Here is a 72,089-nt window from a genome sequence, read left to right on the forward strand (position 1 = left end):
CAACAGTGAAGACACTCGAACATCTACATTTATGGTAGGTACAAAACTGTACTTTATGCAAGGTGGATAGCTGAATAAAGACAAATTGGTTGGGGAGTTCAAGCCAGTTTAGTTCTAGTAGCGGTTTACAGTGGCGTGTGTGATATTTAGAGTTTGTGGCAAACTTTGCAAATTTGTTGTAGCACTTTTCCATCTTGCTTAGCATGGAAGTTTGTAAATTAGTTAGGATAGGAGCACTATGAAGAAGGGAGGGAAGTAAAAAATGTTTTTGCAAGGGTAGTTTTGGTTGCACCAGTAAAGTAGTGTTTGTTTCTGTATGAGAATCCCAGTTTTGGATAAGTTTTGTGTACATTTTGCTGTATATGGGGGTTGGATGAAAGTTTATTGTCAATGCTACCTCCTAGAAGTTTGGTTTCCTGCACTATTTCTATGAAAGTGTTGTCAGATACAATGATGTTGAAATGATCAGTGACGGGAGGTGTTTTTGACGTAAAAGAGTACTAGTTTAGTCTTCTTTGGATTAAGAAAGAGTTGGGCATTTCTTAGCCAGGATTCGACAGCAGTGAAAGGACTGCTGAGTTTTTGAAAGTAGTTCTGGTAGTGATTGAGCAGTACAGATTATGATGGAATCATTAGCGTATTGAATGTGGGTTCTAGGGTAAGAGGCAGCATGCAGGTTGTTTGTGAAAATGCTGAAGAGTAGGGGTCCAAGGATGGAGACTTGAGAGACTCCAGTAGGGTTATGAAAGAGTGCAATAGTTCATTGGACCATTTCACTTCTTGTTTACAATCCTTGAGGTAGCTCTGAAACCATTTTACTGTGTTATCTGAGATGCCTAAGTTAGACAGTGTGTTCAAGAGTAAGGGGTGATATACTGTGTCAAAGGCTTTGGAGAGATCAAGAAAAACTGAGGCTGTATAGCATCCTGCATTTCTGGCCTTGTTCACATTGTCTTTAAAAGATAATAGAGCTGTAGCTGTGCTGTGGTTGGGTCGGAAGCCATGCTGAGTTTGGGTAAAAGATTATATTTGCAATAGGCATTGTGTTACCTGCTGATGGATACCTCTCTGGAGAATTTTGGATATGGGTGACAAGATGGATATAGGATGGAAATTAGTTCGTTTGGATGGCTATACAAATTATGGTTTGCATGGACATACAAATTATGGATCTACTTCATGACTGAAAACTCAAAATACTGAATTTCATTTGACTGAGACCACAACACCTAATTTTTAAAATACTAAAAACTCATTTGACTGAGTCTCATTATACTGAAAGCTTACAATTCTGATTTGCAAATATTGAATTTTAAGCCATAGACATGCAGACTTACAACACCAATGACTAACTCTTTCCAGAATTAAAAAAAATACTTACCCTCTTAACGGAAACCAGATGACATAAAACCAAACTAGGTGTGGGGATACGCCCCCACTCCCCTAACTATATATGCTAACTCCAGGATTGCACTACAGTGTGGCAAAGGACATGTTTTTTTTACTTACCTTACAGTACTGCACACACTGCTACTGCTGCCAGTAGTGCACAAAATGTCCATCATATTACTTTAGATACTTCCCATAAAAATTTAGAGACATACCCAAATTTAGAAACACTAAACACTACTTTCTACACTATCAATATTCTGACGGTACTTTAAGTTACAGTAACATTTTTTTATCACAAGCAAGTCACAGGTGAAGGGAAATACAAATCATGTCTATGGCTTACAATTCAATATTTTGAAATTCAGCATTGTAAGCTTTCAGTATGAGAATCAGTCAAATGTATTTTCTGTATTTTGAAAATTAAGTATTGTGGTCTTAGTCAAATGAAATTTCAGTATTTTGAGTTTTCCATTATGTGAAGTAGACCCACAAATTATATACTGAAACTGATGTAGATATAGATCTGAAGTAGTTTACTTCATTTGGTCTTCAACCTGTGGGTTACGGATCCGTATCGGATCCAAGCTGGCAACGTTTACTAGCATCAGCTCCGAGCTCCAAACTCCTCGCCTTACCCATAATACACCTCCATTGCCTTCCACCCCAGATTTCATTTGCCGCGATTTGCTTCACATCGTGTCTTCTGAGCTCCAACTAGCAATGGGTTTTAAAACTTTTGTGAGTAGTTACATTTTCCATATTTCTTCAGATTAGTGTTAGTATAGGTCCCCTTTCTCTTCCCCTCACTTGGTGCATCGAGTGTAGTGTTTTTTTTTCAGGTAGTTAGAGTAGTTTTTTCAGTGCTGTAGGTAGTAGCTTCCCCTCCCCCCTCAGTGTTCAATGTAGCAAGTGAGTGGGTGTGTGTGCTTATTGTTTAGAAAGATCTGTCTGTTTTTTGTTCTAAGGCTAACTTTCTGTTATTCCTATGTCTGAAAAGCTTGTGTTCAAGCGCTGCACAGAGTGTGGCCATAAGCTATCCCCAGTGGATGGCCACACTCTATGTGTCTTATGCTTGGGTGTGGCCCACCTGAGTGTGGATTGTAATATTTGTGCAGGTTTCAACCCCCGCTCCTTAAAGGAAAGGAAGGCCAAGTTGTCCCTCAGAGGTCTTCTTCCTCCTTCCGACTCTCTTTCCTCGTCTTTGGCTTCAGTCACAGCGGCTGCTGTGGCCGCCTCTCAGTCCTCTCTTCCTCTGGCTTCTCCTTCCTCTCAGGCTGGGACTCAAACTCCTGTACCAAAGCCTGTGTTAGTGGAGCAGAAGAGAGGTAGAGAAAGGGAGAGAGAGTCGAAGACGAAGGAAAAGAGGAAGAGGTCCCCGGACCTCGCTTCTCCAAGTAAGTCAGCTTTGGCCCGTGACTCCCCTTGGCTCTGATCTCCAAGGTTCTCCCCGGAGCCAGAGGAGACGCATCCAGCCTCTCAGTCCTCGGTGCCCCGACCTGCCAGGTCAGAGTCCGTGGCCTTGTCATGGTCAACCCGCTCCTTATCGGATATGGATCCGGATAAGATGATGAGGCACTTTATCTGTACACAGATCCAGATGGGGGTCTTGCCAGCCCCCCCTCCCTCTGGAGGGGGGAGCTCACTTCCTTTCTTTCAACCCATTTCTCCTTCTCCGATATGACCTTTGGCTTCGAAGTACTCGGATCCGAGGTTGGCTTTGGTCAGGGGGTCTGCGCCAACGATACCTGCTTCCTCGATGCCGACAGCTGCCTAGAGCATTTCAGATCCAACCAGTTTGGATCCAAGCCACTCTCGGACCTGGAGCTTGGGTGTTGGATGTGAGGGAGTGGAACCCTTTTCATCAGCTCCGACTTTGTCGGGCCAGGTTCCCATGCTCGGAGCTCCATCCGCCTCGGGCCTGGCTCCGATTTTCATGTCGGACCCGGGGAGAATGACCTCCTTATTGGTTTCTCAGGAGGTTTGCTCTCCTTTGGCATTCAATGTGGTAGAGAGGGTTCTCTCCATCAGATTGAGACCCCTGACCACCCTCTCAGACTCTATAATTTTTACGTACCTTACAGTACTGTACACACTGCTACTGCTGCCAGTAGTGCACAAAATGTCCGTCATATTACTTTAGATACTTCCCATAAAAATATAAAGAGACATACCCACATTTAGAAACACTAAACACTACTTTCTACGCTATCAATATTCTGACAGTTGATACTTTAAGTTACAGTAACATTTTTTATTAGAAGCAAGTCACAGGTGAAGGGAAATACACATCATGTCTATGGCTTACAATTCAATATTTTGAAATTCAGCATTGTAAGCTTTCAGTATGAGACTCAGTCAAATGAGCTTTCTGTATTTTGAAAATTAGGTATTGTGGTCTCAGTCAAATGAAATTCAGTATTTTGAGTTTTCCATTATGTGAAGGAGACCCACAAATTATATACTGGAATTGATGTAGATATAGTTTATAGTCATTAAAAAAACTCAATTATGGCAGTAGAACAAAAGGGTAACAAAAGTAAGTCATAGGAAGTAAAGGATCAGTTATTGGTAATAAAACTATAATAGAGAATTGTAAAAAGAAAAAGAATCTAGGTATGGCACTGGCAGATTACAAAAAAGCATTTGACAGCATCCCACATTCATAGACAAAGGAGTGCTTACAGATGTATAAAACACACCCTACATTGATTAGCTACGTTAGTGATCATGAAACAGTGGCAAACCACTTTGCAGTAAGCCGTGACAAAAGGCAAATTATTATCCCAGAGATAAAAATTCAAAAGGGGATATTCCATGGTGATTCTCTTTCACTGCTGCTGTTTTGTCTTCCCCTTAATCCATTAAGATGTTTACTTAACTGATTAGGCCATAGCTACAATTTGGCTCCAAGAAAACATCCTTGCTCTGATGTTATCCGTGTCATTATTGACCACAGATGGGTCTTGGATCTGACCTCGGATCCGAGCCGGCAAAGTGAGCAACAGCTCCTGAGCTTAAACTCCTCCCCCCTTACTTCCTGCTACCCATAATCCCCAGATCTCATGTGCTGTGATCGTGAATGAATGCTTTCCTAGCAGCTTGAGCTCAGTTTTGTTTAGATAAGTGTTTTTCCACTGATTTCTATACTTGTCTTCTCCCTTATCACTCTATTTAAGTTTTAGTGCTAGTTGTCAGGGTTATTAGTTGTCCCCCCATTAGTCTGTTGCTAGCGTTAGGGTTTTCCCGCCCTTTTCCCTTTTCTTTCTTCTTCTCCTTTTGGTGTGAGAGTGATTGGTCTGTGAGTGTGTCTTTTTGTTGTGGGTTTTTTTTCATGATGGCCAAGAAACCTTCTGGGTTTAAACACTCCTCCTCATGCGGTCGGAAATGTACTCCTGCCAGCATGCATGAGGAGTGCGTCTACTGTCTAGGAGAGCCCCTTTTAGAGATTGAATGTGATATCTGTGCAGGAATCAATCCCAGGGCTCTCCTAGACCATAGGAGCAAACTTCTTTTGAAAGGTCTGGCCAAAGGGGTCCCCTTGTATCTGGCTCCCCCTCTGCCCACTTCAGATCCCAAGAGGAAGTCCTCTTCCTTGCGGGAGCACCCTGCAAAATGTCCCAGCCTTTTGGATCCATGCACTCCAGGTCTGAGTCCAGCCTCGGGGGCATCGGATCCGGGGTCATTGGCGGCTTCTCTGAAGTTCGGAGGTCCTCGAATCCGACAGGTTCAAGATCACCCTTGGCTCTGACAGCCTCATCGGATCCGTCAGTGGCAAAGTCTGTCTGCTCGGATCCGTCCGGGCCTTCAGGTCCATCAGATCTTTTAGAGCCTATCATTATTATTGACTCCCCAGCCACCTCCAAACTCTCAGATCTGAGGAGGTCTAGCAGGTCTCTTCCAGGGACCGCAGACACTGGCCATTCTTCAGTCTCCGTTCGATCCACTAGAAGTTTGCACCAATCGGATATGGACCAGATGATGAGGAGCGTTCTCAAAGCCGTAATGGAACTGGGTCTGCTGCTGTCCCCTAGCCACTTGCTAAGGGGCATTTCACCCACCTCTGATCTCCTGTCCTCCTTCCCAACTCCTGGGAGTTCAGCTGCCTGGAGTCAGAGCTTGTCTAAGGAGAGGCCACTGGCATTGGGTGATGCCCCCACGCCCACAACTCCTGGCTCAACCCACTTGCCTGCTGCATTAGCCTTGCCTCAGGCCTGAGATATCCCTGGGGGCCATCGAGGGGGGTTCCTGTCCGGAGTTTTCAGACCATTCCCTTCCCTTGGGAGCCTCTGCCTTGGATTGCTCCAGCTGATATTGTCCGGAGATGTCGGCACTGTGCTGGGGTCTCCCTCCCACCCTCAGTCGGTCTTGGCCAGTGGGGAGGAGGGTGGGCCTTTGTCTAGTCCATCTGCCTTCCAGGAGATAGAGAGGACCATCTCCGGTTGGTTGGCAGCCTCTTCAGCTCTGGATCCTACCCGGCTTGGTTCCATTTTGGGTAGCGAGCCTGCATCATTGGTCTGGGGTCAGCCCTCTGGGATCGCCTTCAGAAGAGCATAAGCCACATAGTGGTTCCCTCCTCCTGGAGGAGCCTCCTTGGAAGAGGATGTGCAAGAGGAGGCCCCTAGACTCCTCTCAAGAGTCTCTAACAGAAGACACGGACTTTAAGGAAGGGGATGGGTCCCCCAGACTACCGTCCAAGGAGGTGTCCTTTGGTGACATACTAGAGATACTAAAAGAACAAGGCAGTTGGTCTTCCCCCATCCCATCCTCCAAGGAGTCTGTGTTCCTGAAGATGTTCGGGGCAGGCCCATCTACTTCCTGGGTGTCTCCCCCTATGGACGAGTTAGTCCATCTCATTGCCAGTAGGGTGTGGAAGGAGACTGACACAGTTGAACCGGTCCCGAAGAGGGCAGATAAGTTCCTTAGCCAACCAAGGACAAACTGTTCTGGAGTAAGGGTGTCACAGTAGATGCTTTTGTGGTTGCCACAGCCACCAAGAAAGAGCTCGTGGAGCAGAGCTCTATGGTTCATCCCCCTAATAGGGAGTCTAGGGCGATTGACCAGTTCGGGAGGCACCTCAGCTATGTTTGGACTGAGGACTATGAATTGTGTGGCACACTTTACACAGCTGCAAAGGGATTTGGTCTCGGAACCTTCCTCTTCCATTTCGGAGTTGTTTCCTCCAAAGAGCCTCAAGGTGGTTTATTTGAAGTTATCCACACTCACTTCCCTAGCTAATGCCTCGATGAGGTTGATCTCAAGTGCTGTTGAGACCACCTCATGAGTGGCAGGTACAGGCATTGCTGTAAGGCATCATGCCTGGCTTCACCTTTGCAGGTTTGCAGACAACTTCAAGGCATCCTTTACTAATGCCCCATTCCATGGATCTTCTCTATTTGGTCCCTCAGTCAAGGACACTTTGACCCACGATGAGCAGAAGGGGAAAGACCTTGTCAGCGATCAGTATCAAATTTTCTGCTCCCCAGTGTTCCTTTTCTAAGACTCAGAGGGTTAGCAAGAAACTATGGTTTTGCAGGACTCCAGGATGTTCTGCAGGAATCCTCTTCTTCCGGCCGTGGAAGGGGATTCAATGGCAGACACCGCCCCAGAGACAGAGGGGTCCACAGAATGAGGTCTTCTGAGAACCCTTCTTGTAGAAGCCCCCACAGAACTCCTGAAGCACTGCCCTGCCTTGGAGGCAGTCGGGGTCATATCTCTTTGCACCACATGGCCTGGGCCGCCATTACCTCAGACAAGTGGGTGCTAAACATTGTGTCCAGGGGATACTTTATACCCTTCAATCACCCCTCTCCAATCCAAAAGTCACTCCCGGACGTCCCACCCTGTCAAAGGGAGTTATCTCTCTCAGAGGTGCAAGACCTACTTCAAAAAAGGGCCATCCAGGGGGTCCCAACAGGACAACAAGGATCTGGTACTTACTGTCACTTATTTTTAATGCCAAAGAGAACAGAGGATCTGCGTCCCATTCTGGACCTCAGCAAACTGAATTTATTGGTCAAGAAGTTGAAGTTCCAGATGGTCACTGTTCAGTCCAATCTTCCACTTCTTTGAAAGGACAACTGGATGTGCTTGATAGATCTCAAGGATGCTTTCTATCACATAAAAATAAAAGGCACTTCAGTAGATTTCTGCACTTCTGGGTGGGGGCAAGTCATTATCAGTTTAGAGCCCTGCCCTTCAGTCTCACCTCAGCCCCCCTGGTGTTCAAATGTATGACAATGGTTGCAGCCCATCTCCAGCTGGAGGGGTTTCAGGTCTTCCCATACTTGGATGATTGGCTCCTCACGGCTCCCACAAAGCATCTTCTTTCACTAGCCACAGACTTCACACTAAACCTCCTTCAAGATCTGGGCATTACTGTCAATCTTCCAAAATCTCACCTTCCTCCGTGCCAGAGTCTGAAATTCATAGGTATTATTTTGGATATGGTGTTGGAGACTGCAGCTCTTTCCCTGCTCAGAGTAGACACAGTCTGGGAGCAAGTTCTTCTCCTCTTGGATCGAGACAATGTCCCTGCCTATCTCATCCTTCAGGTCCCTGGGTCAATGGCAGCAGCTATCCAGTTGGTTCCTCTCACTAGGTTTCACATGCAAGTGCTCCAGTAGACCCTGGCAGGACAATGGTCAGCTCGTCTTCACGTCATGTCCACACCAATTCAAATTTCTCAGGTCTGCAAGCAACACTTGAGCTGGTGAGTCCGGACAGAGGATCAACTGCTAGAGAGATCCTTTTGCCTTCCATTACCCAAACACATGATGACCATGCACGCCTCCCTGTTGGGGTGGGGGGGCATTTCCAGAGAAGGACAGTCCAAGGCCCCCTCAGAGACCAAGTTGCACATCAATGTCCTCGAGATGAGAGCGGTCCTACTAATGTTGTAAGCCTTCCAGGACTTCCTTCCATTCAGGATGGTAGCTATTCAGACAGACAGCATGGCAGTAGTCTGGTACATCAACAAGCAAGGGGGACATGATCTTACCCACTGTGCAGAGAGGCCATGAGAAGTCTGGGAATGGGTGATGGCCTCTGGCTGCTTTCTTCTTGCAATACATATCCCCGGCGATTCCAGCATGCTAGCAGACAAGCTGAAGAAGTCTATCCTGAGCCCCATGAGTGATCCCTGAAACAGTCGGTGGCAAGTCGGATCTTCGATCAATGGGGATCTCCATACTGTGATCTGTTTGCATTTCCAACCAACTGCAAATGCAGAAAATTCTTTGCCTTAATCCCCCCACTGGGGGAGTAACCCAGAGATGCTCTGATTCACAATTGGCCACTGGGTCTCCTCTAAGCCTATCCTTCAATACCCCTCATCCCAAAAGTTCTACAGATAGCCCGTCATCTGAAGGTTCACCTCATCCTCATTGCCCCATTTTGAACTTGTCAGAAGTGGTTTCCCCTTCCTCTGGTCTCATCTGAAATGTCCGCCTTGGATAGTGGATCCAGTTCAGGATCTCATTTCCCATCCACGGGGACTTCCCCCTCCCAACCTGATGTCCCGGAAACTGACAGCTTGGTACCTCCAGTTTCAATAATTGTCAGCCAGACCAAGTTGCCTTCCCCAGTGAAGGATATTATTTTAGCTTCTCAGAAGCCTTCCACTAAAAAGGTTTATTCCAGCAAATGGAAAAGGTTTTCAATTTGGGCTCATCAGAAGGGAATAGATCCCTTTTCGGCTGTGGTTTCAGATATCTTTTCCTTGCTCTCTTCTCTGTTCCAGCAAGGGGCTAGTTTTTCAATGATTAAGCTGCAGTTGGCAGATATCTCCACCTTCCATTTAGACGATAGTCCCATGTTTTCTTCTAGGCTCTGTAAGGTCTTTCTCAAAGGGGTTTTCTTGCTTAGGCCTCCCTTCAAAGACCCAGCTCCTCCTTGGGATCTGACCTTGGTGCTGCAGTCCCTGACACAACCCCCCTTCAAACCTGCTGCAAGTTGTGATATTAAGTTTCCATCTTGGAAGACAGCATTCTTGGTGGTGATTACCTCTGCCAAGAGGGTTTCTAAGCTGCAAGATCTTTGTATAAAGCTTCTCTTCATGCTTTTTCATAACGATAGGATTTCCCTTAGAACCAATCCTTCCTTCATTCCAAAAGTGGCTTCAGAAACTAACCTAAATCAGTATATTTAGCTTCCTGTCCTTTTTCCAACTTCTCTAACAAAGGGGAGTATCAGCTACACTGTTCGGATCTCCATAGACAGTTACGTTTCTACTTAAAGAGGACTGTGGATTTTCAAAAATCTGATCAGCTCTTTGTGGCTTTCTCCCAGGCCAGGAGAGTTAGGGCCATTTCCAAAGTATCCATCTCTCATTGGATAGTTTCCTGCATATTTCACATTTATGAGAGCAATCACAGGGACCTTCCTAGACCTATTAAAGCTCATTCTACAAGGTCACTGGCTACATCTTCAGCATTCTGGGCCAGGGCATCCTTAGATGACATTTGTGCTACTGTCACCTGGTCAAACCCTCATACTTTTGTAACACATTACAAGTTGGATTTGGTATCTAGGGATACAGCCTCATTTGGTTCTTCTGTGCTTCGGCATGCCCTTCCTTGAAACTTCCCAGGATTTTGGGTAGCTGGGGACTGTGACCTATCTGTGATCAATAATGACACAGATAGCATCAGATAAAGAGTTATGTACTCACCATAGCTTGGAATCTGTGCTATCCGATATCATTATTCATGACATTTCCACTCTCCATTCACCTTCTTCTGGTGATCAGGGGATTCTTGGAGTACTGGCAGATTTGGTTCTGCTGTTCCTGGGTGAGCACAGTGTCCCTCTGGGTTAGATATCTAGCAAACTCAATCTGAGGATTATGGATAGCAGGAAGTAAGGGGAGGGGAGGAGCTCGAGCTCAGGAACTGTCACTCACTTTGCTAGCTCAGATCTGAGGTCGGGTCCAAGACCCATCCATGATGAATAATGACATCGGATAGCGCAGATTCCAAGTTATGGTGAGTACATAACTTTTTTTTTTTTTTTTTTTTTTTTTTTTTTTTTAAGACTTTTCATCTGCTTTTTGTGGATGACATGCAGCTGTATAGTTCATCAGATGAGGAGCTGAAAGTGCAACTTTAAGTGGTTAAAACTTTCTTAGGTGAAATAAAAATGTCATTTGGTGTTGATAAATGTGCAAAAGTAACATTTAAAGTAGGAAAGCTGCAACACCAAGAAAATATCAGTCTGGGACAGTGCTATAAAGGAAATTGAGCTGGAGGTAGTGTAAATATTTTGGAATTGATGAAGGATTGGCAATAAAACATGAACAAATGCAAATAAAATACAGTAAGAAGTAATTCAGAAGACTAAATCTAGTACAGAAAACTGCCTTGACATCTAGGAATCTAGGGAATCTAGGAAACTAGGAAGTCCAAGCTATAAACCAATTTGCTCTTCCTGTTCTAACTTACAGTTTTGGGGTGATTTACTGGGCCCTAAATGTGTTGGATCAGTTGGACAGGAAAACAAGAAAAATGCTTCATTTTTATCAAATGATATATAAAAATCAGTGTATATCAAGATTATATATTCCCTGTTCTGAAGGAAGTATAGGCCTCCTCAAAATTGATTGCATTTCTAGATTTGCAGTCATGGGACTGCATACATATCTACTGACCTTACCAGATGCAAATATAGTGAACGTTTTAAAACATTAGGAGAAGAAGTCTACGATGAGTTTTCTGCTTAGTTTAGTAGCAGCATTTTAGTGTCAAGAAGGAATGGAAATCAAATCAGAAGTAGGAAAAAATCAGACAGTAACTGAATGTGCTGAAAAACATAAGAAAAAATATAAGAAGAAAGATTAAATAAGAAAAGAAATGTGGAAAAGACATAAATATGGTGGTAAGTACAGCCAACTCCTGGAAGAACCTGGATCAGGATTTGACACAGGGGTGGTTAAGGAGAGATGAATTGAAACCAAAAGATGAAAAGTTAATAGAAACACAGGACAGTGGAATACATACACATTGGCTTACAAAGTCCATTGAGAATGTGGAAGATACAGACAAATGCAAGTTCTGTAAAACAGACCTGGAAACAGTCACACATCTTGTTGCTGGGTGTGATGCTCTCACGGCAGAGGGACTGTATACTGAAAGCCACAATAATGTGACAAGACTGTTGCATTTGGGATAGTACAAACACTACAATGTTGAAGTAGTTGAGAAGCATTGGAAACATGAACCACAAAGCATTGTAGAGAATGATGAAGTTTGTACCACATGAGAAAACCTATTACCAACAGTTCAAAAAATAGATGTGAGAAAAACAGATATAGAAATCCATGAAAAAAGGCAAAAGTAGAATTGATCATTGACATTGCTATACCCAGTGATTACAATGCCTTACATACAGAGAGACACAAAGTCATAAAATACTAGGATTTGCTGGCAGAAATGAGAGCATTATGGAAGAAAGATGCCTGAACAGTTCCAATAGTAGTAGGAGCAACAGGTCTAATAAAAAAGAATTTACAAACATACTTGGATTATGCTACAGTATGTGTGTAACTTCACATGAATTACACAAGGAGTGACTTCTGGGCACATTGCGTGTGCTGTGAAGAGCACTTTTGGCTAACATCAAAGATTGAAGCAATACCAATTTCATGAACTTCATTAGAAAATTAAAATACATGGAGAAATTAAACTAACAGGCAGGCATTGATTAAAGTGGAGGGTCTATACAATGCCTTTTTTACCCTTGTTTTCTTCTTGACTAGTCCAGTTTTCAAAGAAGCAACAGTCCTCCAAATGAGAATGCCCCCATCGGAGTTTTAGCATGGTTTGTTTGCTCACTGTGTCCACAAAGTCTTTGAAATATTCTGGGAAAATGAATTTTCCATCGCAGCCATCACAGTTTTGACTACCCTGCAGGATAATGTATGGTACACCAGTTGTTTGAGTTTGCCCCAGCTTGAAGAGCCATTAACATAGAGGTGTAGGTTCTAGATTTTGTCTTGAATAGCAGTTAAGGCCCTTAAAACTATCAAGTTGTTTATCATTAGATCACTGTTGCAGTGGTATTTAGCTATATGGCATGTATCCTGCCAAAGATTGGACATCCAGCCAGTATACAAAAACTTTTGGGTGCCTTCTTTCGCATGTCTCATGTATTCAAGTGATACTCTGGGGCTGGGTATGTGTTCAAGTCAGAAGTTGTAACTGGAACATATAGTTTGAACTGACTGACTTGTTACTTCAAACACATTTGCATGTGCATCTCCATTCATGCCTGCACTCACTCTGGCTGACTATACAAAATGCCACTGATCCTGCACGTGCTCTACAGTGGTTGACTAAGTTCAAGATACACACTGATCTATATCCCCTCTCTGTAATCTGTTCAATATACAATAGGAGAGCAAGATGTTTTACAAGCTAGATATTACATCATTTAACAACAAATGAACTCAAGTCAAAGTTGCTGTATATTTCGGATTGGGTCTTGAAATTCTACCTTATCTGTTTAGATAAAAACTTTGACTGGGTTTGGCAGCAGGGACAGTCTCTGGGAATTCTTTCACAATTGGAGCTTCTGGGACTGCATCAGGATTATTTGAAGCAAGTACACTGTCCTCTGGAACTTGAACAGGTGTAGAGTCACTTTGAGAAATAGAGTCATTGGCACAGGCAATCTGCTATGTCACTGTTTTGGAGACTGGTAATATATGTCTTCGATTCTTTCTGAAATCCATTCCTTCAGATTGTATGACATAAGATCTTGGTTCTTCACAAATATTCTTGACAAGTCCCACTCAGCCATATCCTTTAGAAGTTTTCATTCTCACAATCTATCCTTGTCTTACTGGTCTGAGAGGTTTGCTGGCTTTATCATAGTACATCTTTTGTGACTAGCGTTTGCTCAAAAGTTGAGTCTTGACCATTCTGTTGTTCTTTGCATTTGGTATCAATAATTGTTCACTGATCAGAAGAGTTGTTCTAGTCTGTCTGGACATCAATCTCTGAGCAGGTGAACCAGGCAAGTTATCTCAAGGAATGTTTCCGAGATTAAGTAGGTTAAGAAAAACATTGGTACCATCTCTCTTGGATTTCTCCAACAAGTACTTCGCACTTTGAACTGCACACTCAGCTAATCCACTGGACTGTGGATACTCAGGACTATTAGTAACATGGACAAAGTCCCAAGACTCGGAAAATTTCTTAAACTGCTGACTTGTAAACTGTGCACTATTGTCAGAAATGACTTTGTTCAGACTACCATGGACAGAAAACTGTCTCTTCAATTTTGTAATGACTGTGCTGAACCGTAAGTTAGGAAGAAAGTCAATTTCAAACCAATTTGAATGAGTCCACTAACACTAAGTAATGTTGGCCATTCCATTCAAAAATGTCAGTAGCAACCGTTGACCGTGGTAATTCAGGAATCTGGTTTAGCTGAATTGGTTCTTTTTGTTGGGTTGGTTTAGTGCTGTTGCAAATTGAACATGTTAGAGTTACTTTCTCTGTATCTTGGACATAGAAAACCAAAGTACTATGCCTCTTTCTCTTCTTTTGGTTGAATCAGTACCCGGGTGACAACAATACAAAATTTTGATATATTCCTGTTGTAATGCTGAAGGAATTATCACTTTAGGACTTTTTCATGATGATTCCATCTTCCATCAGAAGCTCGTCTCTATAAGGAAAATATATATGCATGTCAAGTGGTAAACTGTTTGCTGTGTTGGCCATCCTTGACTGATGACATGTTTCAGCTTCTGGAGAATCTGAAGCTGTATGATTTCTGAGTTCATGAAGACATGAGGAAAATTTCTGACTTCCATGACTTCAATGTCTGCTTTCTCATTGTCATGCTGTTCTGTTGTTTGTCTGGGTGCTCTTGACAAAGCATCAGCAAAGTATCGATATTTGCCTTTTGTAGAGACAATATTGAAATTGTACTTTTGCAATTTTAACATCATGCATTGCAAGCATGTTGGGGCTGTATGTATTGGCTTTTTCAAAATAAGCACCAGAGGCTAGTGATCAGTCACTGTTTGGATAAGTCTGCTATAAATACAATCCTTGAACTTCAAACATGTGAATACTGCAGCCAAAATCTCTTTCTCTATTTGTGCCTACTGCATTTCTGTTTCAGTTAAAGTTCTGGATGCATAGGCTACTGGTATGCCTTCTTGAAGACATAGGAGGTTACTAGGCTAATGGCCCTGGGGCCCTTCCAAGCCTAGCCAAGAGTTTATCCCCAAAAAGAAACCTCAGTCAGCACCTGTTGCCCCTGCCAATGAGGGACACAGGTGGAACCCCTGAGACAATTTGTGGTTTCCCATCCACTTATCATCAAGGCCGTACTTTGAAGCACCACGAGAAAGAGTTACAGGTTTGTGAACATCATAATATCTCAATGTGGGTGGACTGGCAATTTTCTTCTTCAGAATGTCATATGCTCTTTGGTGTTGCTCCAACCAGGACCAGTTTACATTTTTGTGTGTCAGCTCATGTAGGGATGCTGAAAGCTCACTCAAGTCTGGGATGAACTTTCCTAAATAGTTGACCATACCAAGAAAACACTGTAAAGATGTGACATTTTCTGGAACTGGCATCTCAAGAATTGCTGCTTGCGTAGACAGATCTGATTGTAAGCCAGAAATGGTAAACAAATAGTCCACTTAAGTAACTTCTTTCAGTCTGAATTTGAATTTCTGAGGATTCAGTTTAAAAATGACTTCACGTATATGGTTTCGAACTTTCCTGAGATTTCTATCATGTTTGTCTTCAGCATTGCCCCCTACAGTAATGTAATCTACTAGATAGTACATGGATAACCAGAAACTCCATTGCATGTTGAAATACTTCACTGACAGAATTTATCCAAAATGGCATTCACAAAAATCCATATCTACCAATTGGTGTACTGAAAGTGGTTAACAATGAAGAATTGCGATCCAGTGAAATTTGCCAAAAGGAACTTTTTGCATCCAAGACTGAAAAAATAGTGGCATTTGGCATGAGAGCGGCTACTTCCTCTGCTGTAGGTATCAGATGATGAAGACGTTTAAGTACTTTGTATAAGTTTCTCAGATCAATACATATTCGAATATCATCTGAGCTTTTCTTATGGTCTTATGACAGAATGGGTATCCATGGAGGATACCCATTCAGTCAGTTCTTCTTCTGGTGTAAGGACACGTGAATTCACCATTTTGTCTAGTTCTGTTTTTACTTTGCTCTGCATTGCTAATTGGTCGACATCTGAGCTTACTTCATAGTTTAACTTCATGGAATATGTGACTCGAAGTTTGTCAAGCTTGTCTTTGAAAATATCAGTATATCCATTAAAAATATTCTGTGTAAAACTGTTGTTGTTCAGACTTATATGGTGGACCTCTGTATTAAATGAAATCAGTCCCATTCTCAAACTGTCTTTGTGGCATAACAGTGACTGCACGAGTTTTTTGATATGTAAAACTGCAAGTTATAGTTGTTCCCAGCAGAATGACATTTGAGAACTACTGTGCCATCAGTTTGAATCTCTTCACTACCATAAACAACTAGTTTTGCACACTTTGCTTAATCAAGTTTCTCATTTGTGCTGAGAAAACATTGCACTTGAATACTTGAATCCAGTGTCTACTTTAAACTCTACAGGTTTCCCATTAATTCGTAAAATATTTCACTCTTTGCTGCCAGCTGATAGTCTTCTGCATTAACTGTTTCATCTATCACAGAGACACTATCAACATAAAAAATTAGCTCACAGCTCCCTTTCTGATGTACTTGCTTCTTCATATGCTGTCTTTTAATAAAAGATTGCTGCACTTTAGACATGCAAAGCTTTTTGAAATAATTCCACTTTTTACATTTGTGACATTGCTGACCAAAATCTAAGAACTTCTTTCATTTAGATTTATGACTGCCTCCACAATTACAACAGTTAATAATGAGGTTGTTTGGCACACCCTTTGATTTATATTTCTTTTTCATTTTGGCTCTATGTTGTACACTATCAGCATTCGCACTGGCAGATACTGCATGCATGCTGTTCTCATTTGTAAGCATGTTTGCATGCTTTTCTGTAAGCTCATGTAGTTGACCAAACTCTGTGGCTTTATTTAATGTTAAATCACTATCTTGAAGCAAAATCTCACTGCATCATTATTAACACCACACACAAGCCTGTCATTTATCAACTTATCTTGTAAATCACCAAATCTGTACTTTTTTGCCTTATTTCTTAAGTCAGTAATATATGCTGCTATAGATTCACCAGGCTTTTTATTTCTTGTGTAAAACATGTACCTTTCCATTGTAATGTTTGTTTGAGGGTTACACATTTCCCTAAATTTATGTTTTAAGCACTCAGGGTCCTCCCGTGTTTCAGCCTGTATCACAATATGGTGGTTCTTCCCCTCCCCTGCATACACAGCAGGTGCATACACAAATGAACATTCTTGCTCAATGGTGTCTGAACCAGCTAAATTGAGAAGTATACACACTCATTTATGTGCGTCTTTATCAGAAAATGCAGCCTGTATGAAAATATTATATTCTTGCTCAAACACTCGCCAACCCTCTGCAATATTATTATCAAACAGCAGCTGCCCAGGTCTACGGAATCCCTCTGCCATAACAGCAAAATTTGTGTAAATATAAGCATAGACTGCACAACAGTCTCTCTGAAATAACTGTATTTTAACACTGCAAACACTGTGAACTTTCCAGAAACTTTGGGTACTTCAAAAAGTTTTAGTTAATGCGAAAAATTAGTACATTATGAAAAAATTCGGTCATTTTAGCTTTTTTGTACATTTTAAACACTTCAAAATTATTTCAAACACATATCAGTGTGTCACTATTTCAAACATTTTGTTTATCTCAGTAATTATTTTGAACATTTTGAATGCTTTGCCACACATTCAGCAACTGAAAAATCATTTAAATGAATTTAAGTACCTTTGAATAACAGATCACCTGTTTGCGAGTTCACTCCTGTATATTTCTCCACTTCTAACTATGTGCCTCATGGTTTGCAAGCTGCTTCAACTTCAGATCCCATTCTGACACCATGTCGCATGTCTCGTGTATTCAAATGAGACACAGAGGCTGGGTATGCATTCAGGTTGTTTTACTGCACATAGACACATTAAGAGTTGTAACTGGAACATATACTTTGAACTTCATAAGCACACTGACTGACTTGTTACTTCAAACACACTGACATGTGCATCTCCATTCATGCCTGCATTCACTCTGGCTGACTATACAAAATGGTACTGATCCTGCACATGCTCAGTAACTTATATGGATGTGTTATCTAGCTACAGTGGCTGACTAGGTTCAAGATACACACTGATCTACACCTTCCACTCTCACAGTATGTCCAAGGAAACTCATAAGTGTGTTCATATAAAGTCCAACTGTATGGGTGCCAAAATTTAGGACTGTTTTACTGTTGAAGATTTCAGTCAGACTCTATCTTTGCTACATCTTCAGTGGTTTGGCAGCTGGCTTGTTTAATCTTTTTGGCAGATAAATACCCTTTAGGGCCTTTCTGTCCTTTTTTGTGAGAAATATTTTGTTGTTGTAGTCTTATTTTTAGGAGAAAAAGAAAGTGCCTGTGTGACAGGCAGATTCTGTACAAATATTCTCATGCATCTTGTTTACTTAGAGGAGTCAAATGACATTCTCATTTAGCATTTGGCTTTCTTTCACACTGAAAACTATTAGACATAGGCTTGCTGTCTAAGCATTTACTTTACAAACCAACATGTTAAGGCCCTTAAAAAATCAGCTGTGGACTCAGTTGCTGTTACCTCAGATGTTCCCTTCTCCCTCTACTTTGTTGCTAAGGGTCAAGAATCTAGCACGTCATCTAGAGATGGATATGCACCTATCACTGAGAAGGGAAGACTACACATTGTGATATCTGAAGAAGCTGACAGCATCCATCAAGTACTGGAGAGGGAAGAGGTACTAGGCTCCCATATTGAAGCCTGTATGTCCAAAGCAGTTTGTACTCTGAGTTTGCACACTCATAAAAAGAAAAGCCAAAAAAAAAAAAAATAAACATGTTACTCTTTTGCTAAAGGGTCTTTTTAAGGAGTTTCAGTTGTTGCAGTCATTGCAGTCTGCCCCCCTTTCACTTCTCAGAAGAGGAAGGTGTCTCTATTGCCCTCTGGCTTGACTCCCAGTTTGACATAGAAGAGATTGATTTGAATTATACCTCCCAGATGTCTTCCCGTGAATCCTTAGAGTCTGAAGAAAATATTTCTTCAGATTTTCCTTTAGAGGAAATTTTATTTTAGACACCATTAGTAAAAGGAGGAATGGCTTCCAGGGGGGAGAAAAATAAATTTATGACACACAAAAAAGATATTACAATGTTTTGCAGGTAAAGATCCGTAAGCCTTTAGCCTTTCCTTATGTAATCTGTGCTTCAGTGGTTGCCTTTAATGCAGCATGTACTTCAAATGGAAATCACCCCCTGCATCCAAGAAGACTGACAGGCCTTATAAACTGTCAAAGACCCATAAGTTTGTTTTTCCCAGTCCTGTGGTTGATCCTTCATTTCCTTAGCCAAGGATACTGTAAATCCCATGTCTTCGGATAAGGATAGAAGAGCTTTTTGCAAGTGTAGGAAGAAAGTTATACTTCTTCTACCTTGATCTTTAGGACTTTTAACTGTGAAGCTGACATGGAAAAACATTTGATGTAATGGGATCCTATCTCGCCTACATTCACAACATATGGGTTCGGAGCCGATCCATCGGCTCCGACTCGGCAACTAATACACTAGCACGAAGTCTCTCATTGGCTGGGCTACTCCCTATCCCAGGATGCAGTACACCTGCTTCCCCAGATCTCGTTTGCCGCTTAACAAGCTGGACGTGGTCTCGACTTGGCTGGAGCTAAGTGGTTATTTTTACCTTATTGGTCCTTGACCTAGGGAATTTTTTTGTCCATATTAACCAAACAGCTGTTTTAACAGCTATTTCTTGCTATTTCTGATTGTTTTTTTGTTGAGTGCTTGTTTCCAGAAATTTAATTTGTTCAGTCGGGCAAGGCCCGTTTAAGTTAGAGGGCCTTTGCCCTACCTTTGAGTGCTAATTGTTTTTTTATTAACTTTTGGTTAGTTGTTTTTCGGGCAAAGCCCGTTTAAATTAGAGGGCTTTGGGCCGTTTAACTTGTTTAAATTGTTGTGAGGTAAACTTTCGTCAGTACTCGCGCCAGTGTGTCTCGAGCTTTTCAGTTGGCGCTTTTTGTGTATTTCCTTAGAGTTTGTACTTGTTGTGGCCTGTATCATGTCTAAGGAACAAAAGTCAGGTTTTAAAAAATGCACTCTGTGCAAATATAAAATATCCATTACAGACAGTCATTCAGTATGTGTTTATTGTTTGGGGCCGAAACATCTGCAAGAGACTTGTAGTGTCTGTCATGCGTTCTCATCTAGAGTTCTTCAAGAACGCAAGAACAAATTAATATTGAAAGGGCTTATCAAGCCTTCTTTTGAGGAAGCCTTAGATCTTCCTGTTGCTTCCAAAAAGAAAAGATCGTCAGCTCCGACAAGTCTGTCGGAGCCGACTTCTAAAAAGACAAAATTGACCTCTTCTTCCTTGGCTCCACTGACTTCGGGGCCGAGGGTCGAAGAGTCTGCCTCGATACCTCCTACCTCGGCTCCATTGTCTTCGGAGCCGCAAGTTGGAGTATCGAGAGGTGAATCACCTCCATTGGTTCCAATGGCTTCGGAGCCGGTGGAAGTGTGCAGCTCAGACTCTTCCCCCTCGGCTCCGAAGAAGGCTCCTTCGGTGCCGATGGTGGTCCATGCGGTGGTGGAGTCGGCGCCGATAGCATTGGAGCCGTTTTGGAGCCGGTCCCCTTGTCTCTCGGAGCCGAGAGGAAAGTCTTCTCGATTGTCTACCTCCTCTAAATCATCGAGACTTTCAGATTCGGACCTGGATAGGGTTTTACAGAGGCTATTCCAATCTCCAGTGTTTACTAAATTGGTCTCGGCTCCAGCACAGTTAGCTTCGGAGCCGATCCCCCCTCCAACACATTCGATTCCTCCTCCAACCTCCTCGGAGCCGTTGGAGTCGGTGGTGGTGGAGCAAAGCGGAGCCATACGGTCGGAGCAGAGACCCCTTCGAGGTCTCTCGGTTCCGACTGTGCTTCCTACCCTGTCCTCCGGTTCAGGGTTTGGTACTGCGACCTCTTCAGCTGGGCCCGAGGGGAACACTTTGGGACTGGGTGCTTCGGTGCCTAGTGTTCCTCTCGGAGCATCGGCTGCTGGAATTCCCAGTGCCATCGTGGCCTCTAGACCAGTGACCTCCTTGGATTCTGGTGGTCCGGCCTTTGAGGCCATGAGGAGCGAGCTGGCCATGCCTTTGCCGGCTCAGCAAGATTCTACCTCACCGTCCCTAGATTTGGAGACTGGTGCCTCTGTTGTGTTGCAGCCCCCCGGCAGCGGGGCCCCAGGGCCTGAGGATACTCCCATCGGGGGTTCCCTTCTTCCGGGTGGTCCATCCGAAACTGCTTCAGACGAACCCCCACGGAAGAAATTGTGTAAGAGGAAGCACGTAGACTCCCAAGATGAGTCTGTTACATCAGATACTGACCTTGATGACGCAGAAGGGTCCCCCAAATCATCTTCGGATGATATCTCCTTCTCAGATATCTTGGAGATTCTGAGACAGAGAGGTGACTGGCAAGCCAAAACCCCTTCAGCTGAGGAGTCAGTCTTCCTCAAGGCCTTTGGGGCCCAGCCTTCCGCCTCCTGGGTGTCTCCGCCCTTCGATGAACTCCTTGATTTGGTTTCCCGAAGGGCGTGGGAACCCCCTGATTCTGTGGAACCGGTGCCTGTGAGGCCCAATAAATTTTTGTCAGCCCCCCCCCAGAAGGAGTTTCTCACAAAGGGTGTGCCTGTAGATGCTTTGGTGGTGGCTTCTGCCACACAGCAGGACGTGGCAGAGGCTTCGACGTCTATTCATCCTCCTAATAAGGATTCTAGGAGCATGGATAGGCACGGAAGCGTACCTCTCTTCAGCGGCCTTTGCCTTACGGTCGCTGAACTACTTATGTCATTTTACGAGGCTCCAAAGGGATCTTCTCAAAGAGCTAAATGACTCTCTTGTTGGTAACCTACCTGAGGCGCTGGCCCCGACTGTTGGCACAGATGACTACCCTCTTTTCTATTGTTAACTCGTCCATGAGGCTCATTTCATATGCAGCCGAAGGGGAAGTAGAGCAGCGGAACAGGCGTTGCCCTCAGGAGACAAGCCTGGTTACGCTTGTGTTCGCTCATGGAGGCCTTCAAGTCTTCCTTCACGACGCCCTTTGATGGGTCATCTTTGTTTGGACCCAAGGTGAAGGACACACTAACTCGGTGCGAGCAGGAGGGCAAGACTTTGACTGCTGTTGGGGCCCGATTTTCCGCTCCTTCTAGGCCTTACCCCAAGGCTGGGAGAGGAGGGAAAATGTGGTTTAAAAAATCTCAGAAGTCTTTCCCTACTCCACCCAGTGATTCCCCCTCCAGAGGCAGGGGGGGGGGGGATTTTGGAAGACGCCGCCCCAGAGGTGGCAGAGGCCCCCGTAACTCTGGAGACCGCGATTCCTTTCGTGGTTCTTCATACAGCCAGCGTTCCTGAGTTGTTGCCCGACTGTGCAACTCCGGAGCCAGTCGGGGGTCGCTTTGCGGTGCACCCATCAGTGGGTGCTTCGCATTATTACCGGAGGATATATCATCCCCTTCAACAAACCCCCCCTTTCTTTAAGGGAAATCCCGGACGTACCACCCAGTCAGCGGGATCAGGCAGCATTAGAGGTTTCAAAGCTGCTAGAAAAAAGAGCCGTCCAGCCTGTCCCCATCGACCAGATCGGATCAGGAACTTACTCGAGATTATTTTTGGTACCAAAAAAGACAGGGGACTTCAGGCCCATTTTGGACCTCAGTTCATTGAATCATTTCATAAAGAAGTCCAAATTCCGAATGGTCACTCTTCAATCTATTCTTCCTTTGCTGGAAAAAGATGCATGGATGTGCTCCATAGATCTCCAGGACGCTTACTATCACATTCCCATAGCTCAAGAGTCCAGGAGACATTTACGCTTCCGCCTCGGAGTCAGTCATTTCCAATTCCGAGCACTGCCCTTTGGTCTCACCACAGCCCCCAGGGTGTTCACCAAGTGTCTGGCAGTGGTAACTGCTCACCTGAGAAGTCTGGGATTCCAGGTGTTTCCTTATCTAGACGACTGGCTCCTTACTGCCACCTCCGAACATCTACTACTCCAAGCGCTCAGAGCCACGTTCACCTTGGGCCGTTTCTTGGGGATCACGTTCAATTTGTAAAAATCTGTACTACAGCCATCTCAGCGTATTACTTTCATAGGCGCAGACTTAGACACAAAAGAATGCGCCTTTTACCGGCAGCAAGAATTCAGGTCTTACAAGATCAAGTCAAATCCTGTCTCCCCCTACAAAGAGCCCCGGCCCATCGGATCCTACAACTGTTGGGCTCGATGGCGTCGACCATAATTTTAGTTCCCTTGGCCAGACTTCACATGCGAATTTTACAATGGCTACTGTCGGTTCAATGGTCTTATCAGGAACTTCCCTTGAACCACTTAATCATAATCACGGAAAGTTGACGCCGAGATCTGCATTGGTGGCTTCTCCAATCAAATCTCGACCAGGGCGACCTTTATACCTCAACGTCCCGTTGCCACTGTGACTACGGACGCCTCCCAGGTAGGGTGGGGGGGGTCATTACCTGGACAGGTCGGTCCAAGGCACATGGCAGATCCAGGAAACGCATTTGCATATCAATGTCCTGGAGATGAGAGCGGTACTATTGGTACTCCAAGCTCTCCATCACGCTCTCCCACAGGGCCCGATTACTATCCTATCCGACAACATGTCGGTGGTGTGGTACATAAACAAGCAAGGTGGAACCAGGTCTTACCCACTATGCAGAGAAGCCATGAGACTTTGGCACTGGGCGGTAGCTACCAACCGCTTTCTAATGGCAACGCACATACCGGGGAAGTCCAATGTGATCACGGACAGATTAAGCAGGACCATTCTTTTACCCCACGAGTGGTCCCTCAACCAGGGTATAGCTGCGAAAATCTTCGACAGATGGGGTCTTCCTTGCTGTGACCTGTTTGCCAGCCCTCACAATGCGAAATGCAGTGAGTTCTTCACACTGTTTCCTTCTCAGGGACAGATTCCCAGGGACGCTCTGACTCACATTTGGCCCCCCGGTCTTCTCTACGCCTTCCCTCCGTTCCCCCTCCTACCGAGGGTGATACAGAAGGCCATTTACATGGAGAGCGAGATGATTTTGATTGCCCCGCACTGGCCTCGTCAAGTTTGGTTTCCTTTCCTACAGAGGCATGCGATAGAAGGTCCATGGTTTCTGGATCCGGTGCCAGACCTGTTGACTCATCAGTCGGGACGGCTTCATCCGTCTCTCAGGTCCCTGAAGTTGGCAGCATGGTTACTCCACTTCCATCCTTAGTCCGAGACAATGCTCTTTCGCCGGACGTGGTCCACATACTGTCTTCTTCTCATAAACCTTCCACCATCAAACTTTATTCCAGTAAATGGAAAAGGTTTGCCTTATGGGCTCAAGAACGGGGTATAGATCCTCTCACTGCACCAGTATCGGAGGTTCTGAATTTTCTGGCCTCCCTTTTTCAGTCGGGCTCTTCAGTTTCTACCATTAAGGTTCAGTTAGTGGCGATCTCTAATTTTCATGCTTCATTTGAACCTTCATTGATGTCTCACAAACTTTGTAAGGCTTTCCTTAAAGGGGCTTGGCTCCTTAGGCCTCCTTTATCTCATCCTGTCCCCCCTTGGGATTTGAATATGGTTCTTGCTGCCCTAACTGCCCGTCCTTTCAAACCAGCTGCTACTTGTGATTTAAAATTTCTGTCTTGGAAAACGGCCTTTTTAGTAGCCATAACATCTGCTAGGCGAGTTTCAGAACTTCAAGCTCTTTGTTCTGATCCTCCCTATTTGATTTTTCACAAGCATAGAGTTTCATTGAAATTAAACCCTGCATTTATACCAAAAGTGGCCTCCTCTTTCTGTATGCAACAAACTATAGAACTCCCTGTCTTTTTCCCAGAATTTTCTAATAACGCAGAATATACTTTGCATCAATTGGACGTACATAGACAACTGCGTTTTTATTTGAATAGAACCGCTCAAACGCGGAAATCAAATCAATTGTTTGTTTCCTTTGCAGTGAACAAATTGGGTCAACCAGTAACAAAAACCTCCATATCTAAATGGATTAAAGATTGTATCATTTTTATTTATTCACAGGCTAACAAAGACCTTCCCTTTCAAGTCAAGGCTCATTCTACCAGGGCAATGGCTACTTCCATAGCTTTTCACTCCAAGTTATCAATAGATGATATTTGTGCTGCGGCAACCTGGACTTCTCCGCACACTTTCATTTCTCATTACAAATTGGATGTGGTTTCTCGAGGCAGAGCTTCCTTTGGTTCCACAGTTCTCAGGAGTGTGTTCCAATGAGCCACCCGGGATGTAGGTGCTAGGGACGCTGTCCCATATGTTGTGAATGTAGGCGAGATAGGATCCCATTACATCTTTTAGTTATGTACTTACCATAACTTCGGATGTATGGGATCCATCTCGCCTACATTCATAAGTACCCACCCTCCTTCCCCCTTCCATTCGGATTTAGAGGAGCTGTAGTCTCTTTTTTCTTGGAGATCTTTGTTGAAGAACTTTAGTTGGTTATAGTGACTTCTAGTTTTTCTGTGTTTGCATGGGTGTATGAAAGCGAACAAACAAGATCTGGGGAAGCAGGTGTAGTGCATCCTGGGATAGGGAGTAGCCCAGCCAATGAGAGACTTCGTGCTAGTGTATTAGTTGCCGAGTCGGAGCCGATGGATCGGCTCCGAACCCATATGTTGTGAATGTAGGCGAGATGGATCCTATACATCCGAAGTTATGGTAAGTACATAACTAAAAGTTTACATTGTCCCTTCTCAATATATTTTCTGTAACTCAGGTCACCAAGCATTCTTTAAAATGTGTATATGATGTTTTCACTGAAGCAGTATCCTGAGCAGCTGCAAATGGGTCAAATATGCATAGCTTAAATCTTAGAATTTGCCTGAGGATGTCAAGGCACCCATTCCTCTAGACAAGGAAGCACTGTTTGGTACTTTTGCTTGCTGAAGTTCTGATGAGAAGTACAAACTCATTCAAGGAGTCAAGCAATTTTTTCAGTCAATCTCCACATTCCTAAGTATTATAGAAATTACCCATCCAGTCATGGTCTCTTCTACAGGAAAAAACATTTAAACAAACCCAACAAAAGTCTGGGAAGCAACAGCACAGAAGACAATTACCAATGGCAGAGCAATTCAAAGAAAAAAAAAAAGGTGGTTCTGCCCAAGGCCAACGGCAGTTCAAGAAAAAATTCTGACTATCTCCCCATCAACTCCCTCCCTTCACCATCCTGGCCATCCTCTAAACCTTGCAGGCACACTTTCTCTCTCTCTTCCCATCTAGAAACAGGTCACAACAGACTCTTGGTTGTTGGAAATTATCCAGAATCGATACAAGTGACATTGGGACTCTTTTTCTCCAATCCTAGGGGTTCCTCCACACTCAGATAGTCAAATCCATCTCTTACCTCCTGTCAATTCTCATGTGTTAGCTCAAGGAGTATAGAACATGACTTGGCTTCTCAAAAAGGAAAAGGATATATATCTGTCATGGATGTATACTGTAACATCTCCCATAATATAGCAGTATAAAATCATAGATATTGGATTTCCTATAAGTTTTCTATTGCCTATAAAATGTTTATGTCCATCTTGTCAGATAAATTAAAACTGATATTGTTTTCTCGTATAGAAGAGGATCAAACAAATTTTATAATTGATAGGCAAACATATAATATTATTAAAAGATATTAGAAGACTGTTACCATGGGACTTCCAAGATGGCTGCACATTGAGTAATAGCTTAATTCCAGCTCCCAATGTGAAAAAAGAAACTTAGCAGAAAAGGCCGGTGGACTTAAATTTCTGGGTAAATTCCAGTAACTGGTTAGTAAGTGCACTGCTTGAATGCCAAGCAGAAAAGAAATACAGAGGACCTAAAAGAAAGTCAGCTACAAAAGGTGAGGAAAACACCGACTGGGAAAAATACTGGAGCTGTTAAGCAAAAAGCAGTACAAGCGCCAGACATGACTTCCATTAACTTAGAGGAGAGTATAAAACAACTGCACACAGACTTGATTAAAATAAAGCACTGATGGAGTATATCAAGTCAAACAACAAAAGGCTGGAAAAAATGGAAAAAGCTTTAAAGAGATATTCAGATGAGGTGATAAAACTCCAAAAATTAGAGGCTGAAATGAAGAAAAGCCTGCAAAAATACACTGAGCACTGCTGTAGCTACCAATTCTTTATTTACTTCATCTGGTGCCTCGGCCTCACAAGCCTTCAAAGAAATAACTCAGTACTATCCCAGCAGCCCTTATATATTCCATCTTCACATCAATTAATATTTTAATTACATTAAATAATTGATTTATTTATTCCTTTAATACTATTAATTGAAGCTTAAAGGTGTACCCCCCAATACTACACAACATGAATGCGTTAATACATTAATACCCACAGATTGACTTAAATCATCTAAAATAACATTCTTTTATCACATATTTCACATCCATGTAAACATCCTGTACCATTTTTTACAGCTGAGTGTCAAACAAGAAAGAACATTGACCCTCCCCTAGTAAAATTCTAATGTAAACAAACATGACTTAATTTTCTAATATCACTGAATATTATTTCATTTCATTGACACATGTACTAAATACATCCAATACAATTATTTACATTATATCTCATTTTCTTTTTCATTACATTATATTTCATTTATTTTTCACTACATTATATTTCATCCCCAACTTTGTCATCACACACCCGTTGTTTATTCCTCTCACATCTTAACTTCCTAACTAATAAATATAAATTCATGTGTCCAAAACAATATCCACAACTCCACCTGGCTTGTCACAAACCTACACTATGCTATTACCACCATCAACTTAAAAATACTACCTACGTCCACCAATCAGTATCCAAATTTAGACCCCCTAGGATATAAGGTACCCAGATACATTATCAATTTGGTTTCTAACTTGATGAGCCTTTGCTTGAATTTATCACCTCCCAAACTGCAGCTCTCATAGGGTTGTGCTAACACTAAAAAAAAAACTATCCATGTTACCCCCATGGGTGCTGAAAAATGTTGAGCCACTGGGCTTTCCATCCTCCTATTTCTCACATCTCCCAAATGCTCCAAAATTCTCAATTTCACCTTCCTTTTGGTTTGTCCCACATACCACTTACACGGTGTGCATCCACATCCAGTGATGTAGACCACCCCACATGAATCACATCTAAATTCATTCTTTATCCAAAACTTTTTCCCATTTATCATCCATCCATCAACATTTTTAATTTTATCACACACTTTGCATGCACCACATGGGAATGCACCCTTCCTATATCCTACATCACCCTTGGCCCTTGGTCTCAACAGCTCTTTCAGGTTGTTGAACTGACCATAGGAAAATATTATTCTATCCGGAAATAACTTCCCCACCATTTCATCCCTACAAACCACAGGCCAAAGGTCATTAACTAACCCTTTTAATATTTCAGAGAGGGGAGAAAATTTAGTCACAAAAAAAAGAGGCTCAGTTCCATCCTTCCCAACTTTATTCTTCCTCATGAACTTCTGATGTCCACTAAAACAGCTAGATTTCCTTTTATAACTGGTCTTCCTTTATAACTTCTTTAATGCTTCACCTATGTGCCCTTCAGTATATTCTCGCTTTAATAACCTTTTCTTCACCATATCAAATTCTCTTTCCGACACCCTTTCTTCAGATGTGTTGATCATAACTCTCCTGAACTCTCCATATGGAAGAGATTTTATTAAATGCCCAGGATGTGCACTGCCGGCCTCCAAAAAATTATTTGCAGCAGTCTCTTTATGAAATCGCCTATACTGTAAACTGCCCCCTTCATCTACATAAAATTCTACATCCAAAAATTGCATATTATTCCTACTAGTTCTATAAGTAAATTCCAAACCATAGGTGTTCCGATCAAGTTGACTCATAAAATCGAATTTACTAACTTCCTCCTTGCACACAAAAATCAAGTCATCTATGAACCGCCTAAACATAACCACTCTGTTTTTAACAAAATCTGTTGTATACACAAACTCATTTTCAAAATATGCCATGAATAAAATTGCATATAATGGGGCAAATGCTGCCCCCATCGCTGTCCCTTCCAATTGCAAATAATATTCACCATCAAAAACAAAATAATTATGCATCAAAGCAAATTCCAACAGTTGACAAATGTATGTAGTTTTCGGTCCTTCACCCATCATTTTTACTACTGCTTCCAAGCCCATTCTAATATTAATGTTTGTGTACAAAGACTTGACATCCACACAGGCAAGATAAAGGTTCGGATCCCAATGTATCTCTCTTATGCATTCAAACACATGAGAGGTATTCCTAATATATGATTGTACACTGGGGAGAAACACTTTTAACTGGGAGGCCAAAAAGATGCCCAGGTTCTGTAGAAAAGAACCCACCCCCAAAACTATCGGTCTACCAGGGGGTTTGGTCATTGATTTATGAATTTTAGGAATGACAAAGAACCTGGCATCTTTAGGATATTTTAAATATAACTTTTTGACATCCCCACGATCAAAAAATCCCAGTCTTTCTCATCTTTCCAATAATTCTAACAGACCATTATTGAATTCTTTTATTGGATTAAATTGCAACTTTTGGCCAATATGGACTCTGAACCAGTGGTTGACAACAAAGGTGAGCCTGAATTTCAAGAACTGGCATTGAAGTTATATAAAGATGTCATGAGGCTGAAGCAGCTCCAGTGGCAAAGATTCCATTTAGAGGCATGTTTAAAATACAATGTAGTCCCCAGGGGCATGCGTGTTTTATGTATGCCCACACAGGGTGAACTGTATCCAGACCTCCTAGCTAAATGGCAGGAAATTAATCTGCAAACCAGTTTATCCTATATTCGTTTGCTGTTTTTAGCCCTATTGAACAACAACTTGTTATAGATGTTCAAGAGCTACAACATGGTATTGAAAATCGTTTTTCCGAAGAGTATCAGGTGGAGAGACTTAATAACATTTTCTTTTCAGCTTCAGTATATGACAGTAAACTACAACAAGTTAAAATTAAGAAGTTGGAGTGAGATCTTAAGGATTTCGCTCTTAATAACATTTTTAGTTGGCCCAGGAGTAGAACGGATTCCACTGTGAGGCGAATGGATACTTCCAATAGGGAGCCGGTCCCTAACCAACAGATGGAGGAGAGGATGGCTCGTAAGGACAACGTTACTAATAGTAATCAGCGTACGCCTGTCTCACTTCCTGGTTCTACAGTTGATTCTTCGCACGTAGCCACAGTAATGCGTATGCCTTACAATATGGAGGATGAACGACAAGGGCGTACCAGCACTAATGATTCTAGTAACATTGGACTAATGCAGGGAGCTAGACCAAAGAATGGCTCTATGATGTATAGTAGAACTTTTCCGATGGTGCCAGTACCAGTACGCAAGAAGAATGTACGCAGGTGGAGTACTTTGCAGACCAACGAACACAAGAGACGGAAGATCTCGGAGTGACTAGGGATGGTGATATTGTTTTTAATATTTCAGATATTGTTCTGGATGATATAAAATTGGAGGTACTTAATAAGGTACTGACGTTTGTACCGAAGGCCCTATCAGAACACAGTCAGGTGATTTTGGACATTTTAAATTTCGCAAGAAATGTGATGTTAAAACAGATGTATCAGGGAACTAGTAATGTTGTTGACAATGCGAATGAGAATGTTATTAGTGTTACAAAACTTAAACAGCCTAGTACCTTCATGCCATTTTTTTACTCCAGCATTAACTGTTTTTATTAGAATGTGTGAGCAAGATTATGAAGAGTACTTTAATACAGTTAGGAAGAAAATGTTTTATAATCTGTTGAACAAAAGAAAGCATTACAAGAGTTGACGCAAAATGACAATATTGTCGTGAAACCAGCAGATAAGGGGGGGCAATTGTCATCATGAATAAATCGATGTATTGCTCTAAATTAGTTATGATGCTTAGTGATGTGCATACTTTTACTAGAATATCTCCTATTATGGTCAATAACCATATAGAGAAAGTACATAGTATCATTGGTAACATGCATTCATCAGGTTTTATTAATAAAGATCTTAGTGAATTTTTGTTTATACAAAATCCGGTAACACCTATGTTTAAAGCCCTCCCTAAGATTCATAAGGATGCTAAGGACCCACCCCTGAGACCCATTGTGTCAGGCAGGGGTTGGGTCACACAGCATATATCCATCTGGGTGGAAACTGCACTTAGACCTATAGTAGAAGATGTTCCAAGGATTTTAAGAGACACAGCACATTTTTTGGGTTCTGTTTCAGAGTATTTGTCAACCAATAATGAGTTAGGGTTATTGTTTGTGACTTTGGATGTTAACAATTTGTTTACTGTTATTGATAATATCTATGGAATATATGCAATAGAGCAATTGCTATGTTGTAAGACTCAGTTTAACAATGATGAAATTCAATGTGTATGCAAACTGTTGAAAGCAGTTTTGGAAAATAACGTGTTTTATTGTCAAGGCATGTATTATAGACAAAAACAGGGTGTTGCCATGGGCACACCCTGTGCCAGTTCTTACGCCAACCTAGTGTTGGCGTATTGGGAAGATCAGGTTATATTCAATTCTACACATGCATGGACTCAGTATTTACGTTTCTATGCACGTTTTGTAGATGATGTTTTTTTCTTGTGGGATGGTGACAAACAGTTAGAAGCATTTGTTCAATATCTTGAAGATAACTCTGCGTTTTTCAGATTTACCACACATTACTCCACCACCTTCATAGACTATTTAAATGTTAGAATGGAAAGGGATGTGATGGGGAGGATCACTACCTCACTGTTTAGGAAAGAGTGTTGGCGCAATAGTTTACTCCATCATGATAGTATGCATCCACGACACACTTTTGATAACATAGTTAAAGGACAAGTGTGTAGGATCTCTAGGATATGTAGTGAGGACAATAGGTTCCATGAGGAAGTGGATCGCTTCCAACAAAATTTAGTAGGAAGAGGCTATAAGCATGATAGGATAAGTTCCGTAATAGATCAAAGCAAATTTAAGAGGAGCAATACAGCTAAACCTTGGATGAATAGAAGGGTGCAGGATATGATAAGGAAGAACAAAACAGATATTGAAGGTAAGGACAGGGAGGATATTAAGATGGTTCTCACTTATAGCAGTGATGTGGGTAATATTTGTGACATCATCAAACGTCACTGGCAAGTATTATATACTGACCCTGAACTCAAGGCACAACTAGGGAATGTCCCGAAATTTATTTTCAGGAGGATTAAAAACTTGAAGGATATATTATGCAAGGAACCCAGTACCAAGAAAAACATTAAGATTAATAGCAAAGGTACTTTCCCATACCATCACTGTAAAGCTTGTCGTTTTATTTTGCAATCTCAAGTGTTTGTGCACCCTAGGACTAATAAGCAGTATGTTTTCAAAGGGTATGCTGATTGTAAAACCAAGAATTTGGTATATATAGCTGTATGTCAAGGATGTGATACATATTATGTAGGAAAGACCAACAATATGTTTAAGACTAGGATTTATAAACATTTGTCAGACATTAGACTCGGCAATGAGCATAATGCCTTGGCATTACACACAAAAGATAATCCTACTCATTCATTTTTATTTATGGTGATGCAGGTTGTTACTCCAAACACTAGGGGAGGTAATTTGGTTAATGAAACAGAATGTGCTGAAACCAGATGGATAGTGAGATTAGGAGCAGACAGATCACCTGGTATTAATGGTTTTGTACCTTTAAAACCTATCCTTAAGAAAAGGAGGGTGATTTACTGAAATGTGATAGGTTGTTACTTATTTTAAATTTGTGATGTTTTAGATTATGTGTTAACTGATGAAGGGCATATGGCCTGAAAGCACTCATCTGTGAAAATAAAGTTTTATGGTATTTTATTCCACGTGGATGTTCTCTGCTTGCTTGTTTTTGGATACTCTTGGATATTTTTGCTATTTGTCAGAGGACTTTGGTGCAAGAGAGTTTTCTTTTTGGTTGCTTCTATTGTTCTGGTATTCTTCTCTCTGCACACATGTCGGAAGTTAATGATGGAAATTTGGAATTGGCTTACAATCCTAGAGATACCTTGGACAGACAAACTAATGAAGCAAATGGTAGGAATTTGCTTCATAAAGCCAACCCTTTGTTACATTTGGATATTCAACGTTTGGCCAATATGGACTCTGAACCAGTGGTTAACAACAAAGGTGAGCCTGAATTTCAAGAACTGGCATTGAAATTATATAAAGATGTCATGAGGCTGAAGCGGCTCCAGTGGCAAAGATTCCATTTAGAGGCATGTTTAAAATACAATGTAGTCCCCAGGGGCATGCGTGTTTTATGTATGCCCACACAGGGCGAACTGTATCCAGACCTCCTAGCTAAATGGCAGGAAATGAATCTGCAAACCAGTTTATCCTATATTCGTTTGCTGTTAGAACACTTTAGCCCTATTGAACAACAACTTGTTATAGATGTTCAAGAGCTACAACATGATATTGAAAATCGTTTTTCCGAAGAGTATCAGGTGGAGAGACTTAATAACATTTTCTTTTCAGCTTCAGTATATGACAGCAAACTACAACAAGTTAAAATTAAGAAGTTGGAGCGAGATCTTAAGGATTTCACTCTTAATAATATTTTTAGTTGGCCCAGGAGTAGAACGCATTCCACTGTGAGGCGAATGGATATTTCCAATAGGGAGCCAGCCCCTAACCAACAGATGGAGGAGAGGATGGCTCATAAGGACAACGTTACTAATAGTAATCAGCGTACGCCCGTCTCACTTCCTGGTTCTACAGTTGATTCTTCGCACGTAGCCACAGTAACGCGTATGCCTTACAATATGGAGGATGAACGACAAGGGCGTACCAGCACTAATGATTCTAGTAACATTGGACTAATGCAGGGAGCTAGACCAAAGAATGGCTCTATGATGTATAGTAGAACTTTTCCGATGGTGCCAGTACCAGTACGCAAGAAGAATGTACGCAGGTGGAGTACTTCGCAGACCAACGAACACAAGAGACGGAAGATCTTGGAGTGACTAGGGGGGATGGTGATATTGTTTTTAATATTTCAGATATTGTTCTGGATGATATAAAATTGGAGGTACTTAATAAGGTACTGACGTTTGTACCGGAGGCCCTATCAGAACACAGTCAGGTGATTTTGGACATTTTAAATTTCGCAAGAAATGTGATGTTAAAACAGATGTATCAGGGAACTAGTAATGTTGTTGACAATGCGAATGAGAATGTTATTGGTGTTACAAAACTTAAACAGCCTAGTACCTTCATGCCATTTTTTTACTCCAGCATTAACTGTTTTTATTAGAATGTGTGAGCAAGATTTTGAAGAGTACTTTAATACAGTTAGGAAGAAAAAGTTTTATAATCTAACTGTTGAACAAAAGAAAGCATTACAAGAGTTGACGCAAAATGACAATATTGTCGTGAAACCAGCAGATAAGGGGGGGGCAATTGTCATCATGAATAAATCGATGTATTGCTCTAAATTAGATATGGTGCTTAGTGATGTGCATACTTTTACTAGAATATCTCCTATTATGGTCAATAACCATAAAGAGAAAGTACATAGTATCATTGATAACGTGCATTCATCAGGTTTTATTAATAAAGATCTTAGTGAATTTTTGTTTATACAAAATCCGGTAACACCTATGTTTAAAGCCCTCCCTACGATTCATAAGGATGCTAAGGACCCACCCCTGAGACCCATTGTGTCAGGCAGGGGTTGGGTCACAGAGCATATATCCATCTGGGTGGAAACTACACTTAGACCTATAGTAGAAGATGTTCCAAGGATTTTAAGGGGCACAGCACATTTTTTGGGTTCTGTTTCAGAGTATTTGTCAACCAATAATGAGTTAGGGTTATTGTTTGTGACTTTGGATGTTAACAATTTGTTTACTGTTATTGATAATATCTATGGAATATATGCAATAGAGCAATTGCTATGTTGTAAGACTCAGTTTAACAATGATGAAATTCAATGTGTATGCAAACTGTTGAAAGCAGTTTTGGAAAATAACGTGTTTTATTGTCAAGGTATGTATTATAGACAAAAACAGGGTGTTGCCATAGGCACACCCTGTGCCAATTCTTACGCCAACCTAGTGTTGGCATATTGGGAAGATCAGGTTATATTCAATTCTACACATGCATGGACTCAGTATTTACGTTTCTATGCATGTTTTGTAGATGATGTTTTTTTCTTGTGGGATGGTGACATACAACAGTTAGAAGCATTTGTTCAATATCTTGAAGACAACTCTGCGTTTTTCAGATTTACCACACATTGCTCCACCACCTCCATAGACTTTTTAGATGTTAGAATGGAAAGGGATGTGATGGGGAGGATCACTACCTCACTGTTTAGGAAAGAGTGTTGGCGCAATAGTTTACTCCATCATGATAGTATGCATCCACGACACACTTTTGATAACATAGTTAAAGGACAAGTGTGTAGGATCTCTAGGATATGTAGTGAGGACAATAGGTTCCATGAGGAAGTGGATCGCTTCCAACAAAATTTAGTAGGAAGAGACTATAAGCATGATAGGATAAGTTCCTTAATAGATCAAAGCAAATTTAAGAGGAACAATACAGCTAAACCCTGGATGAATAGAAGGGTGCAGAATATGGTAAGGAAGAACAAAACAGATACTGAAGGTAAGGACAGGGAGGATATTAAGATGGTTCTCACTTATAGCAGTGACGTGGGTAATATTTGTGACATCATCAAACGTCACTGGCAAGTATTGTATACTGACCCTGAACTCAAGGCACAACTAGGGAATGTCCCGAAATTTATTTTCAGGAGGAATAAAAACTTAAAGGATATATTATGCAAGGAACCCAGTACCAAGAAAAACATTAAGATTAATAGTAAAGGTACTTTCCCATACCATCAATGTAAAGCTTGTCATTTTATTTTGCAATTTCAAGTGTTTGTGCACCCTAGGACTAATAAGCAGTATGTTTTCAAAGGGTATGCTGATTGTAAAACCAAGAATTTGGTATATATAGCTGTATGTCAAGGATGTGATACATATTATGTAGGAAAGACCAACAATATGTTTAAGACTAGGATTTATAAACATTTGTCAGACATTAGACTCGGCAATGAGCATAATGCCTTGGCATTACACACAAAAGATAATCCTACTCATTCATTTTTATTTATGGTGATGCAGGTTGTTACTCCAAACACTAGGGGAGGTAATTTGGTTAATGAAACAGAATGTGCTGAAACCAGATGGATAGTGAGATTAGGAGCAGACAGATCACCTGGTATTAATGGTTTTGTACCTTTAAAACCTATCCTTAAGAAAAGGAGGGTGATTTACTGAAATGTGATAGGTTGTTACTTATTTTAAATTTGTGACGTTTTAGATTATGTGTTATCTGATGAAGGGCATATGGCCTGAAAGTGCTCATCTGTGAAAATAAAGTTTTATGGTATTTTATTCCACGTGGATGTTCTCTGCTTGCTTGTTTTTGGGTATTCCTAATATATGATTGTACACTGGGGAGAAACACTTTTAACTGGGAAGCCAAAAAGATGTCCAGGTTCTGTAGAAAAGAACCCACCCCCGAAACTATCGGTCTACCAGGGGGTTTGGTCATTGATTTATGAATTTTAGGAATGACAAATAACCTGGCATCTTTAGGATATTTTAAATATAACTTTTTGACATCCCCACGATCAAAAAATCCCTGTCTTTCTCATCTTTCCAATAATTCTAACAGACTATTATTGAATTCTTTTATTGGATTAAATTGCAACTTTTTATACACCTTACTATCCAACAACAAATCCATGGCCATGTTATTGTATTAATTCTTACCTAGAATCACCCAGTTCCCACCCTTATCTGCCTGTGTGAAGATATACTGGTCGGTAACGTTACGCAACTGTTTTAAAGCAAACCATTGCTCTCTATTCAAATTCCATGTCTTGGAACCTTTCACATACTTATGATATGCATTTTCCATTTGTTTACACAGTTCACTTCCGAAAACATTTATAGCATTTGAATTTTTTGGAGGTACAAAGGAATTAACATAGGGCACGTTAGGTATTTTCAATTTTCCATACCCAGTTGAAAAACAAACATCATTAACACAAGCTATTTCAAACATATCTTCCACAAAGTCATTATCAGAGTCCCAAAAAACAAATGGATTATCATGAAGAGAAACATCTAACAGCTCTTTAGCACCAAAAAATACCCTTAAATTTAATTTCCTGCAGAACATTTTAATTTCATTTATAAAATTCACCAATGAGGGACAAAACGTCGGTACAAACTTTGTACCCTTAAGCAGCACACTTGCCGCTTCATCCATTAGTAGAAAGTCCGACAGATTCACAATGTTAAATATTTCCTCTACATCACTGCTTATTCCATTTACTGAATTACTTCTCACATCACCATTGCCTACTGCAGACAAGCTAGGAAAAGTTTGGACTTCAGATGCAAAAAAAAACAAGGGAGGACCAATGTCAATCTCCTCTGCCCTCTATAGTGTGAAATTAATGCTTCGGTTATCAGGGAAAGCACCAACTGAATGCAAACCAGAACATACCTCAGCCTGTCCCACCAGACAGTTCAATTTCTTCTCCCCTTTCCCTGGAACCTTCTCCTCTTCCTTAACCCCGATTCTGGTCCTCCGTGCTCTCGCCATTGTACGTTGGAGCTGAACCATTGAATGCTCTGCTGACATCCTCAAAGGACACACTCTTACACCCATTAGATGCCATTTCACCAGACGATATGGAAGTCTTGCGTGATGATGGGCCCGAACGAGTTCTGTTTCTTCTGCCAGCCTGCTGGGGACATCCCCTTGTCTTCTTACATTGCCAGGAAAAGATTACACTGCTGTTATAATCATTGATGTCCCTGCTCAATTTTTTCTTCTTTCCGGCAATGACCTCTGACTCCACTTTGGCTACATTAGACTTTATATCATAGAGCTTGCTGGAATAGCTCATTTCCAAGGTGTCAGCGATCAATGCTTCCTGTAATTGCACAATTGTTTTACGTGCCTTCTCTTGTGCACGGATATTTCTCTTAATAAGAATTTTAACCAGTTTGTGGTACATGCCAGCAAAACAGATTTCCATTCCTCTAGGAGGTCAAATTCCTCCTTTGAAAATTCAAATGCAGGGAGCTGATCCACTCTAAGCCCCCTGGGTGTAATGTTAATATCAACATATTTTTGCAAAAGTCTGATATCATAATACAATGACACCTCTTTCTTTAAGAGCCTTTCCAGCTGCTCATACCTTTCATCAGTCCAGCTGTCCATCCCCATGGACCAAGGATCATTGTCCACCATTTTATCTCTCTTCTTCCACATCTCTGTACATCTAAGCTTACCCATCTCAGCTTGGGTTCTGAATACACCCGGAATAGCAGATGCTTCTTCCAACGACATGGTACAAAAAACACACCACAACTGTCTCCAAAGGGAACCAGGAATTCTACTCAAACTGCAAAAAAACACCAAGCACTGCTGTAGCTGCCAATTCTTTATTTACTTCATCTGGTACCTCGGCCTCACAGGCCTTCAAAGGAATAACTCAGTACTATCTCAGTAGCCCTTATATATTCCATCTTCACATCAATTAACATTTTAATTACATTAAATAATTGATTTATTTATTCCTTAAATACTATTAATTGAAGCTTAAAGATGTACCCCCCAATACTACACAACATGAATGCATTAATACACCCAGACTGATTTAAATCTAAAATGACATTCTTTTATCACATATTTCACATCCATTTAAACATCCTGTACCATTTTTTACCAATTTTACAGCTGAATGTCAAACAAGAAAGAACATTGACCCTCCCTCCTGGTACAGGATGTTTAAATGGATGTGAAATATGTGATAAAAGAATGTCATTTTAGATTTAAGTCAATCTGTGGGTATTAATGTATTAATGCTTTCATGCTGTGTAGTACTGGGGGGTACATCTTTAAGCTTCAATTAATAGTATTTAAGGAATAAATAAATAAATTATTTAATGTAATTAAAATGTTAATTGACGTGAAGATGGAATATATAAGGGCTGCTGGGATAGTACTGACTTATTCCCTTGAAGGCCTGTGACGCTGAGGTACCAGATGAAGTAAATAAAGAATTAACAGCTACAGCAGTGCTGTGTTTTATTATATTTATTTATTTATTTATTTATTTATTTATTTTTTGCAGTTTGACGCATATTTCTGGTTCCCTTTGGGGACAGTTGTGGTGTGTTTTTTTGTACCATGATGAAAAGCCTGCCTGAATATGAGACTGCTCAAGAAGAGATGTTTCAAAAAATAATAGAATTAGAAGACAGACCACTAAGAGAAAACCTCACATTTTCTGATGTACCAAAGAAGCTGGAAGGAACAGACTGTATTAATTTTATAAAAGCATAAATAAGCAACTGCACAGCAGGAGTTGTTAATTAAAAGGCACATTGTATGTATGCTCCAAACCTGGCTATGAGAAAGCAACCTAGACCTTTAATAGTAAAGATGCAATCCTACCAGCAGAAGGAGTTAACTCGGACAAAACTGTGGCAGAAGGATGAAGTACTAAAAGTGGGAAACAGCAGGGTGTTTGTGAAAAATGATTACTCATTGTAAACCAGGCAGAAGAGGAGTAAATATATTCCCTTGTTCAGAGAATGTTAAGAAGCAGGCATGAGAGTCAAACTGCTCTACCCAGCTATCTTCAAAATATTCTTTCCTGGAGGGACAAAATCATTTTTGAGGAAGTACATGCTAAGGAGTAAGTACAAATGTTACCTTGAAGGAGATTCTGCTTCTTCTTCTTCTGGTAATAAAGACCATAGACTGTGCCAGTGAAATCTTTTCCAATGTTTCAATAGAAAATGCATGAGAAAAGGAAAAAGCACAAGAGTCGACTAGAAGAATTAAGAGTAAGTTGGAAATGAAGCAGAGACAGATGATTTGGGAGATAGAAATGAACAGGAATAAAACCAGTATCTTGGAAATGGACAAATGTGGGATTACAAAGCAATAATTATATTTGTGAAACATGGCAAAATAAGAAAATCTGGAAATATTGGACTTTTTGGACTTTGTTAAAATTGTAGGGCTCTCTAAAGCATATGCCCTACTTCATGTCATTAATATTCTGAAAAATACTTAGGAGAGGGGTAGAGGAGGGAGAAAGTTAACTGCAAGTACAACAGATTTTCTTAATGGTACTATTTTTATAGTGCATGATTTTCTTTACATGCTATAGAGTAAGGTTTTCTCATTTTTAAGTGTAATGTGGATACTAATGTAAACAGATGATCCTGTTTTTTTTTCTTTCTCCCTTCTTCTCTCTCTCCATGTTCATCTTTAAGAAATATATGCACTGCAATGTAAAAAAAAAAAAGATCTGGGTAAAGGAGCATGAAAAAAGAAAAATGAGTGTGCTTTTTCTTATTCTTGCATAGGGGAATGACTGGATTAAGGCCCCGAGCTTGATCTAGTAACATGTTTTAAGGGAATGCAAGTGAATAAAAAAGGATATTGAATATTATAAGACTTTTTTCTAGCAAATAAATGTATGCTTAGTAGTAATTCTGTATCTGGCCCTCATGTCTCCCGGAGACAATCTGATAAAGAGAAATGGCTAGGAGATAATGTTCTCTGAAAAGATTCAAGTGTAAATCTAGCCGAGAGGGCTATAAAAATAAGACAAAACCAGACAGCACTTAGTAGAAGTGCAGGCTGCACCATGCATCTTAGCATGGATAACCTTTCCTTTAGGTTAACTCAGGTCTGTAAATGTGGCTGTCAGTTTGGAACATTTGTTCCTATTAGGAGGGTAAAACTTCATTATTTGAAGATGTATACAGTTTTGTTGTGCTATTAAGTTAATAGGTTTTAGTAGGGTATTGCAGGTGTGTTAAGTTTTTTTTGAGGGCTTTCAATAAAACAAAAAGGTTTGTAAGATGTGACATAAGCTGAAATGGATATGACAAGAAAGAGTTGCATAAAAGGTCAACCTGCCAGACAGTATATGGATGTAACACAAAAGCTGGAACTAGACATTTAACAAAAAAAAGCTGTTATGTATAAAAGATAGGAATAATAACTTTTAATACGATGATGCTTCCTGTAATATCTATAAATGTCAATGGTCTCACAGATAAATACAAAAAAGAAAGAGCAGTGAACTGTATTAAAAATGTAGAGTGCAAATAGCTGTACTGCAGAAGATACACTTGGAAAGAACTGAACATGTAAATTTGATAAAGAAAAGTTTTCAGGATGGTTATTCAGTGGAATACCTGGGACAAAGGAAAAGAGGAGTACTTATATTAATTGCAACAGGAGCTCCAGTAGTGATAGAAAATGATAAAAAAGATATTAATGTAATAATGGTAGATTTGTAGTACTAAGGGGCCACTGGCAAGAGAGGATGATTACATGTATTTATATTCTACCTAAACCTGCTATAATGGAGCTTACAAAAATTCTGGAAGAAATAATCAGCTTTCAGTAATGAATATTACTTAGAAGTGGGGACTGGAATTTTGATTTGTAACAGTGAAGATGTGTCTGGGGTCCCAGAAGGGAAATATAACAAAGGAGGGTAGCGTTTTGAAAGACAATTATGAAAATATTTGGCAAGGAAGATGTGAATTCAATACTAGTCATTCAGAATGAATTTACTTATTATTCCTCAAGATACAAAAACTGGGTTAGGCTAGACAGAGTTTACATTTCACAGGAACATGTGCATTTAATTGAAGTTCTTGATACACACCCAATGACTGTTTTAGATCATGCACCAATAGTAACTAAAATAAAAACACAGGGTAGTGAAATAAAAATGAGACACTGGCACTTTACCACCTATCTGTTGAAAAGAGGAATTTAAGGAATGGGTAGTGGAACTTACTCAGGAACTGTTAGAGAAGATAGAAATTTCTTCTAAAAATATAGCTAGGGAGTGGGATAAAATTAATGTGGAGTTTCCAAAGAGGGTGGAAATAAAATAAAGGGAGATATGGTTAAGAAGTAACAAGAATTATTTAGAGGTACTGACAAATGTTAAAGTATTGCAAAATAGGGGGAATCTTACAGAACAAGAAGAGGAGCAACTACAGAATGGTAAATAAGGGATTACATCAATAGTATGAATGAGTTTAGAAAGATTCCTGTTAAGCAACTGTTTTTTGATAATAACGCTAGAGCACAAAACATTTAGCACAGTGACTCAGGCAACAGAAAGTAGAAAGGGCTGTTGCCAAGCTTAGAGAGCCTAATACAAGGAAGATAAGATAACAAGAGATCCTGTAAAAAGCATTAGAAATATTTTGGAAATTCTATGAAAGTCTGTATAAAGCAGAGAAATATGGGAATCAAGAAAAGGTACAAATGGAAATGTTTATGCAAGAATTAAACATGCCAATGTTAGAGGTAGATGAGGCTCAATTACTAACAGCTAGGATAGGAGGAGATGAATTAAAAATAGTGATGTATAACCAATCTACAGGAAAGACCCCAGAAATAGATAGTATTCCTGTGGAAGTTTGGAAGTTAGGAGTGAAAAATTGATAAAGATATGGAAGGTTTTGTTTAACAGTATTATAAGAAAAGGAGAAGTACCAACATCCTGGAAGAAAGTGGTGGTAGCTGTAATACCTAAAGAGGGTAAAAATCCATCAGATCTAGCTTTGTACTGACCCATTTCAATACTAAACCATGGTTATGTCTATAACTTCTAAAAGAATGGCAAATGTGATGCCAAAATTGATAGATATGGATCAATGTGGTTTTGTGGAGGGAATGCAAACATCTGACAACTTTAACAGAACACTGATGATCCAGAGGGAAGCAGAGTGTAAGAAAATACCACTGTTGGTGGGTCTTAATGCAGAGAAAGCATTTTACAGAGTAAGCTGAGACTTTATGAGCATGGCAATGGAAGCATTTGCATTCCCTGATAAAATTACAAGGTTGATTAGGAAGATATATGAGGGAATGGTGGGGAAAATTAAAGTGGGTGGGGTCCTCTCTGATAATTTCTGCTTGAACAGAGGAACCAAGTGGGGGTGTCCTCTCTCCTCTTTGTTATTTGCATTATATTTAGAACCATTGGAAAAGAAAATAAGCGACTCAGAAATTCAAGGATATAATTGGTATGGTAGTCAAGAAAAGCTGGCTCTATTTGCAGATGGTATTATTTTATACTTGATAAAACCAGAAAAGCACATTACAGTGTTGTGGACCATTTTGAGTTAGTTTCAGATCTTTTTGGGATACAAAATTAATGAAACTAAAACAAAGGCAATAGCTGTAAGATATGTACACACACACGGATTGGTCCAGCAATATCCATATTTATGGGGACATGACAAAATGAAATATTTAGGAGTGTGAATTAAAAATTATTCTGATCTGGCAGCTAAGGATATATGGGAAGGGACTACAATGATAATACAAAAACTAAGAAATTGGAAGCTCTGTTATATGGATACAGATAGTAAGATACAAACAGTAAAAATGTTTTAGTTAGTCATATACACAAATCAGGCATATTTTTATCAACCAGAAGAGAAGTTGTGAGAAGCAATTAATAAAGAGCTGAAGGATTTTATCTGGGGAGAAGACAGCAAGAGTCAAATGGGAAAAGCTGATTCTTCCAATAGAACAAGGCGGATTGGGATTACCCGATTTGAAGGTGATGTTTCACAGCCACACAGTTAAGACTCCTATACAAAGCACAAGTAGAAGCCTATAATTTAAAGTATAAAGTGATGGTGATGAAAGGGGGTGGGACTCAAGAAGCAACGAAAGACTGGGGATTTTATATGTAAGCCTTTAAAGGACAACAACGGGATATTCAAGCAGATTGCTCAACTGGCTGTCTCTTTTAGTCCCTGTTAGTTGATATAGGCTCAAAAAATCAGAACTGCAGCTTTAAAAAGTAATTCACTCAACTGTTTTACCTCTTAGGCTTGCTACCTTTCCGTACTGTTTTACTTTCACTTTGAAAACCAAGTTGAAAATCCTCTAGCTGGCTCTTAAATGATGATGTCACATCTACCAGAGCTCTTGCTGTAGTTACAGGGACATTTTCTCCCCCAAAGTGACATAAGCACTGCCTGATTTGCATGTTCTATAGAAGAGCCAGTGAAACTCCCACTTTGTGATGTCAGAGCTGCCTTGCCCAGCCCATTCTTAACCTAATAAAAACTAGCTGGTGCTATGTGGAACTACAATTTATTGTAAGTGTATCCTGATGAGTGCATTAGTTGGAGGGACTTCTGGAAAGTTTGGATTGCCTGCATCTTCTCCTGCATTTTTATACTTCATCGGTATGGTAAGTCTTAAGAGCCCCTGTTTGTATGCATTCCTAGCCATGAAATTTAGGGATCCTGAGTTTCTCAGTGCATAGTGATATAGTTTATGCTTTCTGTTTGTGAGGGTACCTACCACGTGCTTCAATTTTATATGCTGCTGCCGACTTTTTATAGCTTAGCCTAGTTCTGTGTTTGTTTGCCGCTGCTGGGTTATATTGATGATTATTTGTTACTACTGCTGCTTGGTTCTGTATTGTATCTAATGCTGGTGTCTTCATTCTCAAATCAACAGGTGTTTGTGTGTGTGAATGCTGCCTTCTGGTTTCCCATGTCCCATGCAAGCAAGGGGAAAGTGTGTGTGTGTGTGTGTGTGTGTGTGTGTGTGTGTGTGTGTGTGTGTGTGTGTGTGTGTGTGAATGCAAGCAAGGGGCAAGTGTGCGTGTGTGTGTGTGTGTGTGTGTGTGTGTGTGTGTGTGTGTGTGTGTGTGTGTGTGTGTGTGTGTGTGAATGCAAGCTAGGGTGTGTGTGTGTGTGTGTGTGTGTGTGTGTGTGTGTGTGTGTGTGTGAATGCAAGCTAGGGGCAAGTGTGTGTGTGCGTGTTTATAGTGTATCATTTGTTAGCTATTTAACCAAACAGGAAGGAAAGTGGAAGTTTGATGCTTTGCAAAGCAGTGATTATTCCCAGTACTATGGAGCTTGGTTCTAAATTTGACAGGAGGAGTGCAACAAAAAAGTCTCCCACTGCAAGGAAGGAAAGGCTGACAAGAAAACAGTACATTAGTCTGGTTACCTGCTGTCAACTGTCAATCACATGCAGATAATGGGTCAAATTACCCTTAGCTCTTTGACAGCTAGGGAAGGTAGGTGTGAAGGGGAGGGCAGATACCTTGAAAAAATAGATTTCAGCCTTCACAAAAGAAATCAAGTTAGCATTTCTAAGAAGAAAGAGCAATAAAATGCACTTTTCAGTTCTGTTCTTAGCATTTGCACTGCTTGTGTTTGAAGTAGTCATTGAAAAAGGATAACATTTTAACCAAAAGTATATGACTATAACACAGCAGTGAATACCTGTAAAATCAGTGCACTGACAGGAGCTTTAGGGAAAAAGTGGCAGACATGATGCAATTTTTGGAGACAAACAGTGCATTCTGGGATATTTAGAGGCAGACTAAACAATCAGAATTATTTCAAAATGCCAGATCCCATGTCGTCAGAGTCAGAAATTGAGTATAAAAATATCTAAAAAGCTCTAAATAATCCCATAGTGGTGTTAAAATGTAGGAAACACCAAACCATGATGAAATAAACATGTTTTTTGAGTCTGTGGGTGCGGTTCTCCTTTAAGTGGAATAACAGTAGTAATACAGAATGCTATATTCATAAAGTAGCAAAAAGTATTATAAGAAATAAGCCAACACAGGAAGGGAGAAACAAGATTCTGATGATAGGGGTGACTGCAATTAGGGAAACAGACGATAAGCAAGAGGGAGCTGAAATTTATTGGAAAAAACTGGCAAAGGAACCAAGGTATTGGGAGCAAATAACTAGAGAGGGAAAAGTAAAAGAAAGGGACGATACCAAGAATTTATTTGTACTGCAGGTTAGAGATTGCCATCCTTATCAAGCATTGATATCAGAGTATAGGCAAAGAGGAAACAAATAGGTGGTCCGGTACAAAAGACCAGCACTGGTAGAGTTTTTAGTAGAATCTAGAGCAGAAGCTGCCATTAAAATAAAGAATAATTAGTAGAGCATATCAAATATTTCATGATAACTGTAAGAATCAATCAGAGGGGGTTAGAAAGGATTGGGAAGAGAGATTGAATAAGGAATTTACAACAAAACAATAGGGGAATATATATTTGTCTCCCAAATATGCAACAAAATCTTGGAAATGTTTACATAGATATTTTTATACCTTAATAGACTTCAGAAAATGTTTCCTTGGGTAGAAAGCAAATCTTGGAGGCGTGATGGGGAACAAAGAGATAATTAGGAACATATTTCTTGCGAGTATAATGCGTTGGCAGACTACTCTATCAGAGATACTGGATGAGCAAATTGGTACAACTAGGTAAATGATTTTTCTGAGCTATGATAAAGTATTTGATTTGCCTAGACATAGTAAGTCCTTGCTAAGTCTAATTATGATAGCTACCAAAAAAGCAATTACTAGAAAATAGAAATCAAAGTCTAAACCTACTGTACTAAAAGTAGTGAATATAGTAACAGAGTTAAAACAACTGAAACGTGATCTTTATAAAAGGATAGGAATAAATTACATTGTTAAAATGGGAATTGTGGGAACAATACATACAGGGGAGGAATGAGGTTTAAAAGAAGGAAGGATTTGGATGAGCTATGTAATGTCTGACTGACGATAGAGTAGATTATAAGTGATGTATAATGTTTGCAGCTAGGATTGAGTCAATATGGTTTGTTTTAATTTGTATAAATGTATGATTGCCTATGTCATAATTTAATAATGATGTTTCTTGTTTAAAAAAATAAAATATTGTTACCTTCACTAGACAGATTTTACAGGTAAAAAGGTTAAAGGAAGAAATGATAGTTATGAGTCTGACCATTGAAAAGGTATTTAACTCTTTGAATTGAAAATGTTGGTTTAGAGTTTTTGAAGGTTATAATTTTTTTCAAATGATTATATTGTGTGTGTTTTATAATCATTTACAAACTTGTAATTACAGGCTGTAAGTATAAATTAGAGAAATAAACAAGGGTGCCATCTTTAGCTTCTTTTTGTTATAAACAAAAGAACCATTAGTAAAATCAGTAAGGCATACTATTTCTATAGAAGGAGTTAAAATAATAATAAATTACACTTAAAAGTAAAGATTTCTAAAGATGGTATGTTACTGACTATTGATATTAAAATACTAGTCTGTCTTCTCTGGATGTTTCATTAAAAATTCTGATAAAGTTTCTAATCTTAAATTTAATGAGAACAAGACAACTATAATTCTAATAAATTAGGATTAAGACCCATCTTCAAAAAAGAAATATAATTATATTAACAATATTTAAATGCTTAAAATTTGTATGTCAACTAATTTAGATAAGATACAAACTAATTATGACAATATTGTTAAAAAAAATGAAATACTTGCAGAGTAGAAATGATTAAAATTATACTGGTTTGTTATAATTCAAATTCATACCACCTCTTTAATATCAAATAGCTCACATCATGGCATAGAACGACAAAGCCCTTACTTTCATTTAAAGCAGTTTCTACAATATCAGATTTCTGAATTCTTGGAAAATTTCATCTCAGAAATGATATAATGGGAAGAGAAAGGAAGTTATAATATAGATGGTTATGCAAGAACAGGGTTACTTCAAAGACCTGTCTTAACACTGTTAATATTTTTATAAATGGTTTTGAATTTTGTTCTGGCAACCTTGACAGTATAGTTTCCTGTAAAGAAAGCTTTTGGGGTCCAGAAGAGGTACTAAAGTCTTATCACATTTGCTAAAATAATTCCTTTATGTTGGTCTGCCACTACTTAAAAAGTTAGCATAAACAAACTGGCAGACTGTACAGTGGCCCTTGTACTAGAGGAGATAATACAGGAAAATAGGAATGAGTGGTTGGTGGTAAGTCACTCATCCTGGAGGACGGAGCTGGTTTGGTCTGCTCTGATTGTGACTATTGGAGATAAACAGAAGAATAGAACACATCATATTAGGTGAGTATGTCTGCTTAATTCTGCCCAGTTGCAATAGGCAATAACTTTCTGGAGGGGACATCTGCAGTAGTGAGCAGTCTCCTGGGTACTGGAGCACCAGTTTAAGAAAAGAGGAAAGACCCACTAATGGCCATCTCGTCCATCTTCCTTGGGGAAGAAGATGGGGATGGGAATGGGAAATGAGGATCTCCACTGCTTGCATTGCCTTGGTAGAATCAGAAGAATGGCAATGGTAAATCATAACGCATTATAGTAAAGGTAGATGCTTCTACTTCCATAGTGCAAAGCTCCCATAAAAGTGAGGTAGAGCCAAAGGTGACAGCCATTTGATCCACTTCAGGGAAAATAGGAAGTAGTTTATTCATTAAAAAATGCTATGTGATAGGAATGCTGGCTCTCACAACTCACAATCTCATTCACTGAAATGTGAAAGACTGATCAGATAGGTGAATTGGTATTGAGCCAGTTGCTGGAGGTCTGCAGGAAGTGGGAGAAGAAGAGGAAGTTCTATCCTATAGCAAAGAAATACGCAATAAGGACTTCTGACAGAAAGTGTTACTCTGGGGCACATGAGAAGGTCTATTGGTAATTTATCATCTTTCTCTTTCAGGAAAAAAAGGATATTTTATTATTTTTCACTTGGTAGAACCTTATTGTCTGTCACTCAGACTGGGTGGTATGCATACAAGCCTACTCTGCTACGGCTCAGAAACTTGGGTAGGTCCGAAGTGTGAGAGACCTACATTAGTGTCTGCGCATATGCCTGTTCTTGTTTTTACTGCCTTACTTAAGGTTGCTGCCGAGTGGCCATCACCAATGACTCAACTACCAGTAAGTATCTCATAGTTTTGGGACTTAGACTTGTCTGACTGCTGCAACTAGAGTATACATTTTTGTTTTATTTGTGGAGGTGAAAACCTTTGTTGTAAAGAAAAAAAGCTGGCTCAAGTTGGTAGTACCAGTGGCTCACCAGGTAGCATACTCATCTTTGGTGCTGGAAGATCATAAAGCTGTGAGTTTTATCCCCACGCCAGGTGATTTAAGTTTCAAATTGCTAACACTGCAGTGCAGCATTAGGAGGTGGTGCATTCTTGACTGTACTGTGATTGGGTGAGGCATTAAACTGAGATGTCATCTGCTTGAGTTGGTAGTAGTTCAGCTGGATGTAAAAGATTCCACTACACTTATCAAAAGTGTAGAGAAAGTTTATTGGCGCACTGACCAAATTTCATCTAACAGTAAAATATCACCTTGGATCTCCCCTGAAAAGATGCTACTAGTCTAGTGAGACTAACTTGGTCAAAAAAGGATAAAAAATAAACTCCTAAGTTTTTGGGGAACTTTCTTCAGTACAATTAGTGTGGGCAATCTTCAAACTTTTTGAATGACCTCTTTTCTCCTGCAGTGAGAGCTAGTGAATGCTCTTTCTCTGATGGACTGACTGATTTTGTTTTCTTCTTTCTTTGTTTCTCTGTGTCATCCTTGAGATTCATCCTCTTTTCTAGTTTCTAGTTTTCTTCTTTCTTGTTTCTTGATTCTCTATTTATTTGATAATTTTTGTTTTTTGGAGATGGGCCTTAACAGTTTTCAGACTTAGCTCAGTTGTATTAGTATATGTTAGACAATATTTTGTGACTGGCCCCTAGCAAAATCTTTTTTTGGGGCGCCCTTAATAACATGATGAACTAGCTGTTCTGTTATCATATTGAAATGTTTGTTGACCATTTCTGCCTGTTGTTAGCTCTCCACATTACCCTGTGGGAGGTTTCCCTTTCCAATTGGGAAAGGTAGTGGAGGTGAGAGGTAGATTTGGGTTAACAATCATGTACATCTGACCCTGATTTTCTTTCTAACTTTGGTCCACAATGCGCAATGCTCAGTATATATGCATACATCTGTGCAGACTCTTGCATTTGTTGCAGAGTGTTCACTTTGTGCCCTAGCATGATTCCTTCTGGAGCTCACCTACTGAACTCCATGTGAAAGCTTTTGTAGGGTAGTGCTACATATCCTACCCCCAAGATAGGAAAGCTGACAGTAGCCACTCACTTCCACCTACCCTGGTTGTTTTTTCAACAAGTAAAGCTGTTAACTGAATCCGAGTTGCTGGTACCATATTCCATGCCCCAAATCCCTACATTACATAACAGGCTGTTTTATGGCTATTTGCTGATCTCATTTACAGTTATTTACTGACTTTTTAAGGGACAACATCAGCACTGAGAAACTAATAAAAAAATAACAGATTTTCATTTTTTCCATATCAGTATTATTTCCAGTACATTCACAACAATAATACAGTATATAATAGTGCATATTGGTTGTAAGGGACTGGTGAACAACCAAACAAACTTATTGCAATGTGAAGCCCAGTGAAGAGACTAACAGATTAAAAGCTATAAGAACTGAAGGAAAAATTGGGGACATATGTGATCTGATGTCAGTCTTCATTCTGTCATTAACAAGTGGGTTCAGATCCAATCCATCAGATTGGACTCGGTCAATGCTAAAGCTTACAGTGACCAAATCTCTCGAGCTTCTCCCTTACCCACAATGCACCTATCAAATTACCTCAGATCTTGTTTGCCACTTCTAGCTATCAGATGTGGTCTAATAATCTCTCTCAAGCTGTGTTAGATAAGTAAAGTTTGTTTCTGTTTTTTTCCATTAAGTAGTTTGTTTGTGGTTAATATCTTTACTGTTTTTCCATTTCTGTTTACACTCCCTTGCCCTTAAACTAAGTCATAAATTCTCTCATACCATTGTTGTTTCCCTTGTTTCTTTTCTCTTAACTAGTGTTTGTAGAGTGTTATAGTTATAAGTTTTTCCTTTTTGCTGCTGCTCGTTTGTTCCTTTTTCTTTTCTAGTACTTGTTGCACTCAGATACTATCGTTAGTTAGTATCTTACTCCAATTGCAACGTTGTCGTAGTTTCTCTATACTATTGATGGTATTCCCTCCCCCTCTGTTCTTCTTCTATCCTGTTAAAAAAGTCGCCTTTTGTATTTTGATTGCCTTTGTTCTAAAATATCTATCTGTTATTCCTTTCTTAATCAGATACTGCTTGATGACTGAAAAGTGCTGTAAACGTGGGCATAAGTTGCCACTCTCAGATGCACACACTCTTTGTGCGTGCTGCTTGGGTCCTTTGCATTTACAAGAGGACTGCTCTATTTGCCATGGATTTAATCCGTGAGCTTTGACTGAATGAAGAAACAAATTGATATTGAAAGGCCCCAGTCCTTCCTCTTTTGGAGAAGCCATATCCCAGTCACCAAAGTTGAAGCCTTCTATTTCATCCAAATCTTCTTCAGACTCTTCTCAGAAGAGAAGTGCAAAAGATCCGGTCTCAACTCCAGATCAGAAGAAAATAAGAGTTCAGGATCTGAATATTCCCTCAGATCCTACGAAGTCCAAATCAAGCATGACACATGCAACACTGGCTAAGTCAGATCAAAAGACTAAACCATCAGATTCTGCTTTACCAGATCAGACAGAACCTTTGGAGACTCTGTATTGTCCTTCGACCTGATATTCACTGTCATTGGACCCAGTTCCTGATAAACTCCCATCACCTTTTTGCAGAGGGCAGCACCCTCCTCCATTACTCTACTCTGTCTTCCAGAAGCCTCACAGAAGAAGATATGGAGAGAGTAGTATGGAAGATCCTTTTGGCACAGGGACAGATTGGTTCTTCCTCAGTGCCTACCCCTCTGGGTCAGGTTACCCGACCTTCCACCACACCCGCCCCTCTACAAGTTCCTCCTCTAACACTTTCTGTTGCATTAGAGTCATATGATCCCAGCCATCCAGATCTGTCAGTCTCGGATCTGAGGATCGCCATATCCTTGGATGTGACATCATCTCTGAGACCTCTGATCCTTTCAGATTCGGAGAGCTCTTGGGGCTGAAGCCTGCCTGCCAGATCCAGGGTGCGGCATTTGACTCTGATGTTTTTGGAGCTGTCTATGTTCCTTGGCGCCTTGGCACTGGCAGTTCAGCTACAGCTTCCTCCTTGGGGGCGGTGCTGACTTAGCAGAGAGAGGTGGGATGATTCAGAAACCTACTTTCTCAGACCAGAGCTTCTCTCTGTCTCCTTTGCACTCTGCCTTTAGGGCTGCAAAGAGAGCGTTCTCTGCTTCAGCAGAACTGAAGGAGCCTTCCCCCTTGGATCCTACATATCCCACCATGATGTCTCAGTGCCAGGAGCCTCATCACCTTTCTCCATGGGGATATCCTGTACTAAAGCCTCAGGTTCACTTCCATGGAATTTTGATTTCCTCTTCCGAGACTTCCTCAGACCATCCTACTGAAGAAGTGCCCAGGAAGAGGGTGTGCAGAAGGAAGCACCAAGACTCCCCACAGTAGTCCATCACCAAAGACACAGATTTCGACAAGGACAAAGGTCATCCACAGTCACCTCCTGAAGATGTCCCTTTTGGAAACATCCTAGAAATCCTTAGAGAGGTAGCTGGACTCCCTCCAATCCTATGCAAGCAGAATCTGTTCTGCTAAAGGCTTTTGGTATGGGACCCTCTATCTCCTGGGTGACTCTGTCACTGATAAACTTGTTGACGTGATCTCTAGGCAAGTGTGAAAGGAACCTGATTCTATAGAACCAATACCTCAGAGACCAGATAAGGTAATGGCATCACCTGCAGAGAGTTTTGGGGAAAGGGAGGGTCCAGTTGATGCCATGGCTGTTGCGGTGGCCACAAAGAAGGAACTAGCCAATGAGAGTTCCACTATCCATCCCCCCCAACAGGGAGTCATGGGTGATGGACAGACTTGGGAAGTATGTCTTTGCTTCAGCGACCATTCCCTTGCAGTTGGTGAACTGTTTGGCACACTTTATCAGACTTCAGAGAGATTTGACCAAGGAGTTATCAAATACTCTCTCAGGAGCCATTTCTGCAGAGGTTCAAGGTTTGGTAACTTCTCAGTTGGCAACCCTGCAGTTGATATCCAATAGTTCTATGAGGTTAATTTCTAGCATAGCAGAAGGGACCTCTAGAGCAGTGTATTCAGGCATTTCCATGAGGAGGCATGCCTGGATGCTCTTGTGCAATTTTGTAGAGCCATTTAAGTCCAATTTCATCAATGACCCCTACGACAGAACTACTGTTTTTGGTCCTAATGTGAAGGAAACACTGTACAGGTGTGAGGAGGATACAATGAACTTGTCTGCCATGAGCATAAGTTTTTGCCCCCCCCCTGAAAGATCCTACTCCAGGAATCAGCAGAGTGACAGGAAAATGTGGTTCAAAAAGTCCCAAGATCTTTTCCATGGCACACATGGAGGAGATGCCCCAGGGGCAGAGGGGGGAACTCCAATGGATGTCATCACCTGCTTTGATAAACCCTACCAGCACTCCAGAATGGAGGCCCAACTGTCCACCTCTGCAAACAGCAGGGGATGTTTATCTCCTGCACCAGAGAGCCTGGCTAGACTTAACAAAAGATACTTGGGTGCAGAAGATTATATCCAGAGGTTATATAATACCATTTTCCCTACCACCACCAATTCCCAGAAAAATCCCCAATGTTCCACCCAGTCAGGGGTATCAAGCAGCAATTCATATTCAAAAGCTACTAGAAAAAGAGTCTTCCAAGAGGTCCCACCAAACCAGATAGGATCTGGAACTTACTCAAGGTTCTTTTTAGTGCCAAATAAAACAGGGGACTGGAGACCAATTTCGTATCTCACAAATCTAAACAAATCTGTTCACCAAACCAAGTTCCAGATGGTTACAGTTCAGTCCATTTTCCCTTGACTGGATGACTGGATGTGCTCAATAGATCTTCAGGATGCCTACTATCACATAAAAATGAAGAGGCAATCCAGAAAGCACCTATGCTTCCAGTTGGGAGCCAGTCATTACCAATACAGAGTACTGCCCTTTGGACTCACCACAGCCACCAGGGTGTTCACTAAATGCATGGCAATAATAGCAGCATACCTCAGACTGCAAGGGTTCCAGGTGTTTCCCTACCTGGATGACTGGGTCATTAACACTCCAACCAGGCATTAACTCATACATGCAAGAAATAAGGTTCTCCACACCTGCGCTGTCCTAGGAATAACCATAAACTACAGCAAATCACAACTTCAACCAACTCAGACATTGGAATTTATTGGAGCACTGCTCAATACAAAGACTGCCATTACTTCCCTTCAACCACAATGAGTTCAAACAATAAGGTCACAGGTCAAGAAAGTTGTAGAGAACACATTGGTCTAAGCTCGTGCAGTTCTCTGAACTCTAGGCCTCATGACGGCAGTGATAACTTTAGTTCCACTGGCCAGGTTTTTCATGCGGATCCTTCAATGGATGTTAGCTAGTCAATGTTCCATCAGTCAGTGTTGTACCACATAAAAATTACCAACACTTGCAAAAGAGGTCTCTATTGGTGGATCCAGTCCAATCAACTGCTCCATGGCTATCCCTTCATTTCCCAGCAGCTCAAGGCCATAGTGATCATGATAGGGTGGGAGGCAATATCTGGGGAAGACACTCCTAGGTACTTGGTCCCCCGAAGAAGCCAATTTGCATAAAATGTTCTAGAGATGAGAGCAGTGCTGTTGGCATTGTGATCATTTCAAGATGTTCTTCCTCTGGAATGACAGTGATTCAAATGGACAACATGTCAGTCATCTGATGCATCAACAAACAAGGGGGAACCAAATCTTATCTATTGTGTTGAGAAGCTCTCAGGATCTGACAGTGGATGATCTTTTCTAACTGCTTTCTTCTAGTGATGCACATTTTGGGGAGATCCAAACTGAGCAGCTGCATTCTTCCTCCACACAAGTTGTCCTTCAACCATTCAGTGGTGGACAAGCTTTTCTGTCAATGGTGTTAGCCATGCTGCAACCTTTTTGCCTCTCGCCCTAAACAGTAAGTGCAGTGACTACTTTGCCCTGATTCCCCCAAAGGGGCAGTCACTGAGGGATGTTGTACTTCATGATTGGTCCCCCACTCTCCTTTATGCCTTTCCACCAACCCCATTGATCCCCAAATTTCTTTAGATTGAAGAGCACAGTAATCCTCATTGCCCCTTATTGGCCTTGACAAATTTGGTTCCCCTTCCCCTGGCCTCACCTGGTTCAACCACCATGGAATCTAGATCCAATTCTGGACCTCCTATCTCACCCGACGGGCATTTCACAATCGGATATACCAAATCTCAAGCTGACTGCTTGGCTTCTCCAGTTCCCTTAGTAGCCAGACAATCTATGCTGTCATCTCATGTCCAACAAATAATTTTATATTCCCATAAACCCTCAAGAAGAAAAACATTTTCCAGTAAATGAAAAGGATTTGCCCTTTGGGCTCAGCAACACAATCTTGACCTCTTTTCAGCTCTTATCAATCACATTTTAGATTTCCTTGCACATCTATTTCAAAATGGTGCTAATTCTTCAACCGTTAAAGTATAGCTAGCAGCAGTTTCAAATTACCATGCCGTTTTAATGGCACATCCATAACTTCTCATAAATTCAGCAAGGCCTTCTTAAAAGGGACACTTCTTCTAAAGCCTCCTTTCAAAGACCCTACACCTCCATGAGATTTAAATTTGATGCTTCAGTCTCTCACACAACCTCCCTTTGAACCAGCAGCTACATGTGAACTTAAATATCTTACATGGAAAACAATTTTCTTGGTTGCCATTACTTTTGCATGAAGAATTTCTGAGATGTACGCATTATCTTTTAAACCTCCATACTTGGTTCTCCACAAAGATATAGTGACCTTATGTACCAATCCGTCCTTTCTTCCAAAGGTGGTGTCAGAATCTGACATCAGTAGGACTATCAATCTACCAGTGTTTTTTCCAAGTTTATCAACAAAGGAGAACATAGACAATTGAGATTCTATTTGCATAGAACAGAAAAAAATCACGGAAGCTGACCATCTGTTTCCTTCTTTGAACCAACATTAGGAAAACCAGTTTCCAAAGTTACCCTATCAAAGTGGTTGATAAACTGTATTTCATTTATCTGTGCTAAATTGGACATTTGTCTTACACATCCCTTGAAAGTACACTCTACTAGATTACTTCCATGGTTTTTTAATCAAGAAATTCTATGGACGATATTTTTGCAGCAGCAACTTGGACTACTCCCCATACTTTTGTCCTCATTACAAGTTGGATCTGGTCTCCAGAGATAGGGCGTCATTTGGTTTTGTGGTGTACAGGAATATCCATCTTTGAGTCCACCCTGGATACCGGTAACTAGGGACACTGTCCCACTTGTTGAGGATAGAATGAAGATTACCAACATCAGATAAAGAAGTATTGTACTTACCATTTCCATAATTATCTTAATCTTCATGTGCTAATGTAGAAGCAAACAAGCTGTGAGGTAATTTGACAGGTGCAAGAGCTTTAGTATCAGCTGAGTCAGATGTGACGGATTGGATCTAAACCCACTTGTTGAGGAAGAATGAAGATCGACAACACAGATGCAACATTATGGTAAGTACATAACTTCTTTCTCTGCCTCACTATCTTAACTAGAATATATATACAGTCTACTTCTGTTGCCATAAACAGTTCAGTGTGGGCTATACTTTGGGTGTCACAGGGTTAGGTAACAGTCTTTGTACCCAAGGAGTCAGCTGGGTAATGAAGGACAAAGCAGCTAGTAGTCTGCTCACCCTCCAATGTGTTTGGGCAAGAATAACTGTGCTTCATATTCAAGCCCTGCTGGAGACCTTAAGATGAGCATAAGAGTGTAAATAGTAGAGGTATATGGAAATAAAAAACTCCTGCATTTGGACTTGTAAGGTGTGAAGAAGGAATCCTGTGTCATCATCTGCCATTTTGCCATTGTCCATTTTACGATTCAGACCTGTTTTTTCTCATAAAAAAATATGTATGTCTGTGGGGACAGATAATATTTCTTATAAGTAATCTAGGAATGGAGAAGACAATTGTGGAACAAAAATAAATATGCAATTTGCTTGAAGAGTTTACATTGTGGAATATGACAAGTTTTTTATTGATACCAGTGAGGTAACATCAGGTTAATTTAAACATATGCATTAAAGCCAGGTGTGTGTATGCAGAAAGCACACATTACTCCAAATTGTTTGATAACCCATAGTTTTGGAAAATATGGCCAACAACTGGATGCTGAAGGTGAGAAGATAGCTCAGATGTTTTGATCCAATAACAATCTTTCTCTGTGAAAGATCAATTTTTAAGAATAGTTGATGTATATTAGTTTTATGCCACAGTGCACAATTATAAAACATATGCCATACCTCTCAACTATACAGATTTTTGCAGAATGTCCATATTTTTGCCTCATATTTTTGATTTGTTTCTCATAAAATTACATTTTCCTGCAAATCATTGAGAAATGAAGTCAGAAAGTAATGGCTGACATTTGAGTTTCATACTTCATACCTTTGAGAAAATCCATGCTAATGCAAAACCTGCAATTCTATCAACTTTCTAAGTTTGTAAGAGCAATATTTAAAAGATGTCCCTATTTTTGAGCCTCTGTACCCCATTATTTATGTTTTTTCCAGATTTCTTGCTCTTAGAAGTTGAGAGGTATGAACATATCCAAAATGTGAAATAAATAAGTGAATAAATCAGTGTCAACATTTGAAATCTATCTGAAAAAATGTATAATCACAATAACTTGCAAGACGGCTGTGAGTTATGTGGGGGATTTAACCACAATTTATGCGAGTTTTGTCATGAGGGCCAATAATCAAGCATACACAAAATGTAAGCACATTTTAGCATAAAACAAACCCTTTATTTATTTATTTGTTTTCTTGTTTGTTTTCTGTATTAACTGGGCAAGTGGACTGGTCCCACCAGCAAGAATGTTCTATGACTGGGCCATAAGGCAAGCAACAAACATACATAATAAATACAGTTACAATCAGTTATGCATACAATGCAAGATAAAAACAAGACAAAATATAGTATACTTGGTAGAAAAACATAGTACACACAGAAGAATTGCATGCAATATTTACAGTAAGTTAAGTGTTATGTTAAAAACGGTAATGCAAAGAATGGAACAATACAATATTTATCAAAGTAGCATGCATTTACAGCATGAAGTAGGTGTACCAGATTTTAAACTTAGATATAGTTTGATTAAATAAACACAATATTTTTTTTAATGGCTTATCATGGATTCCTTATAAAGTATTTAACATCCAGGTGTGCTTTCAGTAGTTTTCAAAATTCTATTAGTTTGTCAGTTAAAGCATTTTGGTTAATAGGGTCTGTTTTATAAAAAGTTTTCTCAGCTACTACTAGTACCAAAACAGGCCTTTGTAGTTGATAGCCCTTCTGATTTCTTACACTGTAGCTAGACTGCCTTAATAATAGCTTGTTTCTAAGTGTTAGTATTTAGCAGTTTGAAAATTAAGTTGCCAAGCAAAAAGGTAGCTCTGGCTTCTATTGGCAACCATTTAGCTTTTTTTCTAAAGTAACACAGTCATGTTGCCTATTATGTGCTACATGGATAAATATTAATATGTCTTATTCTCTGCAGTTTATGAGAGACCGCGAGTGTAAGGTTATATTTGCAAGGCATATTCAAGTCTGGGCAAAAGTATGTTTAACACAATTTCACACCTATCTCCATTGTCTATATATATATATATATATATATATATATATATATATATATATATATATATATATATATATAAATATATAAAATTATGTTTTGCACAAAATTTTCACTTAGTTCATTACCTTCCTTATTTGCAGGCATTTTTGTTTTTTTAAAGGAAGGATCTTGGTCCAGTGTTGTGCCTAATTATTATAGCTAACAAGAAGGATTACTGTATTTTCAGGATCCTTAATTGATAATGAAGTGGTGTTGGTAAGATTTTGTTGGTCCTAAATATCTTAACTTTGGATTTCTAAGTCTATATAGTTAGTTTGTTGTTCTAGACCCACATTTTACAGTGCACTAAAGTCATTTTGTAAGGCTAGGCTTCATTGTTTAGAGGATTTTTGTGCCATTAGTAGCATGTCATCAGCAACTTAAAGAATGCAATCTATGTTGGGAAGACTGAATGTTAGGTCGTTAATGAGCAGTAAGAATAATAACGGCCCCAGAGTGAGCCATGCGACTGTTCCTTTGAGGTAGTATCAATGTAAGGGGTATATTACTTCTTGTATAACATAATTCTCATCAGAAGGACTGCAGTCAAACCATTGTAGTATTTCTGTGAGATGAAAATATTTGAGATCTAAAAAGATTGCTACTGCTTTTCCAATGTTAAGGTGGATATGGTCTGTTAAGCAATAAATTGCTGCGATGGTGCCGTATTTACATTTAAAACCGTGTTGTCTATAAGTAATAATATATTTTGTGATGTAGCCAAGCATTTGCTTATAAACAAGGCCATTACCTTGGTGTAGCGAGATAAAGCCCTAACTATGGCCCAGGCAACTAAGGTCTGATTGTTTCCTCAGGCATCTGAGACACTGACAGGGAGGGATGGGTGTGCCCATCCAAGAAGGAGAGCATTTGTCTAGGTGTTCCTTGAAAGGATTCATGGTCCATAGAGGGGATTGTCCTTAGATGTAGTAGGCATACATAGGGGAGGGGAAATGACAAGGGGTAGGTCATAAATGAAAAAAATCCTCCAGTAGAAGCAGTCAGCAGCTACACCATGCCCGATGTCCTTAGTGTGTGTGATGGCCCCAGTCTTAGAATAGAAATAGTGCCAGCTAAAAGTCATAGACCCAATAATATGAAGTTTGTAATTAAATCAGATAATACCACAGGTAGAACTCAATGTATAACTGTTAAAGTTACAAAAACTGTGGAACAATATCCTATTAATGTTAGACAGTCTAAGCGTCTTGATGTTTTTAAGAGAAATTTGGACATGTGGGTTGGTGGAAAGGTACACGAACTATATTTGGAGGAATCAGTGTTCTTTCATGTCCAGTTGGCCTAAACACTGTTTGTGAACTTATGAATTTATATGAGAGACAGGTAGCTCCAGTGATGGATGGGGCCACTGAGGTAGTCAGAAAAAAATGAAGCAGAAGGGAAACAAAAAAAAAAAAAAAAGAATTTGCTTATATCCCATTTTTCCTGGTTGGCAAGCATTTGTAGTGAGCTTGTAATCATTTGAGGATTTAGGGTAAGGAGCTTTTACATAGTGATATACAAGAATGCTTAAAATAGTTGATATGGCTTTTATTGTTCACATTAGATTTAAATATATGTACAAGGGCTGCAGATAAGAAAGACTGACCATACTATAACAATTTAGGATGAAAGTAATGAAATTATGGGTTGTATTTGCAGTGTGCAACACATAGCAACGTTGAACAATGATTTGCAAACTGATCAAAAGAGAAAACATGGTTATTATACGTACTGACACAGGGATATCATGGGTGTTAGTGGATTAACATTAAATAATTTGATATTGTTAGAGGTCAAGCAGAAATGAAATAATTTAGCTTGCTTTGGGCTATCTATTGCTAGGACAGGTTTTGCTTGATGCTTTGGGAAATACTTTATCAGTGCTGAGTTACTTAATAGCATTCCAGAATAATTTGTTAATACCTAGCTGTTGTTCTAGGCATTGTCTGATGTAGGAAGCTTGGCAGAATTAGTAGGAATGAGTGGGCCATATTCCAGAACACCTGTACTAAGTGTACATGATCTGTATTCAAGAACATCCTTACCACATGTTTTGTGCTGCCTACTCAAGTCAAAAAGATTACATTAAGTGTAAATACCCTACATATAAAACTACTTGTGCTGATGCATTTACACATAGACCTCCTGCAAAACATAATAAAAAAAGGGTCCTCAGACATCAGATTAACACTCTGTTAAAACACCACTCAACGCTACATATAGTAACACTGTATCCAGAGCCTGTATTGCTAAACCATTAAGGCAAACCAGTGCACAACCAAATTTCCTGGTCATTGGTGGTTCTATAGTAAGGCACACCGATGTCCTCATCACCAGACTGAGTAAGGAGAGAGTTACTGTTAGCCGCCTTTCTGAGGCTAGGATCCAACAAGTCACATAGGCACTCAGGTCATTGAACCACAGGTACCAATATGACTCTGTCATAGTTCATGTGGGTGTTAATGACCTTAGATGTACCTCACTTGACTACATGCAGTGAGACATGATCAAGCTAGCTGGTATGAGCCTAGCACTGAGCAGAATACCGCCTTCTCCAAGGATGATGCCACATTACCAACAGAAAGTGATTGATTTTAACAACTGGCTTAGCTTTTGGTGCCATTTCAAGGGGGTACAATATCTGATGGCCTGGGAGGACGTGGTTGACAGACAACTCTGTTTTGCCAGGGGTGGACTGCACTTATCCCTCGTACCTTTCAGAAAATGGCAAAAATGTTTTCCACCCCCATAGTGCCTTTTTTGTGCAATGCCAAACTGATAAGCCTCCTGACTTAACTGAACCTACAAAGGAATATTTGTAGGTGGTACTGCTCAGTGCTAGAGGTTTTAACAAGAAACTACAGTCCCTACAAGACTTCCTTTCCCCTGGAGAGTGTAGACATCTGTGTAGTAAAAGCGACATGGTTTAAAGTCATGGAGTTTACCCCTGAAGTGCAAGGTTATAATGTCTTTCACACCTTTAGACCGGATACTGCACAGGAAGGAACTAAAGATGGAGGTGTCTCAATCTATAATAAAAACAGCTTCACATCCAGACTAGTTAAAGTGTATGATCCACTGGCACTCATACATGTACAGCTCACCATAAACAGGGTCTTATACTATATCCTTGCAACATGTAGGTCCCCTCCATTTCTCAGGAAACCCATACTGCTTCTCTTGATGTACTAGAGTCCCGTACCATTCAACCCAATGTGATCTTCATGGGGATTTCAACTACCCTTCTGTAGACTGGGAATCCTACACCACTAAAAATGCACAAGCCCAGCAATTCCTAAACTTCATTAATACCAATATCCTGGAATAGTTGTTCCATTCTCCTACCAGGGGTACACACATCCTTGACCATGTACTCATGAACATTAATGAAGTTTAGGAATTGCTGGGCTTGTGCATTTTAATTGTATAGCTGTACATGTATGAGTGCCAGTGGATCATACAGATATCAATATGGGAACAGCTGTTCCTCACCCAGTGTAATGCCCTCACTCATCAGATCTGACCATAAGGCAGTATCACTTAAAATAAAAACTAAAAAAATCCCCCGGAGCTAGGTACCGGGCCTGCTCCTTTTTGCCATCTATTTTCCTGAAATGGAAGCAAACACTGAAGGTTTATGGCTGACTAAGTTTGCAGATAATTGCAAGCTGGGGTTTATCATTGACTCCCCTACAGGCACTAACATTCTTCAAGAAGGCTTATCTCTGATTAGAAAATGGCGCCAAAGCCATGGCCTTAAACTGAATGCTAAGAAATGCATGATTGTACCCTTTGGGATGTCAATCATCCTAGCTAATTAACATGTTGATCATATGGCCCCTAAGAGACAACCCAGTGGTCAGGTATCTGGTATGCACATAGACAGTAGCCTTACTTTCAACCACTGCATGGCCACAGTGTTGAAATCCTTTTATGCTGTGCAACTTATAAGTAAAAGCATGGCATCTAGGTCTAAAGAGGTCATTATTCCACTTTACTCTGCTCTTGTTAGACCAATCATAGAGTATAATGCTCCCTTTAGTTTGTACCTGGCCAGACATATGCAGCAACTACAGCAACCTCAGAGGTTTCTTACAAAAAGAATACAAAGCATAACAAACCTGCCATACAAAGAGGGCTTTAAAGCCCTTTTCCACTACTCAGTCTCCTATAGATTGCCGAGGAGTGATCTATGCCTGGCTTACAAAGCATCTGGAAAACCTACACTTATGAATCTCCTGCATATTTGTAAGTTAAACAGTACCAGAAATACAAGGTGTAGGGACCTAAATTTTGTCTCTAACTTAAACAGAACATGCTGGAGAGACAGATATGTGTCCCAGAGACTACCTTTCTTATGGAACAGGCTTCCCATCCATGTGAAGCTGAGTTCATTTAATCCCAATTTAAATGCAACCTAGACCAATGGATTAGGAAAAAGAAATTTATAATGGGCCTGGTATCCATGTTCATAGGTTGGTACTAGGCTATCGGCCCTAGGGCCTATACAACTACCTTATGGACAGAGTTAGCTTATTTATTTATTTATTTCAGTTTGATTACCGGGGAAGTCCACTGGGCCAAGAAGTGCCCATTTTCAGTGGAGGCCCGGGGAGAAAAGCTCCACAAGCAATACAATGAAACATGGTTACATAAAGTTAATGGTAAAAAATGCCTGTCCCTCTTTGTCCTATTTGAATATGGGATGTCATTACTGATTTGGGAAAACTAGGCTAGGCTTAGAAAGCCTCCCCGGTTGTTAGCCTAGTAACAATCTATGAAGCTACATGTAGTCTACACTTTGTGGTAACTTTTATGAATCCCCTTGATAAATAAGGTTGCAAGAAAATTAGTAGGAAAACTAAAATTTGGAGGAAGAAGGTGAGAGTTATGCTTGTGCTGTTCCTTCACTCAGAACAGTATACACTTAGTGTAGGCATTCATGAATCTGGACCCTTGTCTTTTTTTTTTGTTAAAGATGGTTGAGTAGATTATATTTAGCTTAGTCTGCTAGACTGGCTTTCCATTTAGCCTATGCTTGGTCCTTTTCCTTCATTTTTTGGTTCCTGAGTAAGCCATAGTAATTCTGTGCTTGATATATGTACCTTTGAGGCAAAGTCTGTCTTGCATGGGTAGTAGGAAATTATAGAAAGTAACAAGGGGTACAGGTTGTCTGAACAATAGACAGATGCCCAGTCCATTTGCTTTAGTTCAGATAACAGATTACCATCTGCAGTATTGGATATGTCTCTGATTAGCATAATTTTGCATAATGGCTTGGGAGCTTTTAGGTAGATATTAAAGGGCAATGGTTGCTGAGAGAAGTGGGAAAGATATGTAAAAACTGTAGTTTTTCTGGAATGATAGAAATAAGAAAGTCAATAACTGAGTCTTTGTCATTACTGCTTCTAGGTCTAGGACTTCTCATTTGAATCATATTGTTTAGATTCAGGAGTCTATTAATGGTGGACTTATATGGGCCTCCCTAGTTAACATTAATGCCTCCTAATATTATTAATTGTTCCTGTTTGTGACGCTAATGTTAGAGTGTCTTGCACATGTTTTGCAGAAGAGCAAGAGGAATATACATTTGCCTTGAATATTTTGATATGGTTCCTACTAACATTTATATAATGATCTAGTTACGGTGGTTGCCTTTGGTGGAGTTAATGTTAGCTGTTAGTGTTGGGAAAAGATATGTGTTTTTTATGAACAAGTGCAATAATTCCACCACCTACTCTAGGGCCAGGTATGTTACAGTTAATGAGAAGGAAAATTCAGCAATTTTATTTTAACCGTTTATCAGTAATTGATAATATTTTGCTTTATTACTTGTTATTCAGGCTTACAGATATGGCAACTTATTGATATTATCAATGTTCAAATATGTTACTGTAAGAGCTTTCAGTGTACTTTGGTTAGTGTGAGTGATGTGAGTAGTAATGGGAGGGGGAGGTGGTTCCAAATTAATGTCACCAAATAATAGAGTAATTAATACTGTGATGGGTATGCTTGTTTTACGTCGATGAAGTGAGATAAATTGGTTAGCAGCTGCTTAATAATTTTACCATGAGAATTCTTTTTTCATTGAAAGTTTGGGCATACAGTACGTGTACTAAGAGTTTGGTATTTGAATTATGTTGGTGCAACAGAATATTGCTGTGTTGTGAGACAGAGTCTGAGAGTTATAATCAAGATATAACCAATAACTTGGAATCAGTTTGTGCAGTACACATAGTACAATGGGATTGAGATCGTGTTTAAGGTGATTTATAGTTCAGCTTTGTTCTAAGAATCAGAAGAGAGTTTAAGTATATGGGACTGATAGTGCAATAAAGATATGGAGAGAAAGTGATATAGAATTAGCGGATGTGACTTTAAAGAATAAAAGAAATAATGCAAGGGCCAGGTGGGAATGGAGGTGGAGGAGAGGAGTGAAATGAAGCTGAACACAGTCTCTGGTTTATTACTGTATTTAATGTATAACTGAAAAAAACAGTTTATTCAATATTTGTACTTTGCTCACATATAAAAAAAAAAAAAAAACAAAACTGGTAAAAATAGCCTGCAAATAATTTATAGATTTGTGGTTGAATATATAATTTGCTCTACATTCACTCTTCAATGTTAAACATATTTAGCTAAGGCAAGTAGACAGCAGCTTAGGTTTATTTGCAATTGAAAAGCAGGTTCAATTGCATATTTAAAGGCATAAAATTCTAGGAAAATTAATATTTAAGTATCACTTCAATTTATGTTTGTTTTGAAACACAAAACTCAATAGTATTCTTTCATACCTTTATGATCTGTGTTCTATAAAGAGTATTCCTTTACTTGAAAGAATAACAATAAAGGAAACAGTGTGGAAGTACAAATATAGAAACTGTTCACACTTTTTGCCTATTTTTAGCCCCCACACAGAGTATAAGTTGTGCCCAGCGCCTCTTGTTCACCCAGTCTACTGAACCCACTTGTCCTACCCCAAAGTTTCTCTGACCACATTAAGAGCCAGTGGGGAAACAGAGGCATCATGGGACAACATCATACTGCTGCAAGGCGAGTGTTTTCCCTCTGTGTCCTAACCCCTTCCTCTGCACATGTACATATTGTCTAAAGGGTTGGTGAGCAATGGAGACTGCAGTGTAACAACCACACTTCTGTGTGTGACTCAGACAATGCCCCTCCCCTCCCCGTTTACCTTGATGTATCACCAGTATCCACCAGGGATCAACGACAGCAGTGTCCATGACCGCATGCCCCTCCCTGGGATGAGCAAACAAGTAAGCAGCTCCTCCAGTGTCCAAGTCTCTAACTGAATTTGGTTCATCTGGACTGCAGTCAAGGCTATCCCCCTGTAGATACACTGCCAAATGACTAATTCAGGAATGACTGAATACTGTTACAACAGGAACATTCATAAAGAAACCTTAGGTCATTTACAAGGTTAGCACTTTCATTTCATAAAAAAGTGCAAATGTAGTCTTAAAATTGTACCTAGGTTAACTGGCATTTTATACAATTCCTTGATTTGCAGATCCTCTCAACTGTAAGTTGGAGAATTGAGGACAAAAATACTTTTTTGCTGTAAAACTGTAGCAATGCACTTGCTATTGTTAAAATACACAAAGCACTTCAGCCATGACCACAAATACAGTGCCAACATTCCTTTCTAAATGCCAGTACTGCAGTATCGCACCATTGGCATGTGCTGATAGTGCCCCCAACACCTTGTACCAGGAGCAGCTGACCCCTTCACCCAGCCCTAGTTACACCTGTATATTGTTACCAAAAAGTTTATGCCACCAAAAACAATTGTGTCCCGGCACTATAAAGGCTATCCTTTATATCCCACTTTCTCCTGCTAGACCTCCGTTGTGATTGCCAGCATAGAACCACAAATAGACGAAGTATGCGAAAACTAATTCTTTAATGAAAATAAACAAAACAAACGTAGAGAAACATCAGATTTAGCGCTTTCATCTCCTAGAACGGAGACTTCTTCAGAATCTAGTTATAAACTAACACCAACAATCTTTTATATTGTTCTTAATTCCCAATAGTAGTTAAGTGAATTGATTAATTACTTAATACAATGTGAATTTAAAATTTAAAAGGGCATTTCATATTCATGTTGAACCACATCAAATGCATTGACTAATACAGGGTAAAAATGTTCTAAATATACATTCCTAAAAATACTGAGTAATTAAATTAATAAATGTATGATGAGTAAATAAATAATTATATATAAATATGATTATAAATATGTATATAAATATGTATATAAATATGAAGAATATTAAGATTGTGAACAATGAATGGTGAATAATAAATTATAAATAATAAATAATTAATTAAATTATTTCTAATATGAATAATAAATATTTAATAATAGATATTTAATTCTATACAAATAGTGAACAGTAAATAAAATGTCTTGAATGGTTTAAAAACTTCTAATGTACAAAATGTCAACAAGACATTCCAAGGAGCTTATCAAAAAACATTTCAAAAGAACATTCCAAAAACATTTCAAAAACATTTCAAAGAACATGATAGGACTATTTAAGTCTTGTTATTGTAACACCCCTTACAGTATTTTGATCACCTTCTTTATAACATATTTATGACATTTTTATATTTGTATATGTGTAACTCTTAAGTAACATTTTGTAAACAGCATTTTATAAACATAATATTTGGGTCATTAGCTAATATTTTCAGTGCAGGGGTGATAGATATATGGTCGTTCAGGCCGCAATTACCACAGGCATCAAGTCTGAGTTGCCATATCATCTCCCTATATTCAACTTTGGTTTCCCAATCACCCCCTCGTTCCATATGTTCTACCAATTCTAATACCCAAAATTTGTAATCAGCATTTTTGCACTCTATTGCATGTCGATATAGGGCATTATTTTCATTGTGCCTGTTTATATCTCTTATGTGCTCGTATATTCTATTTCTAAGGTGCCTTTCAGTTTTCCCAATATAATATTTTTGACAAGCTTTGCACACGACTAGATATACAACACCTTTCGAATAACAGGTACTATATTTCTTAGCCCTTAAAGTCAGGTGTAAATTAGGTAATGTTACTTCCTTGGTTTCTGCAATATATGGGCACTGTGCACATCGGCCACACTTAAAAGTCCCATGCTTTTTACTCGTCCCTTCCTTCTCTGTTTTCTTTCTCTCCAGAGTGTTCTTAATGTTCATATTTCTTCTAAAGCTAATTTTAAGCTCACTCTTGAATACATCCGTTTTGACTGCCATATTTTTAAACATGTTCCAAACTTCATAAATGCTCTTCTTCAACCACCCAATATCTTTATAATAAGTAATTGTAAGGTATGGTGTAAGATTATTACTAATCACATTATGTACAATCCCATTGTCAATATTAGCATTGTTATTGTTATTTGTCCCATTATCAATTATAATATTCTCCGTCTTACATAGCAGTGGTCTGTATTTGGTCTGCCTCCCCTGTGTTACATATTCTTTTATAGGCGTTATAAGTTCCTTAGGATAACCTCTTTCAATAAACATTGTCTCAACATAATCCATTTCTTTCAAAAAGTCTTCTTCCTCTGATATCATCCTTGCCATCCTAATCATTTGTCCCTTGATAACATTTTTCTTTAGTTGATATGGATGGTCGCTACAGTAATGGAGGTAAGTATTTGAAAAATGTTCCTTCCTAAATACATTGGATTTGTAACATTTTCTTTCTTTATCTTTAGTTAACTTAATGTCTAGGAAGTGTATTTCATCCTTCTCTATTTCATGTACAAAACTCAAGAAGGAGGTGGTATGATTAATATACTCTAAAAATTCCATAATATCCTCCTTTCTTCCATTCTATAGAATAAAGATATCGTCCAGGAACCTAAAATACTTGACAATGTATTGATTGTACACCGATTTAAAAACATATTGTTTTTCCCAGTGTAACATAATTATGTTAGCATACACTGGGGCACAAGCGGAGCCCATCGCCACCCCTTCTTTTTGGTGATAATAATCACCTTCAAAATATACAAAATTGTACTTCAACACCAATTCCATACATTCTAGGACAATTCTATACTGGATAGGTGTAAGAAATTTCATTTCTGTTAAAACCTCTTCAAACCATTCCATACCAATGGTTTGTGGAATGACAGAAAATAAATCTTTAACATCAACTGTTATAAAATACGTTCCATCACTGTAGGCACTCTCACTAATTTTTGTCAGGAAATCCCATGAATCTTTAATTATATGTTCATATTTTACATAAAATTCCTTGGTCATGGTGTCTACGTAAATTGCCATAGTCTGAGTTTTAGACCCATGTGAAGCAACTATGGGTCTCATGGGGGGGTCCACCACAGACTTGTGCGTTTTCGGTATACCAAAAATTGCAGGTATAACTGGTTTTGATACTGTTAAAAACTTGTATAACTCAAGAGCTATCATACCACTGAACAAATTATCATCCAAAATCAAATCTATCTTTCTGTATAGTATGTTGATCTCATTTTTGGTCACCAAACAATATTGGTGGTCCTTGTCCAAAATGTCTTTCATTCTCTTAGTATAGTCCCATTTGTCCATAAGGACTATACCTCCCCCCTTGTCAGGTTTCATCACACGTATTTTGTTGTTGTTACTTAATTCATACAATAGTTTCTTTTCCTTTTTATCCAAATTACTTTGCACCTTATTTCTAATTTTATACTCGTCCCGAATTTTATTAGTTATACATCTTTCGAAATTCAAAATTTCATGTTGTAACGGTGGATTGTATGTGCTTCGCCTAGTTAGAACATTCATCCTGTTATGTTCAACTTTGTCATTAAATATATGCCTAAAATTTAATTTACGTGTAAATAATTTAATATCCAGGATGAATTTATCAATACTAGGTTTAAACACTGGAACAAAAGTAAAACCCTTTATAAACAATTCAAAAAAACTTCTATCAACATTAATGTCTGTATAATTAAAAATATTAAAATTGTTGTAAGTATTTAAAATCCCATTAAAATTAGTATCATCAGCATCAACAATATATTCAATATCTAGGTTGTGTAGTAGTTCAGGGGCAGGGGTTAGTGAAAATTCTGCTCACGATATCCCCTCCCTAGCCCTGTATTGTTTCCTGAGGTAGCTTGTGCATAAGAGGTCTGCTGGTTTCTGTTTCTCAGCCTCTCTGATCTCCTTATTTCTTCTGTTTCTGCAGGGACATCATTATCAATCAAGTTACCTGCCGCTTCGAGGTTTGGGAATTGGTCATAATAAGATTGATTATTAACATCTATTTCATCACATTCCCACCGTCTTTCTCTAAAGACCCCTCTTTGTTGGAAATACTTGTTATTCCTATACTGAAAGGGAGGTTTAACATAGTTACTAGACCTCTGATTAGGGGTAGGTTTTCCCAAATTGTATGCATTACCGTTCTCATAAACTAAAATGTCCCTATCCAATTTCTTTAGTTTACGATTAATATTAGTATTTGCTGCCATATCAGCATCATGCAATGTTCTGTAATAAACCACCTTATATTCTTCCAAAGAATGCAATAAGTCATTGTTAATATCAACATGAATCTTATCAATATCATTTTTCAATTTCTCCAAAACTTCAGTATTGTGTTGAATCATTGCCTTTAAAATTAACAGTCCACATTCATGTAAAATGTCACATACTTTTTTGAAAAACATTTCATCATTAAAACTACTATTGGGAAACTTGTAAATTCTAAGTCCCTTAGGGACTATCTTTTCTTTTACACATTTTTCAAGGTACCAATTTTCTACAGTTAAGGACTTATATTTGAATAACAATTTTTTAAAGTCCTTACATTTGTCTTTATAAGTTACTGTATTTACTGGTTCCCTGGTACCTGGTTTTTCTTTTCCTTTTCTGCTCCTCGTGAAAGATTTGTTAAGCCAAACATCAAAATCCAAGTCTCTATAGTTATCGAAAGTAACAGGGACTTCCCTGTCATTGTTCCTGTTAAAATGCTGGTTATTGTCCCTTGTACACGCATTTCGCCGACTGGCGTTCGCCTCCTTGCTCCCAGTACCTCGTGTCTGCTGGTCGCCGGCTGTTGACATCACTCTATTAGCCCTCCGGTCCTTAGGGCTGCTTTGCACACAAGGAATCTCCGTAGAGGTTCCTGCAGGTACATTGTCAGTTTGCGAGTAAGCTTGAATTACTCGCAATAATTCATTAAGCATTCCGCTGCTCTCCATTCCGTAAATAAGGACTCCTCGTGTCCGGATCCAAAAGGCAATTCACCACCAAAACTAGTAACCAAAAAGTTTATGCCACCAAAAACAATTGTGTCCCGGCACTATAAAGGCTGTCCTTTATATCCCACTTTCTCCTGCTAGACCTCCGTTGTGATTGCCAGCATAGAACCACAAATAGACGACATGCAATAGAGTGCAAAAATGCTGATTACAAATTTTGGGTATTAGAATTGGTAGAACATATGGAACGAGGGGGTGATTGGGAAACCAAAGTTGAATATAGGGAGATGATATGGCAACTCAGACTTGATGCCTGTGGTAATTGCGGCCTGAACGACCATATATCTATCACCCCTGCACTGAAAATATTAGCTAATGACCCAAAAATAAAAATGTCATAAAATGTTTATATTATGTTTATAAAATGCTGTTTACAAAATGTTACTTAAGAGTTACACATATACAAATATAAAAATGTCATAAATATGTTATAAAGAAGGTGATCAAAATACTGTAAGGGGTGTAACAATAACAAGACTTAAATAGTCCTATCATGTTCTTTGAAATGTTTTTGAAATGTTTTTGGAATGTTCTTTTGAAATGTTTTTTGATAAGCTCCTTGGAATGTCTTGTTGACATTTTGTACATTAGAAGTTTTTAAACCATTCAAGACATTTTATTTACTGTTCACTATTTGTATAGAATTAAGTATCTATTATTAAATATTTATTATTCATATTAGAAATAATTTAATTAATTATTTATTATTTATAATTTATTATTCACCATTCATTGTTCACAATCTTAATATTCTTCATATTTATATACATATTTATATACATATTTATAATCATATTTATATATAATTATTTATTTACTCATCATACATTTATTAATTTAATTACTCAGTATTTTTAGGAATGTATATTTAGAACATTTTTACCCTGTATTAGTCAATGCATTTGATGTGGTTCAACATGAATATGAAACGCCCTTTTAAATTTTAAATTCACATTGTATTAAGTAATTAATCAATTCACTTAACTACTATTGGGAATTAAGAACAATATAAAAGATTGTTGGTGTTAGTTTATAACTAGATTCTGAAGAAGTCTCCGTTCTAGGAGATGAAAGCGCTAAATCTGATGTTTCTCTACGTTTGTTTTGTTTATTTTCATTAAAGAATTAGTTTTCGCATACTTCGTCTATTTGTGGTTCTATGCTGGCAATCACAACGGAGATCTAGCAGGAGAAAGTGGGATATAAAGGACAGCCTTTATAGTGCCGGGACACAATTGTTTTTGGTGGCATAAACACCTGTATATTGTCTTATGGGACAGCAGCAGTGAAAAGAGCCAACAATTCACTTTGCAACTTAAAACTCTTGTCCTCATGAAGGCCACACACCAACTGATTTCCAAATAACTCATTCATGTTCATAATTTAGGGGACAAAAG

The 72,089-nt window shown here is 39.5% G+C and overlaps 1 protein-coding gene across 1 annotated transcript in view; it reads right to left on the reverse strand.

Annotated features, from left to right (window-relative positions):
- Positions 1-71,923: 71,923 nt before the first annotated feature.
- The window catches only part of LOC122807752, a 190,401-nt gene continuing 190,235 nt past the window's right edge, over positions 71,924-72,089 (reverse strand). The window contains exon 3 of the mRNA XM_044078748.1: positions 71,924-72,089. This exon is cut by the window's right edge and continues 1,384 nt beyond it. The gene's annotated coding sequence lies outside the window, so the exon portion shown is untranslated.

Source organism: Protopterus annectens, chromosome 7.part1 (genome assembly GCF_019279795.1).
Source record: "Protopterus annectens isolate FY-2018-M chromosome 7.part1, PAN1.0, whole genome shotgun sequence".
Taxonomy (NCBI): domain Eukaryota; kingdom Metazoa; phylum Chordata; order Ceratodontiformes; family Protopteridae; genus Protopterus; species Protopterus annectens.